Here is a 64428-nt window from a genome sequence, read left to right as displayed (position 1 = left end):
GTTTGGAAAGTTTCTATTGATATATCTTTGAGCTCACTGATTTTTCCCTCAGCCATGTCCAGTCTAGTGATGAGTTCATCAAATACATTATTTATTTCTATTACACCGTTTTAAATTTCTAACATTTCCTTTTGATCGTCTCTTAGAGTTTTCTTTGCTCTGCTTACATTATCCATCTTGTATGTTATTCAGTTTTCCCATTAGAGGCCTTAGCATATAATCATATTTATTTTACATTTCCAGTCTGATAATTCCAAAATCTATGCCATATGAGTCTGGTTCTGATGCTTGCTTTGTATTTTCAGATTGTTTTTTGTTTGTTTGTTTGCCTTTTAGCCTGTCTTGTAATTTTTTTTGTTATTGTTGAAACTGGATATGATGTATCAGGTAAAAGGAAGTGAGGCAGATAGATGTTAATGTGAGGTTTTATGTTTATCTGGCTAGGAGCCAGGCTGTGTTTACCACTTGCTGTAGCCATGGTGTCAGAAGCTAATACCTAGTGTCCTTATTTTTGTCTTCCCTTTTTCCTTTGGGTTTTCCTAGAGACTCCTTCTTAAATAGGGTCTGAGACTTGCAGTTCTTTTAGCTGTAACCCTTGTTAGTATTCAGGAGCCTACTGATACCGTGAGAAGGTTGGGGTTGAGGAGGGAAGCATTATATAGTCTTATAACTATATCTCAGTCTTTTAATGAGCCTATGTCCTTGGGCTATGACCTTCACAAGTGCTTCTCAGCTTCCTTACTCCACTGTAGAGAAACAGGAAGGCTGGAGGGGGCTGAGGTTGAGTATTTCCCTTCCTCCATGTTGGTTAGGCTTTGGTAAAACTTAAGTTGGTTAGGCTGTGGTAAAATAGTTTTCTTTGAGGGTAGGCCTTGTTAAGGAGAACAGAGAGCTCTGGGTATATTTCAAATTTGTTACTTTTTCTGTCCCCCTGCTGGACGCATGAGGAAATTTTCTCCAGTCTCCAGTGAGAACCTCATGGGACTTCGAGTTCTTGTTAAACCAAAACTGTCTGTATATCTTCTTTGGAAAAAAAAAAAATCTCTATTTAAATCCTTTGCCCATTAATTTTTTTTTCTTGTTGAGTTGTTGTAAGGATTTTTTTTTTTTTAATGAGATGGAGTCTCACTCTGTTGCCAAGGTTGGAGTGCAGTGGTGCAATTTTAGCTCACTGCAACCTCCACTTTCTGGGTTCAAGGGATTCTCTTGCTTCAGACTCCCAAGTAGCTGGGATTACAGGCACCCGCCACCACACCTGGCTAATTTTTTTGTATTTCTAGTAGAGACAGGGTTTCACTATGTTGGTCAGAATGGTTTTGAACTCCTGATCTCAAGGGATCCACCTGTCTCAGTCTCCCAAAGTGCTAGGATTACAGGTGTGAGCCACTGCACCCGGCTGTAAGGATTCTTTTTTGTGTTGTTTTTATTTATTTTTATTTTTTTTTGAGATGGAGTTTCGCTCTTGTTACCCAGGCTGGAGTGCAATGGCGCTATCTCGGCTCACCGCAACCTCCGCCTCCTGGGTTCAGGCAATTCTCCTGCCTCAGCCTCCTGAGTAGCTGGGATTACAGGCAGGCGCCACTATGCCCAGCTAATTTTTTGTATTTTTAGTAGAGACAGGGTTTCACCATGTTGACCAGGATGGTCTCGATCTCTTGACCTCGTGATCCACCCGCCTCGGCCTCCCAAAGTGCTGGGATTACAGGCTTGAGCCACCGCGCCCGGCCAGGATTCTTTAGATACAAGAATTCTATACCTAGATACAAGTTCCTTATCAGATATGTGATTTGTGTATATTTTCTCCCCTTTTGGGACTTTTCATTTCCTTGATAGTGTGCTTTGAAGCATATACATTTTTAATTTTAATGAAGTTAAATTTATCTGATTTTCCTTTTGTTGCTTGTGATTTGGGTGTCATATCTAAGAAATCATTGTCGAAGGTCAAGAAGATTTACTGCTGTGTTTTCTTCTAAGAGTTTTAATAGCTTCAACTCCTACATTTAGGTCAATGATCCATTTTAGTTAGTTTTTGTATATGTTGTGAGGTAGCAGTCCAATTTTATTCTTTTGCATGTGGATATCTAGTTGTCCCAGCATCATTTGTTGAAAAGACTTCTCTTTTGTTTAATTTTCTTATTTTTGTCAGAAATGAATTGAACATAAATGTAACGGTTTACTTCTGGACTCTCAATTCTATTCCACTGATCTATATGTCTATAGATGCCAGTACCACACAGTCTTGATTATTATGTTGTAGTAAGTTTTAAAATCTGGAAGTGTGACTCCTCCAACTTTGTTCTTTTTCAAGATTATTTTGGCTATTCTGAGTCCCTTGAATTTCCATATGAATTTAAGGATTGCTTTAGCAATTTCTACAAAAAGATAGCTGTGATTTTGATAGGCATTGTGTTGAATGTATAAATTAGTTTGACATCTTAATAATGTGATATTTTCTAATTCCTGAACATGTAATGTCTATTTATTTAGTATTGTAACATTTCTCTCAACAATGTTTTGTAGTTTTCACTGTATAAGACTTGCCCTTCTTTTGTTAAGTTTATTCCTAAGCATTTTATTCTATTTGATGCTATTGTAAATAGAATTGTTAATTTCCTTGAGTTGTTTTTTGTTACAATGCAGAAATATAATTGATTTGTGCATACAATTAATTTTTGTATTCCCATCTTATATCCTGTAGCTTTGCTGAACATATTTATTAGTTTTCATAGGGTTCTTTTCTTTGTGTGTGTGTGTGTGTGTGTGTGTGTGTGTGTGTGTGAATTCCTTGGGATTTTTTTTATATACAAGACCTTGTCACCTACCAGTAGATAGTTTTACTTCTTCCTTTCCAATATGAAAATATTTTATTTATTTTTCTTGTCCAGTTGCTCTTGTGGAACCTTTAGTACAATGTTGAAGCAAGAATGGACCTCCTTGTGTTGTTCTTGATTTTAGAGAGAAATCATCCTATCTTTTAATATTAAGTCTAGTGTTAGGTACAGGTTTTCATACATGCCTTTTATCAGGTTGAGAAAATTGTCTTTTTCCCTAGTTTACTGGGTGTTTTATGATGAAAAGGTGTCCAAGATTGTCAAATGCTTTTTCTGTGTATACTGAGATGATTATGTGTTTTCATTTCTTATTCTCTTTATATGATATGATGTATTATATTAATTGATTTTAGGATGGAAAACCAATGTTCTATTTTTGGGATAAACTCCACTTGACATGATGGTAACTTTTTATATGCTGTTAGATTCAGTTGACTGGTATTTTGTTGAGGAATTTTGCATATTCACATGATATATTGATCTGTATTTTTGTTTTCTTGTTACATCTTTGTCTGATTTTAGTATGAGGGTAATTAACTTGCCTCGTAGAGTGAGTTGAAAAGTGCTCATTTTAATGTTTTAAATTCTGAGACTTTTATCATCTTGATCAAATGAGCATTATCTGTTTGTTTTAGGCATTTGAATCATAAGTGTCTGAAATGTGTATCACACAGAAAAACCATAGACATTCAGTGGAGTTTGACTGAAATCCACTGTGCAATGAGTCTAATGAAGAAACTAGTAAAACTAAAACTAAGTCAAACTGAAATCAATTGCAAACCTTAAAGAACAGAATCCATAACACTATTAAACTTTTCCATGCAACACAGTTGTCATAAACTTTATAAATTGCTGATGTAAACAAATTTTTGAATTGATAATTTCACCAAATTAGATTTTGGTGTCCAAAAGCAAATTTTTCTAAGTTGATAAATTTGGAAAATTTGGTCAATTGGACTCTGGGTAGCTCGGTCATTGGGTGAATTGTCTTTCAAATAAGTGCCTAGTTTGTGGGTACAGATAAGGATCACGGAAGACAGGGAATTGAGAGAACTTTGCCTACAGACTCCTTTTTTTTTTTTTTTTTCCCAAAATAGACAGTAAGGTAAAGTGCTGAGAGAGGTGAAAGTGAAGTAGAGGGTTTAAGGAAAGTGGAGAAAGGCCGGGTGGGGTGCTCACACCTGTAATCCCAGCACTTTGGGAGGTCGAGGCAGGACGATCATCTGAGGCCAGAAGTTCGAGACCAGCCTGGCCAACATGGCAAAACCCCGTCTCTACTAAAAAAAAAAAAAAAAAAAAAAAAATATATATATATATATATATATATATATATATATATATATTAGCTAGGTGTGCTGGTAGATACCTGTAATCCCAGCTACTCAGGAAGCTGATGTAGGAGAATTGTTGAATCTGGGAGGTGGAGATTGCAGTGAGCCAAGATTGTGCCACTGCACTCCAGCCTGGGCGACAGAGTAGAGAAAGTTTGCAGGAGTCAATGAGGTGATGGAATTGGGCAACCCAAGCTTGCTGAGTTGTGTTCAGGACCCAGCTCTGCTGGTGCCAATTCCATTGGTTCTTGATGCTTCTTGTTCCTAGGAGTGCTCAGTGATGAGGGCACAGGAGTAGAGAAATCTGGTGATTAGTAGGTAGGTGGGAGAAAAAGACAAGGGGTTCAACAGGGGATGGCATGAGAATGGTGTTGTTGGCTCATGACATCCAGGCTGGGATGAGAAAGAAGAAAGGCTTGGTACACAAAAAGATAAAAGAGAGAGTCCAAAGGACTGGAGTTTCAAGAGGCATGAGGTTTAATATCTGTGTGCAAGGGGATGAGGGAGCCAGAAACAAGAAGCTGGGTTTACAGAGTGAGATTCTGGAGGGTAAAATTTCAGGGGTAACGCAGATCTTGTCATGAAAGGGCCAGAGGCCTGGTAAACAGAGTGGGCCGGTTGAATGGGTTACTGGAGGTGAAGACAATATACAACAGTGGGGCCAGAGACTTGGATGGAGCAATTAGCGGGGCAAGCACATGGATGGAATGATAGCAGGTCTTAGGATGGTGAGCAAGACTCTGGGACTAAGACTTCACTGAATCTGTAATTAGGAGCTGTCTTCTCCCAACCCCAAACTCCATAAACCCAGCATTAATGAACCATCTTGTCATGAAAAAGGTGGGATGGGGAAGGGAATCTTTTTCTCGAGTGTTTGCAAAACTTCTCTGGAGAGGTCTTTATCTTCCTATATTTGCTTCTATCTCTGTCAGCTCTGTATTGACTGCTCAGTCAGATTTTGAATTCCAGATATTCAATCTGCTCCAGCCCATCCTGTTAGGTCTCTGACTGACTGAGTTTAATGATTTTTTTGACTAGCTGTGGCATGCTTTCTTCTGAAAGGTAGACCTGCTTAAACTGTAAGCTTGCCAATTGACTTCCTGCTGACTGGGCTAACAGATGCCCTAGAATCCTTATCCCTTAGCAGGTATGGCCAAGACCATTAAGAGGAAGTGGTATAATCAATGTCCCGAGTCCCAAAAGGTAAGGTGCTTTGCACAAAAATGGAGGAGCTATGGAAGCAACAATAAGGATTGATAAGAAAGCTCCCTTTCTTCTTGCTCTCAACCCAAGATTTTGAATTTTTCCCTCAATTTACAAATACCCTTTAAATGTCTATCTGTACAACTAAATGACCTTGTAAAAGAAAATCGCCAAAATTGACTTTTTAAATGTGCCTCCCTTTCACGTTGCTGGTGTGTCTCTGCCTTGTCTTCTCTTTTCATGGTCACCAAACTTCTTGAGCTGTCTTTATGGTTTCTGCTTTTGTCCCTCTCAAGAGACAACTCTATCAGAGGTCAACAGTAAATGTCCTAATTTTGAAGTCCAATGGCCAAAGATATTCATGAAACCACTACTCTGGAGCCTGGCCAACATTAGGTTCTGAGAATACAAAATTAACTATTGTCTGTCACCCAAGAACTCACAATCTGCTGAGGGAGATAGGCTCAAATTGACATTTTCAACACTCTTTTCCCCTGGATTTTGAGACACCAGTGTTGTAGTTGTAGTGCTCCTTTTCAGCCTTCTAAGAGGGCTCCTCTCTTTCTCTGTCTCTCTCCCTCTGGCCTTTGTATATTGGCTCTATGCTAGGACTCTTTTTTCTCTTATACCATATTTCCTGTCTGAGAAATCTCATCTAAACCAATTGCCTCATTTCCCATGTATGTGTGTATGACTCTCGAGTTTAAATTGCTAGCTTACATCTATCCTCTGCGCTCCAGAACAACTGTTAACAAGACAGTTTCTTAACATCAGTATACTTACAACCAGGTTCATCACTGTAATCTCTGATCCACTTCCCCTCTTACTTATCCTCATTCTCTGTGAATATGTGAATAGAATTTCTCTACTCAACTACCCAGACAGAAACCTGGTGTTATCCTCAACTCTTAATTTCTCCTCTACCTCATGTAATCACGTACAATGTGTCTAGTCTATACTGCCTTTTCTATAGCTGTTTGATCTGTTAGCTTCTCTAGGTCTTCCCTGCTTTTTCCTTAGAAAAAGGTTTCCAATTTTCCTTAGATTCCTTAACTAGCTTCCTGTTTGGTTTACGAGCTTCTAGTCTTGTCCCTCTGACCCATCTTACAGTCTGATGCAAGAATGATCTTTCTGAAATGTAAATCGTATCCCTCTTTTCTCCATTTAAAAATACTAGTGGCATCCCTTAGTTTTCAGGATAAAATCCAAACACTTTATCAAAAGTAAATCAGGTTACAGGGCCCTTTGTAACCTGGTCTTGCCTGGCTTTCCTTCTTCACCTCCTTCACTTTTTCCTCAAATCCTAAATCCCTGCTATACCAAATTACTTGGAATTTTTCAACCACTTTATACCATTTCATAATTTAAAGCATTAATACTTGCAGACCTTGCTGCATGGAATGCCCTCCAAACTGGCTTCTTTCCCTGAAGCTTGATGAACTCCTAGTCATTCTTCAAGATTCAGCCCTAGCATTGTTTCTTCTGAGAAATTCTGCATGGACCGCCTCCTTTCTTGGTACTCCAGTAGGCCTCAGATGCAACCATGTTCATAGTACCTGTTTTACTATGCTGTACTTACTTTTGATGTGTCTCTCTAACTAATCTTTTGGGCCTTTGAGGGGACATCCTTATATTTCAAACAGTGCTTTGGAGGGAGAAAAAATATGCTTGCTAAGTTAACTGATTAATTATTGAATGCCTCCTATGACAAAGAAGACACCATGCTAGGCACTGTGATGCATTTTTGGAGGTTCCCTTTCCTCTCTTAAAAACTTCTCAATCTCCTTCAAAAGTTCTCTATCCTGTCTGTTCCCTAATGTCTGACCTCAGCCTTCTCTTGCTCTACATACATACTCTGACTCACTCTATCCATTTATTTAGCTTTAATTGCTGACAACTCCCAAATCTGTTCTTCCAGCAAAAACCTCTTTTTCAAGCTCCAGATGCTCCCAGGCATCTCAAATGCAGCACATATGAAACTGAACTATTTTCTTTCTTTCTTTTTTTTATTCCTTCTGGGATAAAAGGAGAAGATAATTGTAGGAAAGGTTCTGAAACCATTTTAAGGAAAAGTAGTTAGAAATTAAGCCAGGACAATGTCATAAAGTCTTCAGTGACATCCCTAGGTACAGCTTTTGTGTTTTCGTCTCCTTTTGTGTTTTCAAGTGAATAGCAGTAAAATTCCTTTAATGCTGTGCTTCCCATACTGGATTATACAGTAGTGTACCAAGGTATATTCGAAGCCACAGTGTAAACAAGGCTTGTCTTCCCAATACATCTGATAGAAAATTGTGGGTGTGTGTGTGTTTGTGTAATGTACAAAATTTAACTTGTGAGAATTAAAAACATTATTTTTCTATTAAACAGATACGTTGTGGAACAGAATGCAAAACGTCAGAAAAGTTAAAGGTCCTTTCCTGAAAATGTAAGCACACAAACCATTTCTATTATTAAGATATCTCAGATTTAACTACCAAATTTAAGGCTGGGCTTGGTGGCTCATGCCTATAATCCCAGCACTTGGGGAGGCCAAGGCAGGCGGATCACCTGAGATCAGGAGTTCGAGACCAGCCTGGCCAACATGGTGAAACCCCATCTCTACTAAAAAGTACAAAAATTAGCCAGGCCTCATGGCAGGTACCTGTAATTCCAGCTACTTGGGAGGCTGAGGAAGGAGAATCGCTTGAACCTGGGAAGCTGAGGTTGCAGTGAGCTGTGCCATTGCACTCCAACCCGGGCAACAAGAGCGAAACTCCATCTCAAACAAACAAACAAAAACTGAAACACCAGTAACTACCAAATTTATATCCCAGAACTAGAGGAGAGCTAGACTATGCCCATGCATTTAAGAGTACAGAGAGGAAAGCCTTAAGGGTACAAACCTTACCTAGGCATGAACAACAGGGAATCAGCTTTGCGGGAAGTTCTTTTTTAGATGAAGAAGGAGGAAACAGGAGAAGGGAGGAATCAGTGAGTCCAAAAGACAGAGCTAAGCAGAAGAACTCAGTACAACACATTGATTCATTCAACAGACATTTATAGATGCCTATTTTGTCTCATGTTCTTTACAGGGTGGTAGGAAAAGAGAATTAGATGTGTTTGTGCCCTTAAGTAGTTCACTATTTAGTAATGAATGCTGAACAATATAATTATACCGTTGTTGTAATAAAGAATATATAATGTGAAACTGGACACTGGAAAAGGAAATAAAACAATCTTGTTTATAATGGCATCAAAAAGAACAAAAATTTGAGAATAAATTTAACCAAGGAGTTGAAAAATCTATACACACACACAAAAGATCTATACACTGAAAACTATGAGATGCCAATGAAAGAAGTTGAAAAAGAGCAAATAACTGGAAATACATCCCATGTTTATATATTGGAAGAATTAATAATATTAAAATGTCCATGTTACCCAATGTGATCTACACATTTAATGTATTTCCCTATGAAAATTCCAATGGCATTTTTCACAGAAGTAGAAAAAATACTAAAATTAATATAGAACTGCAAAAGACCCCAAATAGACTAAATAATGTTGATAAAGAACAAAGCTGGAGGCATCTTTGCTGATTGCAAACTACATTACAAAGGTACAGTAATCAAAACATTATGTATCATACTGTTTTGCATGTACAGCCATGCATAACAGTATATGCATAACAAAAATAGCACATATGCATAACAAAAATAGACACAGTCCAATAAAACAGGATAGAGAACTCAGAAATAAACTCACACATATATGGTCATATGGTCAACTGAATTTTTTTTTTAATAGGGTTTCACTGTGTCGCCCATATTGGAGTGCACAGGTGCAGTCTTGGCTCACTGCAGCCATGACTTCCCAGGCTCAAGTGATCTTCCCATCTCAGCTTCCTGAGGAGCTGGGACTACAGGCACACTCCACCTCATCCAGCTAAATTAAAAATTTCTTTGTAGACATGAAGTCTCCAGATGTTGCCCAGAGTGGTTTCAAACTCTTGAGCTCAAGTGATCCTCCTGCTCCTGCCTCTCAAGGTGCTGGGATTATAGATGTGAGCCACCATGCTCAGCTGGTCAACTAATCTTTGATGAGGCACCAAGAATACACAATGGGGAACAAAAAGTCCCTTCAATAAATAGTGTTGGGAAAACTGGATAGACATATGCAAAATAACAAAATTGGACCCTTGTCTTATATAGAAATGAATTTGGAATGGATTCAAGACTTAAATGTAAGATGTGAAACTGCAAAACTCTTAGAAGAAAACACAGGGGAAAAAGCTCCTTGACATTGGCCTTAGCAATGATTTTTCAGATATGACACAAAAAGCATAGGCAAACAAAATAAAAATAAACAAGTTGGATCACATCAAACTAACAGGCTTTGTACATCAAAGGAAACAATGAACAAAATGAAAAGGCAACCTACAGAATGGGAGAAAATATTTGCAAACCATATCTGATAAGGGGTTATATATATATATCCAAAATATATAAGGAACTCACACAATTCAATAGCCAGAAAACACAAAAAATCTGATTTGAAAATGGGCAAAGGATCTGAACAGACATTTTTGTAAAGAAGCAGTATATGAAAAAGTGTTCAACACCACTAATCATCAGAGAAATGTAAATCAAAACCACAATGAGATATCATCCCACACTTGTTAACATGACTATTATAAAAAAGATAGGAGATGGCACGTGTTGGCGAGGATGTGGAGAAAGGGGAACACTTGTATACTGTTGGTGGGAATGTAAATTGGTACAGCTACTATGGGAAACAGTATGAAGGTTCTTCAAAAAATTAAAAGTAGAACTACCCTATGATCCAGCAATCTCACTTCTGGGTATATACCCAAAAGAAACGAAATCAGGATCCTGAAGAGAGATATCTGCGTTCCCATGTTCACTGCAGCCTTATTCACAATAGTCAAGATATAGAAACAATCTAAGTGTCTGTCGACACATAAATAAAGAGAATGTGGTATATTTATACACAATGGAATTTTATTCAGCCATAAAAAGGAAATCCTGCCATTTATGACAACATGGATAACTTATTCACTTAGACATTATGCTAAGTGAATAAGTTAGACACAGAAAGAGAAATACTGTATGATCTCATTTATATTTGAAATTTAAAAACATTGAACTCATAGAAACAGAGTAGAACAGTCATTGCCAGGGGCTGAGGTATGAGGGAAATGGAGATGTTGATCAAAAGGTCCATGCTTTCAGTTATTAGATGAACAAGTTCTGGGGATCAAATATACAGCACAGGTGGTGATGGATGTGTTAATTAAAAAAGAAAAGAAATTGGATCATTGGAATAGTGCTGAGCTTTGCTGGGGGGAATTCTGTCAACACTTTACAAAAAAAGGCAACCTTTCAGCATTTGGCTAGTCTTGTAAGATGTATAGGTGTTTTCTGCCTGTAGGTTGGTTAGAAATATTCCAGAAAATTGGAATATAAAATGTGTGGGAAATGAATTAGAAATATGCTCACATTCTTGACAATCATTATTAGCATTTAAGTCCTGGAAGAGGAAGGAGACCATTTCTTTTGCTTGGCATACTCGGTAGCATAGCTTAACCCTGTCTCTGCATATGATACCATGTTTATTGTTTTGTAAAGCTCAGCCAGAGAGTTGAATATGGCATGGATGTAGCTTACTCCTCCTTATTTAATGAACATATATTGAGCATCTATTTTGTATCAGGCCTTATGGTAGAGTTATCAAGAATGAGTCCCACTTTCTGGATTCAGTAGTTTGGCTGAATGAAGGGATCAGTTAAGTAGACAGGCAACAGTAGTATATATGATTGGCAGGTGTATGCCCAGAGGATTATAAATAATGGTACACAGGAGAGGCCTGAGCCCATCTGGAGGGTGATGCGGAGTTTGGGGCCACTAAAGTGACTTCTGAGCAAATATTTGAATGACAAGTAGGAGTGGACTTGAAAGACGGCAAGCATTATAGAGGGAACATCATACACCAAGTAGTGATATAGTCAGAGAATAACAAGCAGTTTCTCATGAAGGGTGGCTGCAAATAATGATAGGAGAGGAGGCCGAGAAGTAGCTGGGACTAGGTCACAGGTGACTTTTGTGTCATTAAATGTCTGGATTTTATCCAGTGAAGGCAATGGTTAGTCATTGGAATACTGACTATGAAAAGTGTTTTTCAAAGAGTAGATTGTTAGAGGGTTGTAAAATCAATTTAGTGAATTGGGGCCAGCATATAAAAGGTGAACAAGTAGAAACTACGAGTGTAGATCATATTTGTAAAGGTAAATCACTTTTTTTTTTTTTTTGAGACAGTCTCACTCCATCACCAGGCGCCAGGCTGGAGTGCAGTGGCGTGACCTCGGCTCACTGCAACCTCCACCTCCTGGGTTCAAGCAATTCTCCTGCCTCAGCCTCCCAAGTAGCTGGGACTACAAGCACGCACCACCACACCCAGCTAATTTTTTTGTATTTTTAGTAGAGACGGGGTTTCACATGTTGGCCAGGATGGTTTCAATCTCTTGACCTCGTGATCCGCCCGTCTCGGCCTCCCAAAGTGCTGAGATTACAGGCGTGAGCCACGGTGCCTGGCTGGTAAATAACATTTTATGAAGATTTTATTTCAATCATTTATGTTTTTGAATAATCTGATGTAAAATGCTTTTTGGTCTGTGGGTCACAGTCACAATTTTTGAGAAGCACTAGCGTAAAGGTTCAATGGTACACAAATTATCAGATTACTTTTAGTAGCAATTAACAGAAAATTCACACCCAAATGGAAATAATCACTAAAAAAGATTATTATCCAACATAACTAGGATTCCAGTTTGGGAGTTCTTGGTTTTGTACTTTTAGTTGTTCTAATCTGCCACTCTCAGTGTTATCTTCTGCCTAAAGCCAGTTCCCCAGTGACACTTAGAATAACATGCCAATGTATTCCTCTAGGCAGAATAGAGCCTAGATTCTCACTGCTTCAACTTAGTTTAGGCCTGTCCACCAGAACCCATTCAGGAACTAATCCACTATAAGGAACTGAAATGCAATGTGTCAAACTCAGTGTATTATGGAAATATAGAGCACCTTGATTGACAGTCATGAATTTAGGTGTGGGGATGGTCAGGGGAGCCACCTAGATGATGACAACGGTTTATATGTAAGTTCAGTGGGTTTTAAAAGGGAGAAGGCTTTCTGCAGGGTAGGGACTGCTTGAACAAAAGGCTGTGGACAGGGGAGCTGTACACAAGGAAACATCCAAAATAAGAACTTTTATGCTTCTAAGCCATAGCATTTAGAGGCACAGGAAGTAGCTGGAGTGATGAGTAGATGTCTGAACAAGGAGGGTAGTCCTGTCTTTCCCATAGGAAATAAACAACTGAAGATCATTGCCAGGGAATTAAGATGATCAGATTCCCATCACTACAGCCAAAGTGTAGAGGAGAGAGGTTAGGAGGTAATCCAGGAGAGGGATCATGGATTTCGTATTAGGGAGCGAGTTGACTGCAGATTGGAGAAACATCATGGAAATAAACGTGTTCACTTCAGTGTAGATGAGTTTAAGGAAATAATCACTGACTTTTGTAGTCATCTCCCCAGGACATCAGGTTTATAGTGTATTAATTGTAAAGCCTAAATTTGTTACCTTTTGAGAAAGGAATGATCATTACTTTGTCAACCTTACTATAAAGAACTGGAGCCCAAGATGGGGGGAACCTTTGAGAGTGCTGCTCTAGGGTTTGGAATGTATTTAAAGAGGTACCTAGATGGACTTGGGGGAGCATTCCACTAGGTGAAGAAAAGTTATTTATTTATAGGCCAGATTAGTAAAATTCTTGATGCTGTTATTTTCCTTGTGTTATCCCTGAGCCTTTAGCAAATGTCTTAGGATTCATGTACTTTTATTTGGACCAAAACCCAAAACATTAAAGGGAAAGCAGTATCCCTTGAGGCCACTGTGGTAGTGGCAGTGGCCTGTTATTGTGAGCTCACTGATGATACAGGTTGTTTCTTGTCTTTAGTCTCTATATGACAAACAGTAGATATTGTATCCCTGCTGCCTAAATTGATGCTGGCAACTAGCAGATGCTCAAAAAGCATGTAGGGAACTGTTTAAAGTCCCAAAGGGAGATACATTTCTGGGGTCTAAGAGGAAAAGCTCCAGGAGCCTAGCCACAATCCATCTATTCAAAATAAAGATGTGGTTTTAAGGAAAGTGATTTCTCCAGAAGTCAGGTAGGACTCCTAGATATCAAGCTGGGGTGGATGTTCATGCTAAGACAGGAGGAGGGGTATATTTTTTAGCAGAAGCAGAATTGTAGCTTTATTTCATAAATGTTTTGAGTGTCTACTATATATCATCATTCAAAATATAAGAGCTTTCTGGCAACAGTGTGAAGAACAAAGTAGAGTAGAGATAAAGAGCTCTGCTGGGAGTGGACAAGTATCAGACTAAGGCAGCTGCAGCTAAATAACCCAGAATAGTCCTGTCACTGAAGCTATGTCTACTACACCAGTGACCCTTCTACCCTTACTCTTGCTTATTGTCTCAGATAATGGATGGGTTCCGTGGGCCAAATATACTCAGAAGATACAGCCTAAGATAAAATCTCTTCTACGTATTCTACTGGGGATATGGCAGTTATTGGGCACTGCTATCAAGTGTTCAGCCCAAGAGCGATGGCTCCTTTCCAAGTCTTTCCATAACTACCACACTATGAAAGCCTCTGAACCCAAGGGAACAGCAGTCTGGCTGTGCCAAGAAAGGGGCTCCCAGCTTCTCACATTCTGTAGCCGGATTTCCCTTTTCTGGGTTCCCAGAGAGGCCAGATTTGACAACAATAAAAACTTCCAGGAAATTCCCAGGAGGTTTAATTTCCTAATTCTTCTCTAGCTTAGACTTTCTTACCCATTCCCCCCACCAAAAGGAAGGAGCTTATCCTGGAGCCTAACATCCTCTGCTGAATGTCTCCACCCCTTTGGCCAAAGTGGTGGAACATCTGAGTTCTTGGGTCCTCTCCTCTCAGGTCCATTCAAGGGGTTGAGGGGAACACGTGAAAGTAATGTGTGATCCTGCCTCAAAACAGAGGAATGACTATAGTATCCCCAGAAGGTTCGTAGGGTACTAGATTGTTTAAGGAAGTTTCACTTGCACATTGTCACTCCCCTACCCCTGTCAGGAAGTAATCATTCTCTAAGAAATCCCAAGCACTCAGTCTCTAGGAGACCAGATGTCAAAACAACCACCTCTGGCAACATTTGGAATTATAGGATGCACTCCCATCTAAACTGGCATTAAGAAAAACAAAACTGCACTAACCAAAAATAACCCAAATTTAAGGACCAGAAGCATAAGTCATGGATTTACTATCCCAGGTAGACTGAGCATTTGGATAATTCTCATTCTCCAGATACCCCACAGGAAGGAAAAAAGAAATGAATTTATATATATTCATATAAAGACTTTTATCTATTGTGCAAAGAGAGGGCCATCTGGCTCCCCAAAAGGTTCTCAACCCCATCAAGACTGTCCATTTTACAGCTCTAGCTCCAGTTCTTCTCAGAGAGTAAAAGCACTCCAAAGGCCTGTGATCATGGACACTGATTAAGGGCTGCAGGCTCTTCAGATCCAGTTAAATCCCTGGTGTTTGAGCTGTGTGGGAGCTGTGGTTGCTTGCTTGCAGGCTCTGGCTGAGGTCCTGCCGCAAACCCTGCAGCAGCTGGTTTAGGAGTGTAAGGTGGCTGTCTCTGCGAGGCAGAGGCAGGGGTGGGAGGCAATTCCCTTTATACTCGATCACTGCCATCTTGGCCCGATCCGTACTCCGATTTGGGATCTGCAGCATTCTTGTGTAGCCCCCATTTTGATCTTTGTACCGAGGGGCCAGTACTTGAAACAGCTTTGGGATCAAGTCCTTCTCCTAGAGGGAGAAGTATCCAAGAGACAGCAGAGTCAGGCACAACTGCAGAGGCATTTAACTTTACGCCACTCCCAAAGGTAAGGTCCACCCACAAGTAGAAAGACCTCCCCCTCCCCCACCAATCTGGTAGAGTCAATGTTACACAAAGGGTTATTTATAGGCAGTTGTGCAGAGACATATTCACATCGACTTCAACTAACTTAAGACACAGTTTCTAATTTAGTCAACAACACTGACCGGTAAGTGAGTACCCTAGCTTAATTCTGTCCAGTTCTCCTTCCTCCAACCCTTACCCCCAGGGAGCAAAGGGTAGGATTTTGAAGGAGGCTAGGACGCACTCACTGTGAGCCAGAAGTCAGCCATGCGCATGGCTCGTTCGTTGGTGTCTCCCAGCTTCCCATAGTCAATGAGCTGTGGGGACAAGACATCACGGATCCGACCGAGCAAGAAAACAAGGCGTTAATCTAATTTCTCTAATGCCGGACCGCAATCCATGCATTCCACTAGCAAAGCACCTCTAATCTACGCCACCCTTAATTCCGCAGCCCTAACCAGTCTTCCATTAGAGGCGATGGAGAGGCGGGTTCAGCTCAGGGTCCTAGGGGACTCAGACTTGTGGAATGGTTTAACAGGTTGGTCCCAGTCCCTTCCCACCTGCAGCCGGCACCCCCCTTCAGACCAGACTCGCACAGTGGACAACGGGACCCGCTCCTCACCTTCTCCGCATAGCCCCTCATCTCGTCCACACGCGCCCATGGTGCCTCGATGCGTTCGTGCCGCACCAGCCCTGTGAGCAAGTTCCGCAACAGATGGATGCGAGACTCGGGACCAAGGCCCAGACGGCGATATACTCGGCCATGGGAGATGGCTGCAGCGACCGACAGCCGCATCTTCCCACCTTCTGCCCGCCCCTTGGAGGCCGGAACTGGAAACTGGAAGGTACACCGGGTGGAGGCAATTTCAAGGAACGCATGCGCCTTAGCGCGGAGCGTGGCAAACGTGGTTGCGCATGCGCATCAGAGCCTGCCTCGTTGGCAGTCTCGGAAAGGGCGGAGAAACGGTGTTGAGCTTTTCCAGAGGCGGCGAGCTGGGCGGGCTTCAGGCAGAGTGAGCGGTCGTTGGCAGCCGAAGAACCGGGCGCCCCCTAGTGTAGGGTAAGCGGGCATCGGGTTTTTCTTGAGCTGAGTCAGCCGAAGTGTGGCATTTAGGGGGATGGGACTCTCCGCCGCTGAGCCCCCTGGGAAAGAGAACGTCTGAGGAGAAAGGTACTCGGAGGGTTCGGGGTCCTGCGGGCTGCCCGCCCTACCCGGCCCAGCAGTCGCCAGCTGGCCTGGCTGACACCTGTGCGCATCGTTTTTAACACAGCAATTTTCAGTAGTAATGGTGAAATGGATAATAACGATGCCCTGAAAAGAAACGCTGATAGTGAAATTTTATTTTGTTGAAGTAATCATTCCAGTTAAAAGAAAAAATTGCAGCACTAAAAGGAAAAGTAGTGGATTGTTAATTACACCAGTGTGATTTTTTAAGGGGAAAAACATACCTACACATTTATGTTAATGAACAATAATATTATAGTTTGTTTTTGAGCCTTAACATCTGCAAATTGGCAATGACTGTCGAAATTGTTCCTTGTTATGGGTTGAGTTGTGTCTTCCCCATGATTCTTCCTGTCCCCAAAAAGCTATAAGTCTTAACCTGCAATAACTCAGAATGTGACCTTATTTGGAAATAGGGTCATTGCATATGTAACTTGTTAAGATGAAGATATACAGGCATAGGTGGGCGCCTAATCCAAAATGCCTAATGTCTATCTATCTATCTGTCGACACTAGGCATTTTGGATTAAGCGGGCCATCGGGTTTTTCTTGTGCCGCATCAGCAGAAGTGTGGCATTTAGGGGTTGGGACTCTTTGCCGCGGAGCCGCATGGGAAAAAGAGCATCTGAGGAGAAAGGCGCCTGGAGGGTTCGGAGTCCTGCGTACTGACGGCTCTATCTATCTGTCATCTATCTATCCATCCATCCATCCATCCATCCATCCATCCATACATACATACATATATGCAGGCTGGGCGTGGTGGCTCACGCTTGTAATCCCAGCACTTTGGGAGGCCGAGGCGGGCAGATCACCTGAGGTCAGGAGTTCCAGACCAGCCTGGCCAACATGATGAAACCCTGTCTCTACTAATAATACAAAAATTAGCCAGGTGTAGTGGCTCATGCCTGTAATTCCAGTTACTCAGGAGTCTGAGGCAGGAGAATAGCTTGAACCCGGGAGGTGGAGGTTGCAGTGAGTTGAAATCAGGCCACTGCACTCCAGCCTGGATGACAGAGTGAGACTCCATCTCAAAAAAAAAAAAAAAAAAAAAATGCATATGATGAGAGAGAGATGGACACTCAGGGTGATGCTGACCAGGTAAAGACAGAGACATATAGGGAGAAAGCCATGTGACCTTGAAAGCAGAGATTATGGAGTAAGCAGTTGCAAATCAATGAATGAATACCAAGGATTGCTGGAGCACACCTGAGACTAAGGGAAAGGCATAAAATGTATTCTTTTTCAGATCCATCAGAGAGCATGATCCTGCTGCTGACACATCAGTTTCTTTCTTCTAGCCTCCAGAGCCACAAACAATAAAGTTCTGTTGTTTTAAGTTTTACTGTTTGTGATAGTTTGTTATAGCAGTTTTAGGAAATGAAATCACTCCTCTTTACGTGTACATATTCAGTAGACAGTATAGTTAGATTTATCACTCTGTCAGCTTATAGGTGACCAAAGAACATTTCTTTCCTAATTTTAATTTTGAAAAGCTTCTTTAATATGAATCAACAAATAGGCAAACAGGAAAAGTCATAAACATATCAATTCATTGACAGAGATTTATACAAATCACACTTCACAGTTACAGAAATTACAATACCATTCATGTCTTGTTTCTATGGGAACAATTCTTGTAGTTTTCAATTGTCTTTGCAATTAAAAAATTTCACTAAGATATTTTCACCAGAAGTTTTTTTGAGACAAAGTTTTGTTCTTGTTGCCCAGGCTGGAGCGCAATGGTGTGCTCTGGGCTCACTGCAACCACGCCTCCCAGGTTCAAGAGATTCTTGTGCCCCAGCCTCCCAAGTAGCTGGGATTACTGGTGCCAGCCACCACACCCGGCTGATTTTTTTGTATTTTTAGTAGAGATGAGGTTTCACCAGATTGGCCAGACTGATCTCAAACTCCTGACCATAAGTGATCTGCCCACCTTGGCCTCCCAAAGTGCTGGGATTACAGGCGTGAACCAATGAGCCTGGCCCACCAGAAAATGTATCATAAATTTCTATTGGCAAAAACTTGTTAAGAGTCTCTTCCTCAGCAAAAATTAGGTAAAATGAAACATTGATCCATTGTTTTAGAAAATGCTTACACTTGGTAAAAACAATTATAGCATCCAACATCATCCTTTTGACTTTTTCTGGCAATACAAGACAGTTATCTCTTGTCTTTTCTGGTAGTCTTCAAAATTTGATTCTTTTTTTCTATGTCAGTTTCCTTACATTTTGTTTTTGTAGCGTTACTACCGGCTTTCTCTGCAATTTCTGTGGGCTGCTGTTAGTGGAACAATTTTTTTTAATAGTCTAGGAGTCTTTTATTATTATTATTATTTGCACCTATTATGTCATGAATACATAGGGAATGGGTTCCAGCAGCTCAGGCTCCTCTCCATTGGTTCTTACAAAGTATGCTTCTCTTGGTGCAGCAGGCTGGCCCATCAGTTGAATCCAGGTACCTTTCTCTTTGGCTCTCTTCTGTTTCTGATCATTTTCTTTCATGCATTCTAGGAGGCTACTTTGTCCCTTAGAGTGTTTAATGTGCTCCACATGCACATTAATTCTCTTGGCAAGAATCTTGCCCTTAACTTTTTTATTTTCCTTTTTACAGCATTGCCAACAGCATGCTGAATAACATTATAGACTCTTCCAGTTTTTGCCCTGGTAACACTGTGAAGCATTTCTTTTTGAACCATACCCATTCCCTTGATGTCTACAGTATCACCTTTTTTTATAGATTTCCATACATTTGGCCAACTCCATGTTTTCTAAAAGGTCTGGAGAACATACAATGGGTGCCTCTCCTCTTTTCCTTGTTTTGGTAATTTTGGTGAATTACCAGAATATTGAGGTTCCAGCCAAAAGGAAGTTAAAGCAACAATTTAAACCTTAATGTTTTACTGACTCTGTGTTGTTCAAGGCTTAGTCTGGCTCTTTGCAGATACTTTTGTGTTTGATTGGCCTTCTTTGAAACTTTGCATTAATTTAAAAAAACTCATAAAAGAAAAATCCCACAAAACTAAAGTTGTTTGTCTTAAATCTACTGTTTAAAAGCAAGGATATCTTGTACAATAGGAGTTGGAGTCATGAAATGTGCCTGAAGTGAGCCTAAAAGCTAATTAAACTCTTACAAATTTATGTCAAAAGTAATATATGGGAGGCTGATTTGAGTAATAATAAAACTCCGGTTTCCTGCACAGCCAGTTCTGCGTGAATTACTCTTTCTCTGTTGCAATTCCCCTGTCTTGATAAATCAGCTCTCTCTAGGTAGTGGACAAGGTGAACCCATTGGGTGGTTACAAATTTGGGGGCTTGTCTAGGATTGCCTGTGTGGCTACCTGCCCATGGTTTGGTAGTCCCCCTCTGGTGATGGATACTGATGTTAGCCCAAGCAGCTGCCTAGTTCTTTTGGACTGGGGGCTGACTCTGGTACTATCTCTATAGACAGGGCACTGCTGACCCAATGTGCATGGATTTAATTACAATAGAGAAATAGTCCTGGGAAGATGTCCTATAACTGTAACCCAGTCATGGAGTGTCTGTAGCTGTAGCCTCATTACAGGGTGTCTGGCTTGGTGAGAATCCTAGGCACTCATCTGATCTTGTAGTCCCCACCCAGGAACTGACTCAGTTCAAGAAGACAGCTTTGACTCCCTGTGATTTCATATATGACCTGACCAATTAGCACTCCCAGCTCACTAACTTTTCCCCCACCCACCAAGTTGTCCAGACTCTGATCCCCGAATGCTCAGGGAGACTGATTAATAATAAAACTGCTTTCCTGCCAAAAAAAAAAAAAAAAAGTAATATATGTGGCAGAGTTTGTGTAACTAGTGTTCTCCAAATTAATTTCCATGTAGAACACACTATTTTTAGTGAATAAATGTAAAAAGTGATAATTTGAAGATTGCATACATATTTTTATAATGTAACAGTAACTGCAGCAATTGCCTAGAACTTAGATTAAAAATTTTTTTTTTTTTTTGGTGAGGGTTATTGTATCACTAAAATTGCCTAGAATTGTTGTACAAGGTGATGATAAAAATCAGATAGACTTTTAGTTAGTTTTATTACTATTTAAACACTTTTTGCAGACAATTCACCCCTTATTTCTGTACCCCGGCCAGGCTGCTCTTACCTCTCAACCCTGGTACCCACTGGTTCTCAGTATGCACCTGAGATCCCAGGGAAGGTGCTTGGAATAGATCTGAATGTTCTGCCTGAGACAGGACTTGGAGTGACTCTGATGAGAGTCCAGGTGGAGCCCCTGAAGAGGGTTGGTAGTGACCACAGTCAGTCTGGTAGGATTGAGGAAAGTGTCCCAATCAGTGTTTTGGGAAGCAGCTGATGAAAAAAGATCCCAGCTTCTAAGAGAATTTTTGTCCATAACCTCTACTGGAAAAAGGAGTTGGATCTGCTGACGCCACTGCAGAGAACCTCTAAATGCCTGCATCCTGTTCTGCAGGAGCCTCTGTGAAGCAGTGTTTGGGGAGCCAGTTTAGGGGAGTGCAGGAAGTGTTTGGTCAGGGATTTAGTGATGATGGCGGGAAGCTATTATTGAGTAAACCCCAAACCAACTTCTGATTCTATCTCTAGAATCCTGAATGTCTAGAAATATCCTAGGAACTGGCTCTTTCTTGACATATATTAATTAATTCCTATCTCAGAGCAGGGTATTAACCCTTCTCTGAATCCAGTGTTTTGGGAGGCACTGGACAAAGACACAGCCTATCTCTAATATCTGATGGAATGATGATCATATTAGGTGATCAGTAGAATGAGTTTTTCAGAGTCAACAGAATACTGAGGATAACAACAAATCAAAACACATCCCAAGTGGAAACAAGAAGCCTTGTAAGCAATTGAATTTAGAAAAATTAACTCTGGATTTACATGTAACTAAAGTTGAGGTGGTCCAGGGTGATAGAGGGCCAGAATTTGGATAGAATCAGCACAATCCTCTACAGTGACTTCATTCTGGAAATGGTGACTAGCTGTTTCCGATTTGGCTTATTCTCTTCATGTGGTGTTCTTTCCCCTCCCTGCTATATTTCCTTGTATTATTAGTGAGATGAACTGCCTGCTGCTGAAATTATTAGGTCCTTCAAGGTCAGAGAAGGACTCTGACTCATGTATCCCATTTCCTCTCCCCTCCCTTTTATACCCAAGCTAGCTCTGTGCTTTTCTAAGTTTGTAAAAATGTTTACAAGTTCATAAAAAAGAAAAAAAAAACTTAAAAGAGAAAAATTGATTTCTTTATGTTTCTTGATGGCTTCACCATTACTTAGAACAATTATTCATTCTCTCCTTTCTCTTTCATTTGCTAGTTGAGAATTTTAAATTTATTTTAATTTTTTGAGACAGGGTCTTACTCTGTTGCCCAGGCTGGAGTACACAGGTGAGATCTCTGCTTACTGCAACCTCTGCCTCCTGGGCTAAAGGGATCCTTTCATCTCAGCCTCCCGAGTAGTTGGGACTACAGGTATGTGCCACCACACCTAGCTAATTTTTGTATTTTTTGTAGAGACAGGGTATCACTATATTGCCAAAGCTGGTCTCAAACTCCTGGGCTCAAGCAATCCTCCCACCTCAGCCTCTCAAAGTGCTAAATTTACAGATATGAGCCACTACACCTTGGCCTGTTATTGATAATTTATTGTGTGGCTAGGCCCATTTCTTGTCAGCTAGCTTTCATTACACCTCAACACCAAACATCTCTCTGATTGTGCCTCTCTGACCTTTCCCGTTCTCTGTGACCTTTCACTACTGGGTCCAGATCTTTTAAAAGGTCTCTCCAGTTTAGTTCTTCCTGTGAGTCTGAACTCAAACATGTTGCTGACTGTATTATTTGCAAAGCATCTGATTTGTTTTTGCTTTGGGTCCTTTCTCTCATCCTCACTGATATATTTCTGCACCACTGGAAATTGGTTCTTTTATTTATTCCCTACTTATCTATTTTGGAAACCTTTGAATCAGATAAAAGTTGGGCAATAGTCACATCAGAGGAGACAATAGCTATAAACTGGATTCATTTGGAAGGAGACTTACTGATCATCCAGTCTAAGGGTTCTTAGCCTTTTTTGTGCCTTTTGGCCAAGAATGAGCAATCTTAATCTTCTGAGAATAATGCTTTTAAATGCATGAAAGAAAATACAAAGGATTACAAAGGAAACCAATTATGTTGTTTTCAAAATACTTTTTAAAAATCTACAAATTGGTGACATTGTAATATGTGCTATTTAGAATTAGAATCATATCGACTGATACTATTGTGGTTTGCCACCTACATACAAATAGAAGAAAATGCTACATTGAAGTAAAGGTCAATGAAAATAAAGACACATTTTTTTTCCCATTCAAGTTTATGAACATCCTGAGTTTTATTCATTGACCCCTTGGGTATCAGACCTCCAGACTAAGAACACCGCAGTTATTTTGCAGGTGAGGAAACTGAGAAAAGCCCTTGTGAAAAAAGTTAAGAGAAGTTTTATTCTTGGAAAGAGAAGAACTACGTTTGAATTCCAGTATAGCTCAGTAAATATCAAGTCACTACCTTCCACCCCACTCCAGGTTTCTTTCTTTTTATTTTTTTTGAAATGGAGTTTTGCTCTGTTGCTCAGGCCGGAGTTCAGTGGCATGATCTCAGCTTACTGCAACCTCTGCCTTCCGGGTTCAAGCGATTCTCCTGCCTCAGCCTCCTAAGTAGCTGGGACTACAGGTACCTGCCAGCATGCCTGGCTAAGGTTTTTGTATTTTTAGTAGAAACAGGGTTTCACCATGTTGGTCAGGCTGGTCTTGAACTCCTAACCTCAAATGATTCTCTGCCTCAGCCTCCCAAAGTGCTGGGATTACAGGCATGAGCCACCGTGCCTGGCCTAGGTTTCTTTCATTCATTCAATATGTGTTGAAACTTACTATGCACCAACAATTGAATTAGCTGTTTGGAATTCATTGGATAACTGTTCTTATAAGGTGTATAATCTATGAGGAGTTAAACATTAAACAGATATGTAGAAGTGGATTTACATGCTTAGGAAGGAACAATATAGGTTTTTCTGGAATATATAATGGAGGAAATTTAAGGTGTATGTAGTTTAGTAGGTCACAGAAGGCTTTTCTGAGGAAGTGATGGCTAAGCTGGGACCTAAAGCTAAATAGGAGTAGGCTACATGAAAAAGTAGGGGAAGAGTGTTCTGAATGAAAGAAATGGCATGTTTGAAGGCCCAGAAGAAAAAGTACATGGGACAGCAAAAGAAACTATCATTAGAGTGAACTGGCGACCAACAAAATGGGAAAAAATTTTTGCAATTTACTCATCTGACAAAGGGCTAATAACCAGAATCTACAAAAAACTTAAATAAATTTACAAGAAAAAAACAATCCCATCAAAAAGTGGGTGAGGGATATGAACAGACACTTTTCAAAAGAAGACATTTATGCAGCCAACAAACAGATGAAAAAAAGCTCACCATCACTGGCCATTAGAGAAATGCAAATCAAAACCACATTGAGATACTATCTCACTCCAGTTAGAATGGCGATCATTAAAAAATAGGGAGACAACAGATGATGGAGAGGATGTGGAGAAATAGGAACACTTTTACACTGTTGGTGGGAATGTAAATTAGTTCAACCATTGTGGAAGACAGTGGTGATTCCTCAAGGATCTAGAACCAGAAATAACCATTTGAATCAGCAGTCCCATTATTGGATATATACCCAAAGGATATATAACATTCTATTATAAAGACACATGCACATATATGTTTATTGTGGCACTGTTTACAATAGCAAAGACTTGGAACCAACCCAAATGTCCATCAAAGATAGACTGGATAAAGAAAATGTGGTACATATACACCATGGAATTCTATGCAGCAATAAAAAAGGACGAGTTCATGTTCTTTGCAGGGACATGGATGAAGCTGGAAACCATGATTCTCAGCAAACTGGTACAAGAACAGAAAATCAAACACTGTGTGTTCTCACTTATAAATGGGTGTTGAACAATGAGAACACATGGACACAGGGAGGGGAACATCACACACTGGGGCCTGTTGGGGGGTGGGGGGCTAGGGGAGGGATAGCAGGGGGGTGGTGGAGGTATTGGGGAGGGATAACATTAGGAGAAATACCTAATGTAGACGATGGGGGGATGGATGCAGCAAACCACCAAGGCATGTGTATAACTATGTAACAAACCTGCACGTTATGCACATGTACCCCAAAACTTAAAATGTAGTTAAAAAAAAAAAAGAAAGAAAAAGTTCATGGGAACCTTTCTGGATTGAAGAAAAGTTCACTGTGGCTGGAGGAGTGACTGGAAAGGGATGAGCACTGAGGCTGGATTGAGACATGAATCCCATTGTGTATAAATTATACTGTAAATCAGTTTAATAATTTCAAACTCTGTCTTTATCATTTTAATAATTTTGAACTCTGTTTTAAAAGGTAGTGGGAAGCCACTGTAGCATTTAAGGTAGAGAAATGACATGATCAGATTTCCATTTTAAATATAGTCACAGGCCTCACATGGCTTTATTGAGCTAAATTCACATACCATAAAGTTCTTTCATCAGCTTTTGATAAAGTTTGGGTCCTATAAATACATATTTGTTTTTACCCTGGCTAATGACTTTTACTTCTTACTCTTCAACCAATTCTCTTGTCATTTATTCATTCCTACCATCCATTTAAGATATTTAGATTAGCTTTATTTGAATATTTTGTTAATCCTATTGTAAAAACCCTTCTGTAACAATAATTAATACACGTTTTAAACACCTGCACTTCTAAGTGGCCCAGTACATTTACTGTTTGCTCTCGATCTCTACTAAACCCAGTCATATTTTAGCATTGGGTATTTTGTTTGTTTAAGGATAAGCAAATGAATTTTTAAAAAAGGCCGGGCATGGTGTGGGTCACGCCTGTAATCCCAGCACTTTGGGGGGCTGAGGTGGGCGGATCACCTGAGGTTGGGAGTTCAAGACCAGCCTGACCAACATGGAGAAATTCCATCTCTACTAAAAATACAAAATTAGCTGGGCGTGGTGGTGCATGCCTGTACTCCCAACTACTCAGGAGGCTGAGGCAGGAGAATCACTTGAACCTGGGAGGCAGAAGTTGTGTGAGCCGAGATTGTGCCATTACACTCCAGCCTGGGCAACAAGAGAGAAACTCCATCTCAAACAAAACAAAACAAAACAAAACAAAAAAACAGACTTCCTCTGTTCATGTCTTTAGAATATGTATTTTAGTAAAAAAAAGTACTCTTTTTGTTTAAGAATTATTTATCACAGATTTGTAAAATACTTTGTTTAGCTTAGTTCTATACTATAAAACTGAAATGGTAACCTGTATGAAATCGGTTTAAATTTACATTTCAAATTTATGCACATATTTTGTGGCCCAAGTCATGTATTTAACTCTTATAACTGACAAAGGGCTTGTTGACAGAATATGTAAAGAAGTCCTATAAAATCAACGCAAGATAAAAATGGGTGAAAAACTTGAGCAGGGATTTTATAAAAGTGAATATTCAAATAGTCAATAAAGGACAAAAATGTAAAAGTTCGTTATTAAGGAAGTGCATATTAAAACTATGTTGAAATAGTACTCTGTACTCAGAATGGCTAAAGTTAAAAAGACTATCTGATAAAATTAAGTCTTGTTGAGTATGAGAAGCAACTGGAATTCTCATACATTTCTAATAAAGGCATAAATTGCGACATACTCTTTGAAAGCTGGTTAGTACTCTTTACAGAAGTTGAAAATGTATATGCTATGACCCAGAAATCCTAGTCCTAGTATATACACACATACCTAATGGAAATGTGTATATATGTGCACCAGAAGATATGCAGCAATGCTTATAGCAAAACTAGTTAAAACATTCCCAAGGTGGAAGTTTAATACTGACAAATAAAGGGCCCGGAAGATATCCACCTCCTACTCCCCTGAACCTGTGAATGTTACTTCATGTGGCAAAAAGAACTTTGCAGATGTGATTAAATTAACAATCTTGAGATGGAAGAGTATCCTGGATTGTCCAGGTGGACCCAATGTAATCACAAGCATCCTCATAAGAAGGAGGCAGTCGGGTCAAGGCACTGAAAAACTTGACTTCTCGTTGCTGGCTTTGAAGATGGAAGAAGGTCATGAGTCAAGGAAGGTAGAAGCAGAAAAGGGAAAAAAAAAAAAAAAGAATTTTCCCTGAGTGTCTTTAGAAGGTATGAAGCTCTGCCAATACCTTGTTTTTAGTTCCATAAGTCCTAATTTTAGACTTTGACCTCCAGAACTGTAAGATAAATCTGTTGTTTTATTGTTTTTAGCCACCAAGGTTGTGATAATTTGTAATTATAGTAGGAAGAGGAAACTAACACAGTGGGTTACACATTGTGCCTTTCAGAATACATCACACATAATAGGTACTTCATTGAGTGTGTATTGAATGAATGGCCAAGCTTGCAACATGTCTGATTCTTAATTTTGATAAAGAAATTTTACAAATAGATAAAGGTGTTTTTGTCTGTGAGTATTCAAGATCGGTGTGGTGTGGTGTGACCAGGTATTTTTCTTGTCTCTCTCCTGCTAATCTTCCATACCTCAGCTTTTCCAGACCAAGGTCCTGGAGGTGAAGTGAACAGAGCATGGGCTTTGAACTCATCAGGCAACAAAATTGAAGATGAGGATGTAGATAAAAATGTCATTATTAGGGCTTCTCCTTAGTCTATTGGAGGCATTCATTTGTCTGGAGGGAGTTAGAATTTTGTCCAAAAATATGAGACAGATAATATTAGTCATTTGCCATCCAAATGGATTATGCCATGCATCAACTTTAGGATTCATTCACAGAAATGTAGCACATCATGGTTAGGTAGAAAAAGACTTAATTTTACAAAGATACCTTGAGTTTTTGTGTGGTTTGGATACTGGATTGAAACCCAGTGGACTGTCCTAGGCCTACAATAGCAAAATGAGTTGATTCAACAATAAGGTAATGTGGACTGCTGGACCAACTTGCACACTGGAGGATGTGGCAATCAACTCAGGGTTCTGCAGACAGCAAAATTTTTCTTAACAGCCTTAGCAACTCAGGAACATTGTCCCTATAGAAAGTATAGACCCATGTGAACTAGCCAATTCAGCCATGGTATCCCACAGAATGTTGAATAATTAGGTGCCCCAGAGACCAGCAGATGGAGCTGCCACAACGTAAAAACCAACCTGAGGCTATATTTCCTTCTCTGTGGCAGGGGATTGCATAACTATAGTCTCTCCATCATACACTGGGGAGAGAAGCAAGGGAAGTAGAGGCTTTCAGAGTGATCAAGCATTATTTTATCCAATAGAAATAATAATTTCTGAAGGTATATTTATATTGTCAGGTTAGACTAAATTAAAATTAGATTGAACTAATTGTTTTTTTTTCTCCTGCTAACCTGTAGATAGGGATTTGAGAGGGACATCAGATTATAGACTAAAATAAAGAGAGTAAAATGTTTCTGTACATAATCTGGGGTGTAGTGTAAGCCTTAGGATCATCCCCAATTGCCCTACTGCAAGGTCATTGAGAATTTTCCTTGGATAAGGTTGCCAGAAAAGGAAAGAGATCACAGAAAGAGCAAGAGATCACAGAAGTGCATATCAATTTACCTTTTCTGCTTCCTTTCTCCTCTCTTTCTTATACATGTTTCCTGATCTGCCTTTGAGTCTGGGAAGTTGGAGGGAATTTGAACTTGAATCCATAACCCTCTGTCTCCTACATGATCCACCCTTCCCTTTGTTTTGGAGAATGCTCTTCAAGCTCTTCTTCCAATAAATGGCTCCATTCAGTAAATGTTTACTAAAGGCTTGATAAGTGGGAGGCCTGTAATAAATACAGGCTGTATAAAGAACAGAAAGCTGGCCCTAGCCTGCACACAGGGGAGCAGGGGAAATATGCATTTTTTCTTTATTTGAAAATTATTTGTATAGATGGAGTCTTGCTATATTGCCCAGGCTGGTCTTAAAATCCTGACCTCAAGTGATCCTCCTGTCCCAGCCTTCCAAAGCGCTGGAATTACAGGTGAGAGCCACCATGCCCAGAGGAAATATGCATTTAAACAAATAATTTTTCTAAGTACTATGGTTGAAGAAAAAGGAGCTGAGATTAACTTTTTTTTTTTTTTTGAGATGGGGTTTCACCATGTTGGCCAGAGTGGTCTCGAACTCCTGATCTCAAGTGAGCCACCTGCCTTAGCCTCCCAAAGCTCTGCGATTGCAAGATGAGCCACTGTGCCTGGCTGAGACTAACTTTTATGTTGCCTGTATCTAGGCCCATGTCTGTGAAGGTGTCCCTGATATCTAATCAGTTATTTCTCAATTTTGCCAAATATTCCACCTTGCATTTCCATATCATTAATTATATTTATTCTATCTTCTATTCACACTTTTTGTTTTTGAAATGGAGTCTCCCTCTTGTTGCCCAGTCTTGAGTGGCATGATCTTGGCTCACTGCAGCCTCCACTTCCCAGTTCAAGTGATTCTCCTGCCTCAGCCTCCTGAGTAGCTGGGATTACAGGCACCTGCCACCACACCTGGCTAATTTTTGTATTTTTAGTAGAGACAGCATGAGCCACTGCACTAGGCCTGCTCACATTTCTTTCCACCAGTTTTTGTACATCTTTGGAAGAATTTCTATGTCCAAATTACTTAGTAAAGCTGTGGGTCCTGTCCTGGCAAAATTGTAGATACACAGGAAATGTGGAGTGGAAAACTGTCACACTCAAGCTGTGCAAAGATGTATGTTCAGCCTGGGCTTGGTGGCTCATGCCTGTAATCCCAGCATTTTGGGAGTACAAGGCGGGCGGATCACCTGAGGTCAGGAGTTCGAGACCAGCCTGGTCAACATGGCAAAACCCTGTCTCTACTAAAAATACAAAAATTAGCTGGGCATAGTGGCATGCACCTGTAATCTCAGCTACTTGGGAGGCTGAGTCAGGAGAATCACTTGAACCCAGGAGGCAGAGGTTTCAGTGAGCCAAGATTGCGCCACTACACTCCAGCCTGGGAGACAGAATGAGACTCTGTCTCAAAAAAAAAAAAAAAAAAAAAAAAAAGCATGCTTAAAGCTCTATGTTAACTGCAGTGCCATTTATGAGTGAAATTTAGGAGTATGTATATTGTACATTATCATGGATGCAAAATTCTATGTTTTTTCCTATGTGTCCATATGCCTAGAAGGATGATCATAAAAATGTTCACAGAAGTTGATCTGAATGATAGGATTTTGGGCATTTTTGATTTTTTTTATGTTTTTCCACATTTTTGAATTTTTCAATAAATGTAATTTTATACAAAATAACAAAGCGTTTCAAAAATTTCATCAAAATTGCATTCATTTTCTTTCTCCTATTTAATTCTTAAAACACTTCATTTCACTGTGGTTCTCCACTGGGGCAATGCCAATGTTTCAGGGACTTTTGACAATGTCTAGGGACATTTATGTTGCCATAACTGTGATAGTGGCACTAGCATTTAATGGATAGAGGCCAGAGGTGCTGCTAGACATCCTATAATGCATAGGCGAGTTTCTCACAATAAATTATTACTCTAAATGCTAACTGTGCTCTAGTTGGGAAATCTCAGAATTCATTACCCTGATCGGCTCTTTATCACCATCTGGTGGTGAGAGAAGTGCCTGCAACTTCAATGTAATTTTAGCCAGAAGCCAAACTAGGGCCTCAGAAAAAAGTTAGGAGGCCATAAGAAGCGTAGCTATAGTTAGAAAGGGAGGCAGAAACAGAGCAAGTTAATTCATGGCTGAGAGGGTCTGTGATGCTCTTACTAAGACCAGTAGTTGCTCTTGACGCTGCCATTCTGTATCTATGACCCCTACATTATGATTTCCGTTTTCTAGCTGCACTGGGACTCCAGAGACTCAGAAGAACTAAGTTAGATGCTGAGGCAGAAGAGGCCTTGGGAAAACTTTATGGATTTAATGTGGCTGATGTAAGGGTGTAATCTCTACTTGCATCCATATGTACCTCCCCAGTACATAGGATGATAAAGCTTTAGCTCTGCCAGGAACAAGTCTAGATCACAGCATGTGGGACCAAGACAAGGCTCCTTGTTTTGGCTTGATGTAACTGTTATTTCCATTTCTCTTCTCCTAAGGGACACATTTGCAAGGCCTAGGCTTCATTCCTTGACTCCACCCCTTCTATCCCTAATTTGAAAGCCATGTAGAAGAAATATCTGTTCTTACTTACTTATCAGTTTTACTTCTTTTATTTTCATCCTCCAGTTTTCTGTTTTCTAATGATCACTTACTAATGAATTGCTCATCTGACAGCTATGTCTCATGCTCCTCTCTGCTTCTCTCAACAGGGCTGTGGGCCACTTTCCTGCCTGCTGGTCACTTCTGAAAGGTCTGCATTCTCTCACTCCTTGAAAGGATGCTTTCTTCCTACACATGTTGGGAAGAGGAGATTGTTATACAGCCCTCATTTTCCTTTTGCACTACTTCTTTACTATTCATCACCCCATTGTTCAAATCTATCTGAACATAGCAATATCTACTAATGCCTTGAAGCATGTTGCAGCTTGATTTCCCCAAGAGCAGATGGCGAAACTGTGGAGGGCAAGATGTTTATTAGAGATCAACACCTGTGAAGAAAAGGGGCAAAAGTAGGATTTGGCAGAGAAAGAAATTGAGCCATGATGCAGGTCTTACAAACCTTCCCTGAACCGCCTGTGTCAGGCTAAAATGGCTGGGTCTTTCTTACTGTTCTGTCTCAGCCTGTGGATACAGGCTACACCAGGAAGGGCATGGCCTCAGGTGAAGGGCCTCTCTGCAATTGAAGTAGATTGGGAAGATCTGACAGCTGAAGCCTGGCTGCTTACTTCACTCCCCTCAGCTGGGCAGCAAGTCTTCTCTTGAAGGAGGATCTGGGTGGCACAGTTCCATGTCTTCACAGAGGAGTGAATGGGATTTACAATGTACTGCAAGATAAACATGATTGTTCCTATGGCTCAAAAGAAAATCACCAAAGATACATAAACTATCAGACAGTTTGTTCCTGGTTTACATCTTTTCCAATTTGGATTAAATGCAAATTCCTTGAATTTCATTAGAAATAACAATGACATTGGAAAACTGTGCCTCTGGAACCCACAATAACACTCTAATTCTGTCCTGGCCTACTCACATATCTTCCCTCCATTCTTCACCCCTTTTTTGAGGTTTATGTTTTAATTATATTTTATTTTAAAAATCCTATTAAGAGAAAATAAAATATAGATACAGGAAACAATAAGGCAAGCGCATTTATAACTACTGCTTCAGTTAAAGAACTTGGACAGGCCTGGCGTGGTGGCTCACACCTGTAATCCTAGCACTTTGGTGAGGCTGAGGCAGGCGAATCACCTGAGGTCAGGAGTTCGAGACCAGCCTGGCCAATATGGCAAAACCCCATCTCTACTAAAAAATATAAAAATTAGCTGGGAGTGATGGAAGTTGCCTGTAATCCCAGCTACTCAGGAGGCTGAAACAGGAGAATTGCTTGAGCCAGAGAGGTTGCAGTGAGCCAAGATCGCGACACTGCACTCCAACCTAGGTGACAGAGCAGAACTTGGACCCTCTTCTTCAGGACCTTACAATTAAGATGGAGTGTGGCCATAACTACGTTTCAGTATAATAGCAATAATAATGTTAATAAACGCTATCATTACTTCTATTAACATGACTTTTGCTGCAGTTATTGCTGCTTCTGCTGCTGTTGGCAGTGCTGCTACCTAACATTATTGGCACATGTACCATGTTTCAGGCATATATATTATTTCAAGTTATTCTTAACACTTTGCGGAGGTTGCACTATTTTATATGTGAAGGAAATGAAGCAGAGACAGATTAACTAACTCATCCGAGTTCACACATGTGGTAAATAGTGGAGGCCCTTTGCACAACTAACAGCCTAGCTTCTGAGTTTGTGCTTTTAATGACCACTGCAGGCTGGCATTCTCTAACTCTCAACACTTGGCTTATACCTCCTTCTTCGTCTTGAATTACCTTCTCCTTCTTGCTGCCTCTCTCTCTCTTTGTACCTTTTGACCAACATTTCTGCTTTCCCCCACCTGCTATCCCAGCTTCTGGTAACAAACATTCTACTTTCTTTCTTTTTTATTTTTCTTTTTTTATGTTTTTGAGATAAAGTCTCCATGTGACACCCAGGCTGGAGTGCAGTGGTGCGATCTCTGCTCACTGCAACCTCTGCCTCCCAGGTTCAGGTGATTCCCCTGCCTCTCTTCCCGAGTAGCTAGGATTACAGGCACCTGCCACAACACTCCGCTAATTTTTGTATTTTTAGTAGAGACGAGGTTTCACCATGGTGCCCAGGCTGGTCTACAGCTCCTGACCTCTTGTGATCCATCAGACTCAGCCTCCCAAAGTTCTGGGATTACAGGCGTGAGGCACTGTGCCCGGGCACAAACATTCTCCTTTCTACCTCTATGATTTCAAATTTAGATGCCACATGTAAGTGAGTAACTCACAACTTATTCATGTGATTTAATGTTGTTCTAGAATCCATCACCCTGCTAGCCCCTTTTCTATAGGCCTTGTGACTCCTTTCTCACTGTACTTGGCTCTCTGCCTTAACTGACTGGAACATCCCTATATCTACTGAAGTGATCCCCAATTCCCATGTCTATGGAGACATGGTCCCACTTGCAACAACTCTGACCCATTCCACTGACCGTGAGAACTCTATTCCTGCCAACCTCATAACTCTGGCCAGCTCTAATCCTGTGAGCTGCACCTAGACCCAGTGTCTCTCTCCGACCCTTTTATTTATTGGTTTCACAAAACAATTTGTTAATAGATGACGTTTTCATTTTGAATTCCTTGTACCATGGTGATTAGTAGGTCAGTAAATAAATTTGATAATCATACAATCTTAGAACTAGAAAGACTGGTCTAATTTTTTTACAGAGTGAGGATTTTGAATGCAGGTGTCTCCCTTCTTGATGATCTCATGCCTCCTGACTCCTGAGGTCTCCTGCCCCAGTGCTGCCCAACCCACTGACACTGTAATCCTCTCCAATCGTAACCCCACCTTGGTGGCAGCGCTACTGTCTCCACTCTATCACAGAAATCTCCATCTCTACGTAGTCATGTTTGCTTTATCTCAATTTACCTCTTCCCCATTTTTTTTTGTGATCTCTTGAGAACAGCCTCTGAATCTCATTTAATTAACCATGCAGCTTAAAATCCTGAGGAATTTATCAAAGACTTTTGAAATTTTATACACACTAATTTTAGTTTGAAAGTCAAAGTTAACATACATGTGATACCTTGTTAAAAATGTTTAATTCACACAATATTTGTACATATTTATGCAGTACAGAGTGAGATTTTTAAAAGCTTTTATTCAGGTTCAGGGTTACACATGCAGATTTATTATATAGGTAAACTCATGTCATGAGAGTTTCTTGTACAGATTATTTCATCACCCAGGTACTAAGCCTGGGTGATGACAACTGCAGGCTGGCATTCTCTAACTCTCAACATTTGGCTTATACTTGCTTCTTCATCTTTCTGATCCTCTTCTTCCTCCTACCCTCCACCCTCAAGTAGGCCCCAGTGTCTGTTGCCCTCTTCGTGTCCGTGAGTTCTCATCATTTAGCTCCCACTTATAAATGAAAATGTGCAGTGTTTATTTTTCTGTTCCTGCATTAGTTTGCTAAGGACAATGGTCTCCAGCTCCAACCATGCGCCTGCAAAACACATAATCTTGTTCTTTTTTATGGCTGCATAGTATTCCCTGGTATATATGCAGAGTGAAATTTTGGTACATGTATATAATGTGTAATGATTATCAGGGTAATTAGCATATCTTTCACCTTAAACATTTATCATTTCTTTATGTTAAGAACATTAAAATCTTTTCTTCTCACTATTTGAAAATATACAATGAATTATTGTTAACTATAGTCACCCTCCAGAACTATAGGACTATAGAACTTATTCCTCCTATCTAGCTGTAATTTTGTATTTTTTTTTTTTTTTTGAGATGGAGGTGGTGCAATCTTGGTGCACTACAACCTCTGCCTCCTGGGTTCAAGCAATTCTCCTGCCTCAGTCTCCCAAGTAGCTGGGATTATAGGCATGCGCCAGTATGCCTGGCTAATTTTTAAAATATTTTTAGTAGAGAGTGGGTTTCACCATGTTGACCAGGCTGGTCTCAAACTACTGACCACATGATCCACCTGCCTCATGCTGGGATTACAGGCATGAGCTACTGTGGCCAACAATTTTGTGTTATTTAACCAACCTCTCCCTATCCCCTTTCTAGCCTTTCCCTTCCCAGCCTCTAATAACCACTCTGTTTAATTCTATAAGAGCAACTCTTAGTCCTGACCTATGAGTGACAACATGTGTTATTTATCTTCTTTTTTTTTTTTTTGAGACCGAGTCTGGCTCCATTGCCCAGATTGGAGTGCATGGTGTGATCTCGGCTCACTACAACCTCTTCCTCCTGGGTTCAGGCAATTCTCCTGCCTCAGCCTCCCGAGTAGCTGGAATTACAGGCGCCCACCACCACGCCTGGCTAATTTTTTTGTATTTTTAATAGAGATGGGATTTCACCATGTTGGCCAGACTGGCCTCAAACTCCTGACCTCAGGCAATCCTCCTGCCTTGGTCTCCCAAAGTGCCAGGATTACAGGTGTGAGCTGCTGCACCTGGACAAACATGTTATTTCTTTCTTTCTATGCTTGGCTTATTTCACTTTAGTTAAAGACTTTTACAAATTCATCAAACAAACAGCAAAAGCATTCTGAAAATGTTAATTGAACACTGAGCAGTTTTTAAGGATACAGTGATGTGAAAGACAGGCACCATGCAGGGCAGGGGTTCTGCTTCCACCATGTTTCACTTTTATTGTTTTAGGAGATCCTTCCAACTCTCACTAACCTTATTTTCTAGAGAACAAAAGAAAAACTATACTCTTCAAAAAGCTAGAGGCATCACACTACCTGACTTCGAACTACACTACAAGGCTACAGTAATCAAAACAGCATAATACTGGCACCAAAACAGAGATATAGAGCAATGGAACACAACAGAGGCCTCTGAAGTAATGCTACACATCTACAACCATTTGATCTTTGACAAACCTGACAAAAACAATGGGGAAAGGATTCCCTATTTAATAAATGGTGTTGGGAAAACTGGCTAGCCATATGCAGAAACTGGATCCCTTCCTTTTACCTTATACAAAAACTAACTCCAGATGGATTAGATATTTAAACGTAAAACCTAACACCATAAAAACCCTAGAAGAAAACCTAGGCAATACCATTCAGGACATAGGCATGGGCAAGGACTTAATGATTAAAACACCAAAAGCAATGGCAACAAAAGCAAAAATAGACAAATGAGATCTAATTAAACTAAAGAACTGTACAGCAAAAGAAACTATAATTAGAAAGAACGTGTTTCAAAATAAAAAAAAAGAACACGTTTCCTTTGTAATTTTTCTATCCTCAATTTTTTTTTGGAGGGATTAGTCATTCGACGTGACATTGAGAATATGCTTGAAGCCCTTTGAGAGGACAAAGGAGATACAGTCAGCATTCCTATCTCCAAGCTCTGAAGATCCAAGTCACTTGGCTACTACTTCCTGGACTATCTGTTTTCATTGTTTATGGAAGATAGAGTACACCTGTAAATGGAAGCCAATGGGTGCATTTATGTCCAACATGAAGAAATTTTCTTCTTTGCACCAGGATTCCTTTAGATCATCAGCTTTGAGAACCTAGCATAAGGTGTAGGTTTGCAGAAGGGTGATTTCCTTCCCCTATGAGGCCCTGGTTGGATTCAGAGTGTTCTTCATTTTTATTCTAATTATGAACTTATGGCTCAAATGGTGTGAAGAGTTGCAAATATGCCCAATGTGGAGGAAAGCATTTCATTACACTTTTACATATAAAAATAAATTTCTTATTGAAATATTAGAATCCAATTAAGTGTAGTAGGATATTTGTAAACACCATATGCTTTGTTTTTTTTTTTAACATGTAGTCTCGCTCTATCGCCCAGGCTGGAGTGCAGTGGCACATTCTCGGCTCATTGCAAACTATGCCTCCCGGGTTCAAGCCATTCTCCTGCTTTAGCCTCCCAAGTAGCTGGGATTATAGGTGCCTGCCACCATGCCTGGCTAATTTTTGTATTTTTAGTAGAGACAGTGTTTCACCATATTGGCCAGGCTGGTCCCAAATTCCTGACATCAGGTGATCTGTCCGCCCCAGCATCCCAAACTGCTGGGATTACAGGCGTGAGCTACTGTGTCTGGCCTTAAACCTGTATACTTTTTGATATTTTCCTTTAAGTAATCAGTTTAAAATAATCAAGGAATCATTTTAAAATAGCTAATCTAATTGAACCTTGTCCACAGACTTCATTAAAGTGGTACATTTTATCTGGTCATCATAAATTTTGTTCCAAAAACCAATTCTTAGACTTGTACATCAAGTTGTACACCAACACCAAACTTTGAATAACAAAGCTTTGTGACTATTTTTTTGTCTTAGCTTGCACAGGGAATTGCCAATATACCAAGGAAGAACAACAGGGTGAAGGTTAAGTGAGAAAAACAACTATTTGATTTCTACTTCCCATATTTGCTTGATAATGTTTCCTGATTTGATGATGTCTCTATCTTGGTCAAGTCTCTGATTTATTCTCTCCAAGAACAGAATATGCATAAATATTGCTATGCTTGGGAATCATGAATGTTCCATGATTGTTTTTATGTTTAAAGATTAATGAGTTTTCTTAAAACTTTAGAGGGGGAAAACAATCCACTAAAAAATTGAAAAGCCTGGCAGTGTCTCATGCCTGTAATGCCAGCACTTTGGAAGACTGAGGTGTGTGGATCACTTGAGGTCAGGAGTTCTAGACCAGCGTGGCCAACATAGTGAAACCCCATCTCTGCTAAAAATACAAAAAAAAATTAGACAGGAGTGGTGGCGCGTGCCTGTAGTCCCAGCTACTCGGGGGGCTGAGGCAGGAGAATCGCTTGAACCCAGGAGGTGGAGGTTGCAGTGAGCCAGTTTATAGCTTATAGTCAAGACATGTATATTGGCTGAAACACTGATACAGTTATTCTGTAGAAATTTGTTGCAGCCTCAAATGATTTTGATTTTCCTCTGTTAAAATGACTTTCTCTGAGACTTAAATATTTTAAAATAAAAAAGCAATATTTAGAATAATAGTTTAAACTATGAAACAGGTTTCTAAAATAATGTTATTTGATTTCATTATATATTAACAGATTTTAATCAGTTGTTTTTAAACTAGAGGAATCGAAGCAGAGAGAAATGAAATCCTTTTACTGGAAATGTTCATCTCTTAATGTGTTGATTGATGTTTACACATTTCATTTTAAAAATGGAAATGATGAAGGTTCTAATTGTAAGTAGTTGTTTTGGATTTTTCAGGTATAGTGCCTCTTTTCTTCAGATACCGGGGGTCTTTTGTGGTCACTGAGCATTATTGTTTTTTCAAGTCTTCAAGCATGTCCTGCTTTGTGATTTTGGCCCATGCATTAGGGATTTTACCTTTACCTGCAAATTTTTTCTGATATTTGTCTTCTGGCTTTGATCTGAAGTGAGAGACAAACCACTGCCAGTACAGCTGGATGGAGGTATCTGAGGTGATGCTCCACGTGGCATAATCCCCTCCTGCTTGTCGATAATTTTTAAATGGGAAATTCCTGCCATCCCGAAAAACCAACCAACAATCACTTGCTACCAAACTAGTACAGCAATCAATGACAAAATGGTCTGTTTCATACCATTCCTCGCCATTGACAGCCTGAGGACGGTGGAAGGGAACACTATGGTCTTCTTCATGTGTAGGAATTGTGTTTGTACAAATTGCTCCACAGCTGGGACATTGTTTCCAGCAGCCACGGAGATGTTCAGAGAGCATTTTCTTAATTCTAGAAACCATTGCTTCCATGGGCATACTTGAATAATTCTGTTCTATTTTCTTCATTGTAAGATCAAGAGCTGCACTCATGGCCTCTTTAAGAAATTCAGTATGTTTTATCTCCTGATGTTCGATGCTTTTCAAGTCTTTTCGTGGGAAGATCAAGTTGCACCCCAGGCGATCACAGAATAAATCCAGCCACCCAGAAGCAGTGCTGCTTTTATCTTTAGCTACTGATGTGGATTCATGAATGGTAGAGAGGATGATATTCTTGGTATAAATTAAGCTATTTTCAAAAAAAGTCTTCATTTTTACATCTCCATTGTCTGAACAATATCTTTTAATATGATTTTTTATGTAACTCCTAAAAAATGATTCTGAATTATGAAGGTATTCCCAGTAATTATCAAAGTTTTCTTCTTCTGCCAGAGAGATGAGAATGTGTTTCTCCAGGTTAGTCCTGTTTCCATTGAATGCAGGGCAGGTAGCTTGCATGTCCCCTGCAATTTTAATGGTCATTTCCCCTCATACGGTAGTAGAGACCGCAGGAGTGAGCTTATACCACAGAACATCAACAAGTGTTTTGATGGAGATTGCTCCTTGACAGGAGATCTTAAAACTTGTGAAGAAATCATCTTTCTTACTTTCTAGATAACTTACAGGATCATTTGCTCTCTTGAATGCCCTCTGCATTTCCTTAAGACATGTGTATTGGTTGAAATATACATGTCTTATGTAAGGTAAGCATAGTAGACATGAGCATTTCCTTAAAATTCTCTGTTGCTCTTTGAAATAAACATACACACAAGTCAATGATATATGTATTTGTAAATGTGTATCTTTTGTGAGTAGATGCAGATTTCACTTCCTCTTGTATTGTCTTTAGAATCTCATGGAAATAACTTGGATTATAACCACACTGTTAATAATTTTATTAAATCTTGAAACAATGTGGTCAGTAGTCATATTAATGAACTCTTTCTCAAAGACTGTTAATGTCGTTGGGATATGGCTGTATTTCTTACTCACTTCGATATGTTTTTCATAATTGATTTGAAACTCCTCTGCAGCATTTCTCATCAGTATGCCCACAACATTCGTCTTGTTTTTGAAATACTCCCAAAGGATGTTTTCAGAATCTAAATCTATGTCAGGCTCTGTGACTTGTGGGAGAGTTGTGGATACATCACAGACCCATTTTTTCCAAAGCTGATTGAATTTCTCATGTACCTCTTCCTCACTCAATTCTTTACCCTTTACAGTTAAAGCCAACTGTCGGCTCCTTTCCAATAATTCGTTTTCATAATCTGTCTTTATCTTATCCAGCCTATTTTGACCTTTTCTGTTAAAACTAATGAGTTCATTGGCTTGTCTTTTGCTATCTAAAATAAGTTTTTCTTTAAGTTCTATTAGTTTATTTTCAAAATTTGCTTTCCATTGAATCAGTATTTCACTATATGGGTCTTCATTAAAATATTTTTCAAGTTCCTCCTTGACAGCTTCATATTTTTCCGTAACCAGAACCTCAAGTGTGGTTTCTTCAAGTGTCTGGATTTTCCCATTCTGAATCTGGTCGATCAGTTGGTTCTGCAAGCCCAGCACATGACTCCTCAGCTCCCAGGTCCATTGATTATACCTGGTTTCCAGTTTGCTCATGGCTATGACTTCTTGGGTGTTTCTGAAACTGAAATTAAAGTTCTCATTCATCAGGCCTCTCCACAAATCTTGAACTTGGGATTTTACACCAGATATCTTCATGCTGTTTCCCCTGGATTCCTGTGTGGCAGTCATAAGAATTCTACTTTTTAGTTGCTGGACATTGTGGCTGTAGCGAGGATTGGGAGGGGCCGTTGGGGGGTTGTCATCCCAGAAGTAAGCAAAGTAGTAGACGTGAATATTGACATCAAACCTAATGACATCACTGAAGCAGGTTACGTCTGAGCTCTGTTCTTATTCAGCAGCTATTGCTGCCATTTCATCTAGTTTTTGCTCTAGCCATCTTTATCCATCCATAGTTTGATCTGTAGCTGCAACTTCCCCCACATTCTGATGGACAAAGAGGTAACTTGGAAAGATTTTTACTTGTTTCATTCTCAGAAAGTCTTGGACAACTATTTGAAGGATATCTTGCATCTCTGATGGATTCTCCCCAAAAATATTGATCAGGATCAAGTTTGCAAGTCCAGTGACAAAGGTTGCCAACTCATTGTCCCTATTCTGGGATTTGTTGCTGAGTTCTGGTGCCTGAAGTCCTTCTGTGCCCACAACCAGCACAAAGTCAAAGCCAAGTTCCTCCATGAATGTCTCCTCTACCTTCAGGAGCTGCATGTAGGCCCCTTGGGTATATCTGCCTGCACTAACAGTGAATTGAAGCCCAAAGGGCATTCAGCAAGGTGGATTTCCCTGAGCTCTGCAGGCCAAGGACAGAGAGAACAAATAGCTATTTGTCTCCAAGTTTCTCAGAGACCTTGTCAAAAATAGCTACCATCCATGTTAGAGGCACAAATGCCGCATCCCCATCCATCAGCTCAATGGGAACACCAGATATCATCAAGTCTGCAGCAATTTGGGGAAAGAGAGAAAAAAAGGATATCTTTTATGGAGGAAGCTTCTTTCAGAGCTTCATAAATCTGACCAGCTTCTCTGAGAAGTTGCTCAATTCCCATAGTACAGTCACTAATCTCTGTGGAAATAGCTTCTGTCTCATTTTACAGGCATATCAGGGAGTCACTATTAGGTGCCTTTTGCTTTACGACCACCAACATCTTTGTTTGTGCAGTTCTTCCAAGTGCCCTGCAGGCAGTTTGTCCAAAAATATACTCAGCCACTGCAAGAAGTATAGTTTGGCATGAGTTTCTGAATGCTCTTGAAGAAACTCAAGGACTGATTGCATTAAATCATTGAGAGGAAAGGCTCTGGCCAGCTGTTCATGCCGTATTATTTGTTTATCTGTCTCAGTCTCATTCTTGTGTTGCTCAATGCTCTGATTTCCCTTTTCTCTAAGATGATAAAGTTCTTTGTCCTTCTTACACCAGTGATGCCACAGTTATCCCTGAAGGGGTAGTAATTTTTCTTTAATCTGAGATAACTTCATTTTCCCCAGTAAGGCCATTAGTGCCTGTGCCTTTTCTTTGGCTTCCTTGCAATCTCTCTGGTCTTCATCAATAAGAAATCCTTGCTGGCAAGCAATCTGGGAACAGTCTTCTAAGCTGAGAGCAGTGTCTGAGACCTCTAGCAAATGTCCGATTGTAGTTGTGAGTTCCTCTGTTAATTCTGCCTCATTTCTATTCTTTTTTTTTTTTTTTTTTTTTTTTTTGAGACGGAGTTTCGCTCGTTACCCAGGCTGGAGTGCAATGGCGCGATCTCGGCTCACCGCAACCTCCGCCTCCTGGGTTCAGGCAATTCTCCTGCCTCAGCCTCCTGAGTAGCTGGGATTACAGGCACGCGCCACCATGCCCAGCTAATTTTTTTGTGTTAGTAGAGACGGGGTTTCACCATGTTGACCAGGATGGTCTCGATCTCTTGACCTCGTGATCCACCCGCCTCGGCCTCCCAAAGTGCTGGGATTACAGGCTTGAGCCACCGCGCCCGGCCTCATTTCTATTCTTGATACCTATTCTCATTCTTTGGCCAGAATTATTGGTCATGGTTGCTTCTTTGTCATCAAGCAAGCAGATCAAAGGCCTTGATGACTGCCACAAGTTACGGACAATTTTTCAGTTTTCTTCATTGTCATCAGAGGCTGACATAAGGACCACAATGACAGTAGAGACCTCCTTCAGGAAGGTGAGCTGCTGCTCATGTTCCTTTGCATCTCCACGAAGATTGATGAAGGTCACACAGTTGTCAAATCTGTCCTCATCTGCTCCTCCTGGAAACAACCAATAGATTTCCACCACACCCTCCATCAAGAGGCAGTCTTTCCTGCTTCCTCTGTAGTATTGGTGAAAAAACACATCATGTTTATGTTTACTGAGAAGACAGTTTATAATCTGAGAGAGGCCATTTCCAACTCTTATGAAGGACACAGTGGAGGTAGAGACACAACACATCTGCTGATTCTTATACTAGTTCTTCCCTTTTGGTGATTTCCTTGCTTCCTGCCAACTTCTTGTAATTTGACAGAAAGACCAGAGAGAGAATTCAATTTGAGAAGTACAGGGATTAGGCACCAAAAGGAGGAGGGCAAACTGACAAGTGGAAAGTTTGGCCAAAATATATTGTCTGACAAAATCATCTGCACACTGAAAAATTGCCATCTGAATATCCATCGGGTGAATGTGGGGCCTAGGCTTAGTGGATAAAGATTTAGTGGAACTATCACTGTGTTCAAAAAAGTTTTCATGTGGATCAAAAGCCTCATCTTCCTGATCTGAGGCATTTGGATATACTTGGTGTTCTGTGTTTCTATCATCTTTGAGGACAAGGTATCTCAGCCCATAATCCATCATTAGTAGTTTCTGCAGGAAATAGAAGGGAAGCCCCCATTCAGAGCCGGGCTGGGTGTTGTACACAGAAGTCTTATAGATCAGATGGAAATTGGCTTTGTTCAGTTTTTTAAGGTAGTAATGTTCTAGGCCTAGACACCGGAGTAAGTCTAGGAAGGCTCCATTTTTGATCGTCTCCCATTTGTTATTTTCATTGTCATGTGGTTCATGGGGCTGTTTCTTTCCATAGAAGAGACTGTTTACTCACCTCTTCCATTTGCAAAGAAGAGATGGTGACTTCTTCTTCATAATCCCCATTAATAAGTAATCTTGTCTTTCTCTATGTTTTCCCAATCATGATCTGCTCCAGGTTTGGTGAGGATATGTGCAACTTCTTTAGACAATGATTGTCCCGTGTGATGTCTCATTAATGACATGCATTGTGTTTTCTCTTCTGAAGAAATAGCTGTGTCTCCAACTGTGACTGTCAGACCTGTGAGAACCAGGAATGCCTGAGCCCTATAGCTGCAAATATTCTTAAGCTCCTGTTATTTATTTTGGGCAGTTTGCATTACATCCAGTAGGAAGTTTAATTCATCACACCCCAAGAGACTCTGAAAAGTATTGTTTACCACACGATATCCTGCAGCAGCTGCAATGGAAATTAGCAAGAGTTGTGTGTCTGTCTGCTTTGTTTTTTGGAGATAATTCAAGAAGCAGCTGAGAGCCAAGCTCACCTCATCAGTGGACTTTCTCTGAGCTTCTTCCACTGTCTCTGAGGACTCAGATTTGATCTTCACTTCCATGAGGTTATTCTGGGTTTCTTTTAAGAGCTCAATTAATTGAGTAAATTGGGAGATATCGACCTGTTCTTGCTCTGAATCTGATTGCAAGGTCCACTGCATGATGGAGTGAGCCTAAGGAAAGTTTGTCACTCTGTAGACGTGGGGATCCAGAAAGCTGCGTAAATGTGATTTAATACATTTAGTCTTATGAATGGAAGACTTTTTGCCAAAGTTGTTGTTTACTAGAAAATTCTGCAGATTCCAGTCTGAGACATATATTAATCTAAGTGTCATAACTTTTTAGTTTTTGACTCAACATTTTCATGAAATTTATCAGTTTTTTAAGTTGCTCTTCAGGGTCAGATACCTCCCAATATTTTACATCCTTTAGAAAAACCCTGGCCTCCTTCCCAGCACTCAGTAGCTCCTCCTTATCTTGGATATGGGTAGTGATGCTAGTCACAGCAGTGTAGCTGTCTTTCAGGAAGTTAGCCACCTGAAGAGGATCCTTAAAAGTGCTTCTGTGGCTGGAGAGGATAATGTCCCAAATTGGTACCAATTGAAGCCCGCGGTCAATAACACACCAGGTTTGACTGCTGGCAATGAGGCCAGCTTTCCACTGGACAAGGCCATCTGCTTCTGGTGGGCCACCTGTTTGGGCCACAGATAATTGGACCTTGGTTTGGAGGTTTTGGAAAATTTTGGTCTGAATGGCTGTTTTTGAATTAGAGTCTGAAACATTCACACCTGCAGCAACTTTCACTCCGAAGCCGCTGTAGCTGTCCCTTATGAAAATGTCCAGGGCCTCTGCTGACTGCTGCCTCACTTCTGCCAACTGCTCCCTGAAATAACCCTCTGAAATGGCCTTCCACCAGTAGATTCCTCCCAGGTGCAGAGGGTCTTGGTTAACATGAGAGCCAAACCTGTGGAAGAAGTTTTCAGTCCTGTGCCTCAGCAAGGAGACTCTGTCTGGGTTTGCTGTCTGACCCAGAAGGTCTTCAGTGCATTTCAGTACCTGGAGAGCAGGCTTGAATAACTGGAGCTGATCAGTGGGAAAGTGGCAGGAGGCAGGGGGATGTAGCTGAACTTGGTTGAGCAGAAATAAAAATGCTCAGAACTTGATTGTTGGGTTTTCTTGGATTATGAATGTTTGCTGTGATCCAAACCAGCTTCTAGACTAAATCCCCAACTTCTGTCCTTGGCTGAAGTAGTTAAACTAAAGCCCAGCTTTTCTACCATCTGGGTAAACATGAATTCAGCTTGAGGAGATGTGAATTCCTTTTTTTCCATTTGTGTTCCTTGCTGAGGACCCAAGAATAAGAGCTCTTTGGGGACACTGAGCAACTCCTCTCTCTTCTCTGTTAGTCCCCTTTGGTGGTTGGCTTTGTAAATTCCCTGGAGGGCCAGCCTTCCAGATGCCCATCTCACCATGTCTCTATCTGGGAGGTTCTGCCTGTGGCACAGTGTCCACTCTATGAGGTTGAGTTGTCTCTGCAAGGTTTCCATGACTTCCCTTAGAGGCTCTTCAGGAGATGGCTAATATTCTTCAGGGATGTCGATCACTTGCCTCAGCTCTGCTTCTCTTGTCCTCACTGCCTCTTCTTGTCTCTGCTTCCCTTCTGACAGCAAGACCCTCAGATCCTGCAGTGCTTGTTCTGGCTCCTTCTGCTTTCTCTTTGCCATCTCCACCTGAGACTCCTGTAACTCTGAAAGACTGTTTGAGTGTGACAGGTTAAGCAGCTTCTCCAGGGCTCTTTTCTCCCATGGATGTTGTGTCTGGGATTTCAGCTTCTGGAGGTTGTTTTCTTCTAGGTGTTGTAACACCTGGGCACAGTCACACCCAGGTGTTCCTGCAGCTTGGGTAACCAGTACTCAACAGCCAGGCCCACTTCTTGCCTTTTGCCTCTGAGCAGAGGCTCATCAGGGATGTGCTGTCCTGTGGCCATGGCTGCATAAAAAACAGACACTCAGCCTGACTGTTTTGATCTTAGGAAGTGTCAGCCACAATGCCAACAGTGTAAGTGTACTAGTATGCAAGTCTACAAGGCTTTCTTATTCCTCATTTAATTGTTTTAACAAAAATTTTTAACACCCTTTTTTTGTGTGCAAACCATCATATGGGTATTCTCAACATGGATTGCCTTTATGGTTTGTAGGGTAGGTTGCAACTTACTAGACTGATTTTGACACTTCATTTTACATAGAGTCAATTGCATATGAAATATTAAAATGAGAGATGGAGTTTGAAAATATGCTTGAGTTTGGTAGCTTTTTTTTTTCTTTTAAGGAGTGATGGCATCAATAGATTATCTTTTCTTTACTAGTTTCTGAAATCTGTGTTGCCTGCTTTTCTTCCTGCCTCTGTGTCACTTCTTCCTAGGGAATTTTATAATATTTATTTGTTTTCTTGCCCTTTTAAATGTGCTGCTAACTTGGTTTATGCTTGTCACCCCTTCTTACTTTTAATTTTCCCTAGTTATTATCATCTTTTGGTTAACATTAATACCTGTCTCTCTGTTGATGCCACCTTCGTTTGTGTCTGTAGACCCAGATGCTCCTCTGTATTTAATGTTTCATTAATGTTGTGTTTTCCCCTCACTACCTCCAGTACAGATCCTTGACCAGCAGATGGGATGAGATTTTACATGTTTCAATTTCATACTTTATTCAATTTCCCTTCCTCCTGTAATTCTTGTCCTACTGAATGGCACCACTATACTTTCAGACCAATGGGTGTCTTATTCATCCTTCTTCTTCTTAACATGAATTTAGTAGATAATATCTTTTCAATTTGTCCTCTTAAACTTCTATTTAAATTCAGTTCTTTTTGACACCCTAGCATGTCTCCCTTAGATTTTGCCTTCATCATGTGTATTGGATTGCTGCAATAGTCATTTCATCTTCTATGGTTTGAATGTTTGTCCTCTCTAAAGCTCATGTTGAAATGCAATTGCCCTTGTAATAGTATTAAGAGGCAGGACCTTTCAGAGGTGAGTAGGCCATGAGGGTTATATCATGGTTGGGGTTAATGCTGTTATGAAAGGTTGAATGTTGTCCCCTTTTGTCTCTTGTGCTTCTGCCTTCTGCCATGTGATGACAGAGCAAGAATACTCTTGCAAGATGTTGACACCTTGATCTTGGACTCTCAGCCTCCAGAACTTTGAGCCACAACTTTCTGTTTATTGTTAGTTACCATGTCTCAAGTATTCTGCTATAGCAACAGAAAACAGAGTAAAACACCATCTTGCAGTCATTTTTGCCTTGTGCATTTCTTCTTCTTCAATGTCCCTACAATTTAAGTCTGGACTTTAATTAATGGTAAACTCAGCAGCTCAAACCAATCTTTCCAATTAAAGACATCCAAAATAGGTAGATAAATGTATAAGACAACTTTTAAAAGCCTTAAGTAATTCACCTGGTAAAACATATCTGACAGAAAAGGTAAATAATTTTAAGCAATAATGAATGAAAAATTTCCATTATAAATTAAAGACAACATTTAAGACCTTAGCAAACATTAGGCAAAAAATTAAAGTGAAATAAAATAACTTTACATTCAGATGTATCAGAATAAAACTGTGGAAAACAACAAGAACAACAACAAAACAACAAATACATGGCATCCATAGAAAACAGTTTACCTTTAAAAACCTTATAGAGAGCTGATTTTTCAACAGCTATAGTGGAAGCCAAAAGACAATAGAATGAAATATTGTTTCATTGAAAGAAAATATCAGACAAAAATTTTATGCATAGTGAGATATCCTTAAAGAATGATCATAAAAGGGACATTTAAAAGAAAAATTAAAGACTTACAGTTACAAAAGTATGGCATAGGGGCAAGCTGGCTTTACTCTCCCTGCTCAGAAAACCGAAAACAAATATGTAGCACTGAAATTTTTACCATCAATAACCCAGAGCTTAAGTATCGGGATGAGACAGTTCCCAGGACCACACTGGTACTAAAAGCATCGAAAATCTCCCCCCACCCCCAACTCAAAGTTTCTACATTGGAAAACGTGAAATTGAGGTGGTCAGCCAGCTTTCCCACTTTTCTGAGTTCCCTACAAGTTGACCTGTCTTTGCCTTAACCCACAGGAAGCATCGTGACTACCTAAAGGGATGAATACCCCTGATGATAAGCAAAGACAAAGGGAAGAAGTGAGAATATCATCCACAGCCTAGAGAATTCTGCTCTGTTACTTGGTCAAAGGAGATGTCAAATCAGAGAGGCTGTTTAGCAGCAGCACATTGTAGGAGATAGGTTTTATAGGTACCCTGGCATGAACCATTAGCCAGCCTTTCCACATTGCTGGGATAATCCCTTTGAGACTTCCCCCATTCATCAGTCAGTACTATAATCATTTACTAGAGCCAAGGTGAACTTAGGCCTAAGGCACCACCTAAACCCCAAAAGGAGGCAGCAATGTAGTGGTAAATATTCATTAAATATAGTAAATAAAAACCACAATAAGCTGAAGAGAGAAAACTGGAATAAGTAACTTCTCCTTCAATGCAAAGACATTGATACATGCCCACAAGAAACAACAACAAACAGGGAACCATTACCTCCTCAGAAAGACTAAGCGAAAATCCAATGACTGACTCTAATGAGATAGTGATCTGTGAGTTCTCTGCCCAAGAAAAACTCTATCTCTACAGCAAAGCAGTTCAGAAGCACATCAGAAAATATAACAAAGAGATTAAAACAATAATTTAAAAAACCAAACAAAAATATTGGAACCGAGACATACGTTTGCTGAATCAAAGAATCCTTTAGAGGCTTTCAACACAAGAATGAAGTAAGCAGATGAAGGAATCAGTGAGCTCAAAGACTGGATATTTGAAAGTAGGTAGTCTGATGAGAAAAAATAATGGAAAGGAACAAAGACTGCCTACAAGATACAGAAAATTACCTCAAGAGACCAAATGTAAAAATTGTTGCTGTTCGAGAGAGCTGAGCGAGAGTAAGAGAGTAAATGGTAGAAGGCTTATTTATAAAAAACCAAAAATAAATGGTGTTAGGAAAACTGGCTAGCTATGTGCAGAAAGCAGAAACTGGACCCCTTCCTGACATCTTACACTAAAACTAACTCCAGATGGATTAAAGACTTAAACATAAGACCTAACACCATAAAAACCCTAAAAGAAAATCTAGGCAAAACCATTCAGGACATAGGCATAGGCAAGGACTTCATGACCAAAACACCAAAAGCACTGGCAACAAAAGCCAAAATAGACAAATGGGACCTAATCAAACTCCACAGCTTCTGCACAGCAAAAGAAACAGTCATTAGAGTGAATTGGCAACCAACAGAATGGGAAAAAATTTTTGCAATCTGCCCATCTGACAAGGGCTAATAACCAGAATCTACAAAGAACTAAAACAGATTTACAAGAAAAAAAACAAGCCCATTCAAAAGTGGGTGAAGAATATGAACAGACACTTTACAAAAGAAGACATACGTGAGGCCAACAAACATATGAAAAAATGCTCACCATCACTAGTCATTAGAGAAATGCAAATCAAAACTACATTGAGATACCATCTCATGCCAGTTAGAATGGTGATCATTAAAAAATCTGGAGACAACAGATGCTGGAGAGGATGCGGAGAAATAGGAACACTTTTACACTGTTGGTGGGAGTGTAAATTAGTTCAACCATTGTGGAAGACAGTGTGGCAATTCCTCAAGGACGTAGAAATAGAAATTTCATTTGACCCAGTAATCCCAATACTGGGTATGTATCCAAGGGATTATAAATCGTTCTATTATAAGGACACATGCACACGAATGTTGATTGAAGCACTGTTTAAAATAGCAAAGTCCTAGAACCAACCCAAATGCCCATCGATGATAGACTGGACAGGGAAAATGTGGCACATATACATCATGAAATACTATGCAGCCATAAAAAATGATGAGTTCGTGTCCTTTGTAGGGACATGGATGAACCTGGAAACCATAATTCTCAGCAAACTGACACAAGAACAGAAAATCAAACACTGCATGTTCTTGCTCATAGGTGAGTGTTGAACAATGAGAACACATGGACACAGGGAGGGGAGCATCACACACTGGGGTCTGCTGGGGGGAAATAGGGGAGGGACAGCAGGGGGTGGGGAGTTGGGGAGAGATAGCATGGGGAGAAATGCCAGATATAGGTGATGGGGAAGAAGGCAGCAAATCACACTGCCATGTGTGTACCTATGCAACAATCTTGCATGTTCTTCACATGTACCCCAAAACCTAAAATGCAATTAAAAAAAAAAACACCAAAAATCAAAAACAGGATGGGCATGGTGGCTCATACTTGTAATCCCAGCAATTTGGGAGGTTGAGGTGGGTGGATTGCTTAAGCCCAGGAGTTTGAAACCAGCCTGGGCAGCATGGAAAAGCCCTGTCTCTACAGAAAAATTTAAAAATTAGCTGGATGTGGTGATATGTGCTTGTGGTATCAGCTACTTGGGAGGCTGAGGTGGGAGGATCCCTTGAGCTCAGGAGTTGGAGTTTGCAGTGAGCCATGATCATGCCACTGTACTGCAGCCTTGGTGACAAGAGTGAGACCCTGTCTCTAAATAAATAAATAAACTATACTATGAAGCTACAATAATCAAAACAGCATGGTACTGGTACCAAACAGAGATATAGACCAATGTAACAGAACAGAGGCCTCGGAGGCAATGCCACACATCTACAACCATCTGATCTTTGACAAACCTGACAAAAACAAGCAATGGGGAAAGGATTCCCTGTTTAATAAATGGTGTTAGGAAAACTAGCTAGCGATGTGTAGAAAGCAGAAACTGGATCCCTTCCTGACACCTTACACTAAAATTAACTCCAGATGAATTAAAGACTTAAACGTAAGGCCTAACACCATAAAAACCCTAGAAGAAAACCTAGGCAAAACCATTCAGGACATAGGCATAGGCAAGGACTTCATGACTAAAACACCAAAAGCATTGGCAACAAAAGCCAAAATAGACAAATGGGACCTAATTAAACTCCAGAGCTTCTGTACAGCAAAAGAAACAATCATTAGAGTGAACCAGCAACCAACAGGATGGGAAAAAATTTTTGCAATCTACCCATCTGACAAAGGGCTAATGTCCAGAATCTACAATGAACTAAAACAGATTTACAAGAAAAAAACAAACCCATCCAAAAGTCGGAGAAGGACATGAACAGACACTTTTCAAAAGAAGATATATATGAGGCCAACAAACATATGAAAAAATGCTCTTCATTGCTGATTATTAGAGAAATGCAAATCAAACCGCATTGAGATACCACCTCACGCCAGTTAGAATGGGAATCATTAAAAAATCTGGAGACAACAGATGCTGGAGAGAATGTGGAGAAATAGGAACACTTTTACACTGTTGGTGGGAGTGTAAATTAGTTCAACCATTGTGGAAGACAGTGTGGTGCTTCCTCAAGGACCTAGAAATAGAAATTCCATTTGACTCAGCAATCCCATTACTGGGTATATACCCAAAGGACTATAAATCATTTTATTATAAGGACACATGCACACGAATGTTCATTGCAGCACTGTTTAAAATAGCAAAGACTTGGAACCAACCCAAATGCCCATCAATGATAGACTGGACAGGGAACATGTGGCACATATACACCATAGAATATTATGCAGCCATAAAAAACGGTGAGTTCATTTCCTTTGTAGGGACATGGATGAATCTGTAAACCGTAATTCTTAGCAAACTGATACAAGAACAGAAAATCAAACACCACATGTTCTCACTCACAGATGGGTGTTGAACAATGAGAACACGTGGACACAGGGAGGGGAGCATGACACACTGGGGTCTGTTGGGGGATGCCAAGGGAGGGACAGCAGTTGGGTGGGGAGGTCTGGGAGGGATAACACCGGGAGAAATGCTAGATGTAGGTGACAGGGGGATGGAGGCAGCAAACCACATTGCCATGTGTGTACCTATGCAACAATCCTGCATGATCTGCACATGTACCCCAGAACCTAAAGTACATTAAAAAAAATTAAGAAAGGCTGGATGAGAAAAAAAGAGATTGTAAAAATAAATTATTGGAAAGGAGCCAAAAATTGGCTTTAATTGTAAAGAATAAAAAGTTGAGTGAGGAGGACTTACAAGAGAAATTCAATCAATGTTGGAAAAAATGGGTCTGTGATGTGTCCACAACTCTTCCTAAAGTCACAGAGCTTGACAATGATTTGGATTCTGAAAATATCCTTTGAGATTATTTGAAAAATGAGATAGATGTCATGGATGTACTGACAAGAAATTCTGCAAAGAAGTTTCAGATTAATTATGACAAACATGTCAAAATGACTAAGAAATATAACTTAATCTTGAAACAATTTGATCAGTAGTCATATTCATGAACTCTTTCTCAAGGATGATTAATGTCATTAAGAAAGAGTTCATGAGTATGGCTAACTGATCACATTGTTTCAAGATTTAATAAAACTATTAACAATATTTGGAATAAACAATGTGATTGCAATCCAAAATATTTCCAGAAAATTCTAAAGACAACAGATGAAGTGAAATCTGCATCTACTCAGGAAAGATACACATTTAAAAATAAATATATTATTGATTTATGTGTGTGTTTATTCCAAAGAGCAACAGAGAATTGTAAGGAAATGCACAGGGCATTCAAGAGAGCAAACGATCCTGTAAACTATCTAGAAAGCAAGAAAGATGATTTCTTCATGAGGTTTAAGATTTCCCGTCAGGAAGCCACCTCCAGCAAAACACTTGTTGATTTTCTGTGGCACAAGTTCATTCCTGGTGTCTCTACCATCATATGGGGGCAAAACAACCATTAAAATTGCAGGGGACATGTAAGCTACCTGCCCTGCATTCAACGGAAACAGGGCTAACCTGGAGAAATACATTCTCATGTCTCTGGCAAAATAAGGAAACTTTGGTAATTACTGGCAATACCTTCATAATAAGAATAGTTTTTTAAGGAATTACATCAAAATCCTTATTAAGAGATACTGTTTAGACAATGCAGGTAAAAAAAATGAAAATATTTTGAGAAAAGTTTAGTTGACATTAATAATGGAATTCTCTCTGCCCTTCATGAAGCCACATCATTAGCTAAAGATAAAAGCAGTACTGCTTCAGGGTGGTTGGATTTATTCTGTGATCACCTGGGAGTAACCTAATCTTTCCACAGAGAGACTTGACAAGCATTAAACACCAGGAGATAAAAGATATTCAGTTTCTCAGAGAAGACATGAGTGCAGCTTTGGATCTCACAATGAAAAGAATAGAATGAAATTATTCAAGTATGCCTATGGAAGTAATGTTTTCTAAAATTGAGAAAATGCTCTCTGAACATCACTGTGGCTGCTGGAAACAGTGTCCCTGCTGTTGAGCAATTCATGCAAACGCAGTTCCTACACATGAAGGACACCATAGTGTTCCCTTTGTCTGTCCTCAGGCTGTCTATGGAGAAGAATGATATGAAACAGACCATTCTGTCATTGATTGCTGTACTAGTTTGGTAGCAAGTGATTGTTAATTAGTTTTGCTCAATGACAGAAGAATCCCATATAAGAAGTATTCAAAAGGCAGGAGGGGATTATGCCACGTGGAGCATCACTCTAGATTCCTCCACCCAGTCATCTTGGAAATGGTTTCTTTCTTACTTTGGATCAGAGCTAAAATATAAATATCAGAAAAAAATTACAGGTAAAGGTAAAATCCCTAACTCATGGGCCAAAATCCAAAAGCAGGACATACTTAAAGATTTGAAAAGACAATAATACTCAGTGATCACAAAAGAGCCCTAGTGTCTGAATAAGAGTCAGTGTACCTGAACAATCCCAAAACAAATCCTCCTCATAATTAGAACTGGTATGGTTTGGCTCTGTGTCCCCACCCAAATCTCATCTTGTAGTTCCCATAATTCCCACATGTTGTGGGAGAGACCTGGTGGGAGATGATTGAATCATGGGGCTGGTCTTTCCTGTGATGTTCTAGTGATAGTGAATGGGTCTCATGAGATCTGATGGTTTTAAAAATGTGAGTTTCTCTGCACAAGCTCTCTCTTTGCCTGTGACCATCCACGTAAGATGTGACTTGCTCCTCTTTGCCTTCCACCATGATTGTGAGGCCTCCCCAGCCATGTGGAACAGTAAGTTCAATAAACCTCTTTCTTTTGTAAATTGCCCAGTTCTTGTGTGTGTCTTTATCAGCAGAATGAATACAGACTAATACAGTAAATTGGTACCAGTAGAGTGGGTTGTTGTTGAAAAGATACCTGAAAATGTGGAAGCGATTTTAGAACTGTGTAACAGGCAAAGGTTGAAACAGTTTGGAGGGCTCAGAAGCAGACAGCATGGAAAGAGGCTTTAGGGACTACTCCTACTAACTTTGGCTCAGAGCCAGCCCCTGTGGACGCAAGCTCCAGGTCCACCCCAGCACCAGATTAGCCTGATGGAAACAAGGTTTAGTCTAGTCCCTGCAGATACAGGGCTCTAGGGTAGCCCTCATGGACACAGGCTTGAGGACCACTTTTGTGGACCCAAACAATAGGTCCAGCCCAGTGAATCCAGGCTCCAGGCCTAACCTCTAGAACACAGGGGCCAGGCTTTCCCACCTCCTGACCCAGGCACCAGCCAGCCTGACAAAGGATTCCAGCAGCAAGCCTTCCTGCACTTCACAACAAGGACTTTTTCAGAATCTCTGGATAGGCTGAATGGTGAAGGTCTCTCTCAGACAGAGACAGTCTGGAAGAATTGAAATAAGTCTTTTTTTTTCAACAAAAGCATGAAACCAGTGTAGTAACAGGGATCAAGAAAATCAGGGAAATGTATTACCACCAAAGGAACAAAATAAAGCACTAGGAACTGATCCTAAAAAATGGAGATTTATGAACCGTCTGACAAAGATTTCAAAACAATTGTTTTAAGGAAGCTTAATGGTGTTCAAGAAAGTAAGAGAGACAATTCAATGAAAACAGGAAAACCATAAACTACCAAAAGAGAAAAATTAACAGAGATTATGCTTATACAAAAAACTCAAACAGAAATTCTGGAGCTGAAATATAAAATAAATGAATTGAAAACTGTAATAGAGAGTGTCAACAGCAGAACTGATCAAATAGAAGAAAGAATCTGTGAACTCAAAGACATTTTATTTAAAAAAATATAGTCAGGAGAGAAAATAAATGAAAGGAATGAAGAAATCTTAGAGAATTTATGAAAGACCATCAAGTGGGGAGAGATCCAAGATGGCTGATCACTAGCAGCTTGGGATTGTAGCTCTCAGTCAAAGTGCAGAGAATGAGAGGACGCCACACTTTCAGACGAATTTTTGTTGCTCACAGACCAGGAGATTCCCAGCGGAGGAGCCCCATGGGTCACCAGCGTGACTCTTGTGGCCGGCGTGGTGGTTTTGCCAGTGGCTTGGTGCGGCAGTTCTTGGTGCAGAGTGAGTGGGACTGGGTCCCCTTTCAGCCGATGTTGTTTGGAGTTGTGGGAGGACAGAGTCGCCTGTTCAGCTGATTGGGGGATGGACTCAGGAAGGGAGCTAGACCGGAGATTCCTGGGCAGAGAAGCACCATCAATCTTGACGCTGCTGTTTTGGCCGGCGCAGTGGATTGCTCAGATTTCGGTGCTGGGAATCAACAAGTTGGACTTCCACTCAGAGACCTAATTTGAAAGTCAGTAATCACAAAGACAACAGGTGGATAAATTTACAATGATGGGAAGAAACCAGTGTAAAAAGGCTGAGGATACCCAAAACCAGAATGTCTCTTCCTCTACAGGGGATCACAGTTCCTCATCAGCAACGGAACGAGGCCTGATGGAGAACGAGTGCATTCCATCAACAGAAGTAGGCTTCAGAAGGTGGATGATAGGAAACTTCTGTGAATTAAAAGAACTTGTTCTAACCCAATGCAAAGAAACTAAGAACTTTGTAAAAAGGTTGACGAAATCCTAACAAGAATAGACAATTTACAGAGGAATATAAGTGAATTGATGGAGCTGAAAAACACAACACGAGAACTTTGCAAAGTATGCACAAGTTTTAACAGTCGAATTGATCAAGCAGAAGAAAGGATATCAGAGATCGAAGACCAACTTAATGAAATGAGAAGTCAAGATTAGAGAAAAAAGGATTAAAAAGAATGAGCAAAGTCTCCAAGAAATATGGGACTCTGTGAAAAGACCTAATCTACGTTTGATAGGTGTACCTGAATGTGATGAAGAGAATGAATCCAAGTTGGAAAATACTCTTCAGGATATTATTCAGGAAAACTTTCCCAACCTAGTAAGGCAGGACAATATTCAACTCCAGGTAATACAGAGAACACCACAAAGATATTCCTCAAGAAGACCAACCCCAAGGCACATAATCGTCAGATTCATTAGGGTTGAAATGAAGGAGAAAATACTAAGAGCAGCCAGAGAGAAAGGTCAGGTTACCCACAAAGGGAAGCCTATCAGACTTACAGCAGATCTCTCAGCAGAAACCCTACAAGCCAGAAAAGAGTGGGGGCCAATATTGAACATCCTTAAAGAAAAGAACTTTCAACCCAGAATTTCATATCCAGCCAAACTAAGCTTCACAAGTGAAGGAAAAATAAAATCTTTTGCAAACAAGCAAGTACTTAGAGATTTCACCATCACCAGACCTGCTTTACAAGAGCTTCTGAAAGAAGCACTACACATATAAGGGAACAACCGGTATCAGCCTTTCCAAAAATATATCAAAAAGTAAACAGCATTAACATAATGAAGAACTTACATCAACTAATGGGCAAAACAGCCAGCTAGCATCAAATGGCAGTATTAAACTCATATATATTATTAACTGGATAAAAAGCGAAAACCCATCAGTATGCTGCATCCAGACCCATCTCACATGCAACGATACACAAAGACTCAAAATAAAGGGACGGAGGAAGATTTACCAACCAAACGGAGAGCAAAAATAAATAAATAAATAAAAAGCAGGAGTTGCAATTCTCACCTCTGATAAAATAGACTTTAAAGCAACAAAGATCAAAAGAGGCAAAGAAGGACATTACATAATGGTAAAAGGATCAATGCAACAAGAAGAGCTAATGATCCTAAATATACACGCACCTAATACAGGAGCACCCAGATACATAAGACAAGTTCTTTTTTTTTTTCCAAGTACTTAATACTTCTTCTTTTTTTTTTTTTTAATTGCATTTTAGGTTTTGGGGTACATGTGAAGAACATGCAAGATTGTCGCATAGGTGCATACGTGGCAATGTGATGTGCTGCCTTCCTCCCCTTCACCTATGTCTGGCATTTCTCCCCATGCTATCTCTCCCCAACTCCCCACCCCCCGCTGTCCCTCCCCTATTTCCCCCCAGCTGACCCCAGTGTGTAGTGCTTCCCTCCCTGTGTCCATGTGTTCTCATTGTTCAACACCCGCCTATGAGTGAGAACATGTGGTGTTTGATTTTGTGTTCTTGTGTCAGTTTGCTGAGAATGCTGGTTTCCAGGTTCATCCACATCCCTACAAAGGACGTGAACTCATCGTTTTTGATGGCTGCATAATATTCCATGGTGTATATGTGCCACATTTTCCCTGTCCAGTCTATTATTGATGGGCATTTGGGTTGGTTCCAGGTCTTTGCTATTGTAAACTGTGCTGCAATGAACATTCGTGTGCATGTGTCCTTATAGTAGAACAATTTATAATCCTTTGGATATATACCCAGTAATGGGATTGCTGGGTCAAATGGAATTTCTTGATGACTTATAAAGAGACTTTGCCTCCCACACAATAATAGTGGGAGACTGTAACATCACATTGTCAATATTAGACTGATCAACAAGATAGAAAATTAACAAGGACATCCAGGACTTGAACTCAGACCCAGAACAAGTAAACTTAATAAACATTTATAGAACTCTCCACTTCAAATACACAAAACACACATTCTTATCAGTACCATATCACACCTATTCCAAAAGTGACTACATAATTGGAAGTAAATCACTCCTCAATAATTGCATAGCAATTCATAGGTTTAAATGAAATATTGGTTGGCTGCTTGTTTGTTATTTTCTTCCCTTATTCCTTCCTGTCTCCATTGTTAAGCACAATTATTGGCATAAAAGAGGTTTTCAATTCCCATTTTTAGACTGCATTCTAGCCTGGGCAATAAAGCAATACTCCCATTCTCTCTCCCTCTTTTTTGTCCTTTTTCTTCCTCTTCTTCATTCTTTTTTTTTCTTTCTCTCTTTCTTTCTTCCTTTTTCTCTTTCTTCTTTAAAAAAAAAGACCATCAAAAGGGCAAATATTCACAGTGCAGAAGGTCAAGAAGTAGAAAAGAAAGATACAAAACAAAAAGCTTAAAGAAATAATAACAGAAAACTTTCCAAAGCTGAGGGAAAATACAAATATCCATGCACAGGAAAGTCAATGGTCTTCAATAAGATTCAATACAAACAAGATTACATCAAGATATGTTATCATCAACATGTCAAAAATCGAAGACAAAGAGGGACCCTGAAAGCATCAAGACAAAAGAAGAAGATCACATATAAGGGAGTCCTAACATGGATAGCAGTGGGTTTCTCAGGAGAAATTTTGTAAGCCATGAGAAGGTTGGATGATATATTCAAAATGCTGAGGGTGAAAAACCAGCCAACCAAGAATACAGTACTCAGTGAAGCTGTCCTTCATAAACAGAGAGACAAAGACTTTCCTAGACAAAGAAAAGTATAAAAATAAAACTATTCTATTAAAAACAAAAATAATTTAATAATTTGTTAAATTATATAAATACAATATGAAAAGGTGTAAATTGTGACATCAAAGACATAAAATGTTGGGGGGAGGGTGCAGTAAAAGTATAGATTTTTTGTATGTGATCAATGTTAAAATTGTTACCATCTTAAAATAGCCTATTATAGCCATAAGATGTTTTACGTAGCCTCATGGTAACAACAAAGCAAAAACCTACAGAAGATACACACAAGATAAAAAGTAAAGAATCAAAGCATGCCAGTGGAGAAAATTACCCATCTACAATGAAAGACAGCAAGCTAGAAAGGGAAGGACAAATAATCTATGAAAGAACCAGAAAACAATAAAATCATAGTAGTAAGACCTCACCTATCACTTGAATCTAAATGGATCAGCTTATTCAATAAAAACACATAGAATATCTGAGTAGACTTTTTTATAAAAGAAGAAGAATCGACCAGGTGTGGTGGCTGAAGCCTGTAATCCCAGCACTTTGGGAGGGCAAAGTGGGCAAATCATGAGGTCAGGACATCGAGACCATCCTGGCTAACACAGTGAAACCCCGTCTCTACTAAAAATACAAAAAAATTAGCCAGATGTGGTGGCTGTAGTCCTTGGGAGGCTGAGGCAGGAGAATCACTTGAATCTGAGAGGTGGAGGTTGCAGTGAGCTGAGATTCCACCACTACACTCCAGCCTGTGCGATAGAGTGAGACTCTGTCTCAAAAAAAAAGAAAAAAAGAAAAAAAAGAAAAGAAAAAAGAAGACTCAACTATATGCTGCCTCATATGCAAATCAATAAGTGCGATATGCCACATTTATGCAATGAAGCTTCTGCATGGCAAAGGAAATAAGTGAAGAGACAACCTATAGAATGGATAAAAATATTTTCGAATCATACATCTAATAAAGGGTTAATATCCAAAACATATCAGGAACTCAATAGCAAGAGTAACCTAAGTAAAACATGGAGAAAGAACCTAAATTGACATATCTTAAAAGAAGACATAAAAATGGCCAAGAAGTATATGAAAATGTTCTCAAGATTAATAATCTTCAGGGAAATGCACATCAAATGAGATATTACCTTAATACGAGATATCACTTTCCATCTGTTAGATTGACTATTATTCAAAAAACAAAATATGACAAGTGTTGGTTAGGATGTGGAGAAAAGGGAGCTCTTGCACACTGTTGGTGGAAATGTAAATTGGTACAGACATTAGGGAAAGCAGTACAGAGGTTCCTCAAAAAGTTAAAAATAGAACTACTATATGATCCAGCAATCCCACTCTGGGTGTATACCCAAAGAATATGAAATTAGTATGTTTAAGAGATATCTGCACTGTGTTCACTGCAGCATTATTGTCAATAGCCAAGCTATGGAATCAACCTAAGTGTCCATCAATGAATGAAGGGATTAAAAAATGTGAAATGTATACACAATAGAAACTCCTTTAAAAAAGAAGGAAATCTTGTGATTTGTAACAATGTGGATGAACCTGGGGAACATTATTTTAAGAGAAATAAGCCAGGTATAGAAAGAAAACTATCACATGATCTCATTTATATGCAGAACCTGTAAGTTGAATTCACAGAAACAGAGAGTAAAATGTTGGTTACCAAATGCTGAGGTAAGGGGATTTGGGAGATGCTGGTCAAAGGACGCAAAACTTCAGTTAGAGAGGAGGAAAAAGTTCCAGAGATTTATTGTACATCACGGCAATAATTAGAATATATTGTATACTTGAAAATTGCTGAGAAAGCAGATTTTAACTGTTCTTAACACAAAAAAGATAAGTATGTGAAGTAAAGCATATGTTAGTTGGCTTGATTTAGCAGTTCCATAAAGTATACATATTTCAAAACATCATGTACTACATTAATACATACAATTTTTGTCAATAAACATAATGAACAAATGTTTCATTTCTAAAACGAAACAATAAAATAATATATTTTTTAAAAGGCTTTTTACAATTTATCCATATAACAGCCAAAATGTTTTAAGCACAATTTACTAAGCTGTGGTCTAAGTATCTGATATTTATTATCTTATTTAATTTACCCAACAATATCATGAGAGCAGGCCTGTAAATATCACCACTTTTAACAATAGCAGACTGAGGTACAAAGAGTTTAATTTAGTGTCCAAAGATGCATAGATGACCAAAGGAAGAGAGGGATTCAAATGCAGGCACTCTGGTCCCCTTCCTCATCACTACTTTAAAATATCCCCTCACAGCAAAGAAGAAGATTCACTAAATTTCACATGAAAAAACCCAGGACCTTCATCATCATGGATATTTAAATTCAGTAAAATACATATATGTACAACAAAAAAGAAAAATTTATGTGATTTTTTATTCATTCTAAATTTCTTAATTTTCTGTTTTTATAATAACAGATTAATTTTATAGATTAGCTTTATCTTTTTTATGGTTTAGCTTTATAGATTAAATAATGTAATACTATTTCTGTAGAACAAATTATTATGTGCTGACAAAGCACTATTCCTAAGAATCATAACACCTATATAAGCCAAGTTATTTTGGAAATTCTGCACTCAACAAATTTAAGTTCCCTGATTTTGCTATAAATCTTCCCATACCATGAATAAAATGGAAAAAAAAAAGCATATTTGGCTAGCTAAAAAGTAAATTATATATTTTATGCTTTTTTTTCCTATGGACACACAGATATACATGTACTTACCTCAAGAGTATAAGGTTTTTCAATTGTTTTAATGTTTAAAAACACATTCTTATATCCACAAGTCCACATTTTAAAAAATTTAGACAATATGCCCAACAAATTTCTCTTATTGTTATTGTACTCACTTTAAAAGTGGTACTTTCAATTCTATTTTATTCATCCTTTATTTTAGTTTTATTTTAGGCAATGTAAAAATGCCCATTTTCAAAAAGACTCTGTCAAAATATTCAAGTAGAAATATCTTTCTTTATCCCTTTCCACTTTTTCTATTTATTTATTTAGACAGAGTCTCTGTCACTCAGGCTAGAGTACAGTGGTGTGATCTTGGCTCACTGTGACCTCCACCTCCTGGGATCAAGCAATTCTCCTGCCTCAGCCTCCAGAGTAACTGGGATTACAGGTGCCTGCCACTATGCACAACTAATATATGTATTTTTAGTAGAGACCGGGTTTCACCATGTTGGCCAGGCTGGTCTCGAACTCCTGACCTCAGGTGATCTGTCCGACTTGGCCTCCCAAAGTGCTGGGATTACAGGCGTGAGCTACTGTGCCCAGCCCCACTCTTTCAATGTAATTATCATTACTTAGGTACCAATGTGAATGTCTCTTCAGGTGTAGAGTACAAATGCAGTCATATATCTCTTATTCATTTCCACTAAGTACTCAAACAATTATTTCCTTAATAAACAGGAAGCCTAATATATTTTCTGAAAATTCTTCCCTCTATTAATAAGGGAAGCAGTCCTCTGGTGCTGAGAGGCTACTGGAATTTGGTCAGTCCAAAACTACTGCTGCTTTTCACTGCTACATGATGTTAAAATGGAAAGCTAATCCCCTACCATTTCTACTTGGTAATGTGTCAGGATGACGCCCTACCAGAGAGTGAGTCTACAATACCCATTCAAGGCTTTCTCCCCCCATCTAGTTCTTCTTATAACATGGGTTTCCAAAGTCAGGATGATGTGTGCCAAATGAGTTTAACTCAAGATCATTGTACACACCAGCTACAGAGTAGAAAATAAAAGTAGAATTTAAAAAATGTTTGTCTCATCTCAGACAGAGTATAGTAATAAAGAATGAGTAAGTAGAGATTTTATATGGAGGAGGAATGGTGAGGCAAGCCATGAGCCGTCCCTAGAGTGTGGAGTGTGCCAGCAGCATGTATTTTCCCAGGACCCTCCTCAAGGCCCCCATGACTTCCTTATTTCTCAGGCTGTAGATGAGGGGATTCAAGGCTGGAGTGACAATTGTGTAGAAAACAGATATGATGTTGTCTTGTTTGGGACTGTGGAAGGAACTGGGCAAGACATACATGAATGTGGCAGCTCCATAGAACATCCCAACCACAGTCAAGTGGGAAGAGCAGGTGACAAGGGCTTTCTTCCTCCCCTCATTTGATGGCATATGGAGCACAGTGAATAAGATTAGTGTGTAGGAGGCAACAATGGCAGAAATGGGGAGCAAGAGAAAAGTCACACCTGTCACATATATTATAAGTTCATATCTGGAGGTATCAGCACAGGCCAACTTCAGCAAGGATGGGATCTCACAGAGCAGATGCCTGATTTCCCAGGACATGCAGAAAGGAAAGTGCATGGTGTATGTGGTATGTCCTAGAGCAGTCAGAGATGCCAGGATCCAGGATGTGGCCACCATGCGCCTGCAGACTCTTAGGCTCATGAGGGTCATGTATTTCAGGGGATGACAAATGGCCACATACCTGTCATAGGCCATGAAGGCCAGTAGGAGGTCCTCAGCGCCACCCATTGTCAGTGCCAGGAACATCTGAAGGGCACAGCCTCCAAAGGAGATGGTGTTTTCTCTGCGCAGAAAGTCTGCAAGGGCCTTGGGAGTGACAACAGATGTGAACAGGAGGTCCATGAGAGAGAGCTGCCCAAGCAGGAGGTACATGGGCATGTGGAGCCGGGCTTCCATGGTGATGGCCAGGAGCAGCAGGCCATTGCTGGTCAGGGCCAACAAGTAAAGGACGGTAATTGTAGCACAGACCACTTCAGGAGACCCACTGTCATTCAGAATTCCCACCAAGATGAAGGCACTTCCCAAGGTGGAGTTCCGGAGCTCCATGATGTGGTTTTTTTTAGTGGCCTAGAACAAAATATATTAGTGGAAGCTTTTCTAAAAGTGTTCACTCTAACTTTGGATTGTTCTAAGTCACTGTGCATTGGCCAGTAGGAATCCCATAATATGGTATCTTTTTCATCTCTTATTGTAACTCTGGTTTCTGAATACCTTTATTGAATTATGATAAACCATCAACTAAATTAGTATCAGGTATTTTGGTATGTTGTTAATAGTTAATCATTTAGAAATCCCTTCAAATAAGGTTCCAGAAGAACAAGCCCAAGCAAACATCTTTGTAGATAGATGAAAGCGTCTCTCTTTTTACAATGAACAAATACACTGGGCATTGGTTTAAGATACAGCTATTTTTCTGCTTAACATGTACTTGGAATTCCAATTCAGTTTTTAAAGTTTTATTTATAAAAAAAAATCTTTACTGTCTTCTCCCTTAAACCAGTCTCACTGTTGTTGATTACCTTAATAGGAGACTCTCTGGGCTCTTGGGCTGCTTGATCACCTGGACTCTTCAACTGCTACTCTGCTGGACGGAAAGAGAATTCTCGGCTGAATTTAGCAGTCAGGTGGTATAGATTTTAGAGGTAAATCTAGAGGAACAGTACAAAAGGAGTTTGCCTATTTGAAAATAACAATAAGATGTTTACTCAGAAACAGGCAGGAATAAAGGCAATGAGATTTGTGGAGGCATGGCAGGTGCTTGTGTTTAGGGCACATGATACAAGGGGTGAGCTACAAAGGAGGAGACATTGCAGAAAAGGCCCAAAGCAATAGCATTACCTGTGAGCCACAGCAACACACTCAAGGTGAGAAGATTTCTCCCCACAAATCTTAGGAACACAAGGAAGAATGGTGGTCCTGCTGAACCCTGAATCCATATGATAGCACTGCTGGTAGGGATTGAGGAGAGGTGGAGTGTGATGTATGTGTGAGACAGCATTCATTTGGCTTGCTCTTTATGAATGCAGCTTTTTTCACAGTTGGATGGAAGACTTAGGAGGCCTTTTGGAAGAGAAAAATAATTCTTCATCAAATTAGTTATCTTTCCCTTGCATAATCTGCACCTACTTCTTCAAAT

At 39.9% G+C, this 64428-nt stretch overlaps 2 protein-coding genes and 2 pseudogenes across 2 annotated transcripts; 1 reads left to right on the top strand and 3 right to left on the bottom strand.

Annotated features, from left to right (window-relative positions):
- Positions 1-8566: 8566 nt before the first annotated feature.
- Positions 8567-16210, bottom strand: MRPL17 (mitochondrial ribosomal protein L17). The gene is made up of 3 exons (XM_012456741.2): positions 15992-16210; positions 15618-15686; positions 8567-15275 (listed from the first exon to the last, which is right to left on the bottom strand). The coding sequence occupies exons 1-3, from the start codon at positions 16163-16165 to the stop codon at positions 14991-14993; spliced, it is 528 nt and encodes a 175-aa protein (XP_012312164.1). The 5' UTR covers positions 16166-16210; the 3' UTR covers positions 8567-14990.
- A 21918-nt stretch (positions 16211-38128) lies between these two features.
- LOC105720109 (interferon-induced very large GTPase 1-like) lies at positions 38129-45727 on the bottom strand (annotated as a pseudogene).
- A 5874-nt stretch (positions 45728-51601) lies between these two features.
- On the top strand, positions 51602-53676 carry LOC105720016 (interferon-induced very large GTPase 1-like; annotated as a pseudogene).
- An 8711-nt stretch (positions 53677-62387) lies between these two features.
- Positions 62388-63849, bottom strand: LOC105720108 (olfactory receptor 2AG2). The gene is made up of 2 exons (XM_012456409.3): positions 63812-63849; positions 62388-63359 (listed from the first exon to the last, which is right to left on the bottom strand). Exon 2 carries the CDS (start codon positions 63336-63338, stop codon positions 62388-62390), a length of 951 nt encoding a protein of 316 aa, XP_012311832.2. The 5' UTR covers positions 63339-63359; positions 63812-63849.
- Positions 63850-64428: the final 579 nt, after the last annotated feature.

Source organism: Aotus nancymaae, unplaced genomic scaffold, assembly GCF_030222135.1.
Source record: "Aotus nancymaae isolate 86718 unplaced genomic scaffold, 86718_ANA_hifiasm-v0.15.2.pri h1tg000059l, whole genome shotgun sequence".
Taxonomy (NCBI): Eukaryota; Metazoa; Chordata; class Mammalia; order Primates; family Aotidae; genus Aotus; species Aotus nancymaae.
Note: the sequence above shows the minus strand (reverse complement) of the source record. Positions and strands in the feature narration are given on the sequence as shown.

Bases quoted from the DNA above. Each gene is read 5' to 3' on its own strand.
- MRPL17 (XM_012456741.2), bottom strand. From the start codon at position 16,165: ATGCGGCTGTCGGTCGCTGCAGCCATCTCCCATGGCCGAGTATATCGC. The intron at 15,687-15,991 runs GTGAGGAGCGGG...TTGTCCCCACAG, and splicing joins TGAGGGGCTATGCGGAGAAG to CTCATTGACTATGGGAAGCT. The intron at 15,276-15,617 runs GTGAGTGCGTCC...TTCTCCCTCTAG, and splicing joins TGGCTGACTTCTGGCTCACA to GAGAAGGACTTGATCCCAAA.
- LOC105720108 (XM_012456409.3), bottom strand. From the start codon at position 63,338: ATGGAGCTCCGGAACTCCACCTTGGGAAGTGCCTTCATCTTGGTGGGA.